Source organism: Diplotaxodon limnothrissa, linkage group LG1, assembly GCF_057381915.1.
Source record: "Diplotaxodon limnothrissa isolate DT_005_m linkage group LG1, D_limnothrissa_male_GT1.1, whole genome shotgun sequence".
Lineage (NCBI taxonomy): Eukaryota > Metazoa > Chordata > Actinopteri > Cichliformes > Cichlidae > Diplotaxodon > Diplotaxodon limnothrissa.
In genome coordinates this window covers 3,313,322-3,385,410 of record NC_140596.1, presented here as the reverse complement: position 1 = coordinate 3,385,410, position 72,089 = coordinate 3,313,322, and the positions used below count along the sequence as shown (strand labels likewise).

At 44.2% G+C, this 72,089-nt stretch overlaps 3 protein-coding genes across 3 annotated transcripts; 2 read left to right on the top strand and 1 right to left on the bottom strand.

Annotated features, from left to right (window-relative positions):
- Positions 1-31,925: 31,925 nt before the first annotated feature.
- On the bottom strand, positions 31,926-36,633 carry cebpg (CCAAT enhancer binding protein gamma). Its single transcript, XM_085351296.1, has 2 exons — positions 36,502-36,633; positions 31,926-34,949 (listed from the first exon to the last, which is right to left on the bottom strand). The coding sequence occupies exon 2, from the start codon at positions 34,841-34,843 to the stop codon at positions 34,352-34,354; it is 492 nt and encodes a 163-aa protein (XP_085207422.1). The 5' UTR covers positions 34,844-34,949; positions 36,502-36,633; the 3' UTR covers positions 31,926-34,351.
- Positions 36,634-40,618: 3,985 nt separating this feature from the next.
- On the top strand, positions 40,619-43,426 carry cebpa (CCAAT enhancer binding protein alpha). Its single transcript, XM_085351282.1, has one exon. The coding sequence runs from the start codon at positions 40,780-40,782 to the stop codon at positions 41,653-41,655; it is 876 nt and encodes a 291-aa protein (XP_085207408.1). The 5' UTR covers positions 40,619-40,779; the 3' UTR covers positions 41,656-43,426.
- Positions 43,427-59,593: 16,167 nt separating this feature from the next.
- LOC146639257 (uncharacterized) lies at positions 59,594-61,359 on the top strand. Its single transcript, XM_085351155.1, has 3 exons — positions 59,594-60,451; positions 60,539-61,218; positions 61,308-61,359. Exons 1-3 carry the CDS (start codon positions 59,594-59,596, stop codon positions 61,357-61,359), a joined length of 1,590 nt encoding a protein of 529 aa, XP_085207281.1.
- Positions 61,360-72,089: the final 10,730 nt, after the last annotated feature.

Genomic DNA, 72,089 nt, shown 5'->3' with positions numbered 1-72,089 from the left:
GTGTCTTTAATAACTGAGACATAATCATAGTTGTGGTGTTGATTAAATATTGCGTTACTGCCAGCAATACTATTAGTTAGTTGTATGCATCTTAAACAGGTGATAATGATGCCATCAGATATGTTAAAGTGATCCAGGATATGTGCACCAATCCCAGGACATGGACCTGCATGGTATTGTCCCGGTCTCTCCTCTTTGGTCTGCAGGATATGGTTCCACACACCTGGTGACACTTTTCTGCTTTGCCGTTTACTGTAAATTAGCGTAACTCCAGCAGAAGCATCTACAGTATGTAGAATATCTATTTGTCTCACATGCATAATAACTGTAATGGTTCCAGTGAGGATTAGGACAGCAGAGGGACAGAGAGTAAAATCTAAAAATCTAATATGGATGGAAATCAGACGCAGGAAAGAAAAACAAACAAGAAAAAACCAAGTTAACAAATAAGAAAAACAGAAGGACCACTAACAGGATGACCTGGGAAGTGACAATGTAAAATGGGATTCTTTATATACTGAGAAGCCTGAATGAATAACTGAACACAGGTGGTACTAATGAGGAGGGAGCAGACTGTCACACAGGAGGGAAAACTGACATAGAGAGGAGGGGGCAGGAGTGCAGTGTGACCAGGAGAAATTATATTATTATTATTTATATCGCACCAAATCGTAACAACAGTTGCCTCAAAGTGTTCATACTGTCAGGTAAATTCAAATTCAAATTCAAATTCAAATTTTTTATTTGTCACGTACACAGTCATACACAGTACGATATGCAGTGAAATGCTTGGACAACTGCTCGTGACCTAAAGAAAACAAAAAAGGAAAAGGCTATGAATAAGATAGGAAATAAATATGAAAAATTAAAAAGGGTAAATTTAACTAGGAAGGAATAAAATATAAATTAAGGTTAAAAATGAAATAACTGTACAACACAAATTAGAATGAAGGGTAAATTTAACTGGGAAGAATAAGATAAATTAAAGCTGCAAGCAGCGTTATGAGGGCCCTCGCACCCCCGGCACGTCGAGCCACTGCCAACACCTCAAACCGGCACGTCCGATGTGATGTCACATTGATGGATTTCATGCTTTTAATCACCAGCTAACATTTCATCTTATTCAACCAGGATTATAGTCATGCCACTAGGTGGCGCTCTAACCATTATTGACAAATAGCATAACAAACATTTCCAAGCTCGAGTCTCATCACACCTGCGACCTTTGGGAGAGATTGGACATTGTGTTTTTTAGTGACAGCAGATTACTGCTTTTTGCGAGTGATTGAAACTCTACGTGCCGCCATGACCACCCCGTTTCCCTGAACGGAAAAAGCTTCGCAATTTAACATCACAAAGGTCTTTAGATTCTACACACTGAAGAATGCTTCAATATGATGAAATCCCTTGGAGGAGTTCGTCAAAGTATGAAGCCTGAAAAGAGGGGAAAATGTCATCAAAATTACACATTAATTTTAAAATGGCTGACTTCCTGTTGGATTTGGGATATTGCTCCAAGAGACTTTTTTGTACATCTTGATATCTTACACAAGCTTACCAAGTGTCAGACTCATAGATGAAACACAGAGCAGGGGCTGATGTTTTGAAATATTGTAGGGGGCGCTGTGGAGCCATTTTGGGATATTCAATGAAAATTATCACATGACAACAAAGTCTTCATCACATTGGAGGTGTGTGCCAAATTTCAAGCCTCTATACACTTGCCAAGACCCTCAAAAGCCACTTCATCTTTCATGGTGAACAGCGTTGCCACCAGGGTGCGCCGTTCAGTTTAAAGTCACAATTTTTGCACTGAAGCATCACGAGGGACTGATGGTGATATTCACCGCTTTTCAGGTGGCCACGATGAACCTGTGAAAATCAGTACAACAAAATGAAAGCCATGACATTTCCTGTTCCCACTAGGTGGCGCTGTCCGTATTTCCGACAATGGGCACATCAATCTGTTCAGGGCGGGTCTGACATCATGCCTGTAAAGTCTGGTACTGATCAGACTGGATTTCATTGAGTTATACTAATTTGTTTCTTCATGGCGTGACATCAAAGTTCGCCATGCTGCTGGGGTCACACCCTTTCGCGAAAACTCACAGTTTTCACTGTAACCCAAGACCAACTCCTTAAGGCTTTCCTGGAGAAATTTGAGGCTGCAGATGTCACCCATCACTATACTGTACCCCAAAGTGTAAAACATGACATTTCCTGTTCCCACTAGGTGGCGCTGTCCTTGATGTCAAATATGGCAGTTGAAATATGTTCAGGGGTGGAGCCTTATCATATGTGTTCACTTTGGTCAAGGTCAGAAAATGTATGACAAAATGAGAGGCAATAAGATTTTCATGGCGAGTCATCGAAATTCGCCATGGCGCCACGGCCTCATAGTATTGTGAAAACTCAAAAGCTCCGCAATTTAACATGGCACAAGGGTGTAGTTGACACTGTCCAAATTTGAAGGTTATGAAATGAAACCCCAAGGAGGAGTTCGCAAAAGTTCGAGGCATGGAAATGGCAAAATTAGAGCCAAAATGTCACCTTCTCTTCCAAATGGCGGACTTCCTGTTGGGTTTGCGTCAATGGGCCCACAGACTTTTTTGTTCGTCTTGGCATGATACACATGTGTGCCAAATTTCATACATGTAGCTCAAACGATGTGGTCGTAGGGCTGCATTTAACAAGGCATAGGTGGCGCTGTAGAGCCATTTCCCAGTGCTCATAAGTAAAACCATTAAAATACAAAATTTTTCACCAGACCTGGCATGTGTGCAAAATTTCATGAGTTTTTGAGCATGTTTAGGCCCTCAAAAAGGCCCTTGTTTGGGGTGAATAATAATAATAATAATTAAAGCTGCAAGCAGCGTTATGAGGGCCCTCGCACCCCCGGCGCGTCGAGCCACGCCCAACACCTACAACCAGCACGTCCGATCTGATGTCACATTGATGGAATTCATGCATTTGACCACCAGCTAACATTTCAACTCATTCATTCATGATTAGTTAGTCGTTCCACTAGGTGGCGCTCTAACCATTATGTACAAATGGCATAACAAACATTTCCGAGCTCGAGTCTCATCACACCTTAGACGTTTGGGAGAGATTGGACATTGTGTTTTTGAGTGACAGCAGATTACTGCTTTTTGGCGAGTGATTCAAACTCTAAGTGCCGCCATAACCACCCTGTTTCCCTGGACGTAAAAAGCTTCGCAATTTAACATCACAAAGGTCTTTAGATTCCACACACTGGAGATTGGTTCAATATGATGAAATCCCTTGGAGGAGTTCGTCAAAGAACAATACCTGGAAAGAGGAGAAAATGTCGCCAAAATTACACATTAATTTTAAAATAGCTGACTTCCTGTTGGATTTGGGATATTGCACCAAGAGACTTTTTTGTACATCTTGATATCTCCTATAAGCTTACCAGGTTTCAGAATCATACATAGAACACAGAGCAGGGGCTGTGGTTTTGAAATTTTGTAGGGGGCGCTGTGGAGCAATTTCGCACTATTCAATGAAAATGATCACATGCCAACAAAGCCTTCATCCATTTGGAGGTGTGTGCCAAATTTCAAGCCTCTATAAACTTGCCAAGACCCTCAAAAGCCACTTCATCTTTCATGTTGAACAGCGTTGCCACCAGGGTGCGCCGTTCAGTTTAAAGTCACAATTTTTGCACTGAAGCATCACGAGGGACTGATGGTGATATTCACCGCTTTTGAGGTGGCCACAATCAACCTGTGAAAATCAGTACAACAAAGTGTAAGACATGACATTTCCTGTTCCCACTAGGTGGCGCTCTTCATATTCCTGACAATGGGCACATCAATCTGTTCAGGGCGGGTCTGACATCATGCCTGTAAAGTCTGGTACTAATCAGACTGGATTTCATGGAGTTATACTAATTTGTTTCTTCATGGCGAGACATCAAAGTTCGCCATGCCGCTGGGGTCACACCCTTTTGCGAAAAGTCACAGTTTTCACTGTAACCCAAGACCAACTCCTTAAGGCTTTCCTGGAGAAATTTGAGGCTGCAGATGTCACCCATCACTATACTGTACCCCAAAGTGTAAAACATGACATTTCCTGTTCCCACTAGGTGGCGCTGTCCTTGATGTCAAATATGGCAGTTGAAATATGTTCAGGGGTGGAGCCTTATCATATGTGTTCACTTTGGTCAAGGTCAGAAAATGTATGACAAAATGAGAGGCAATAAGATTTTCATGGCGAGTCATCGAAATTCGCCATGGCGCCACGGCCTCATAGTATTGTGAAAACTCAAAAGCTCCGCAATTTAACATGGCACAAGGGTGTAGTTGACACTGTCCAAATTTGAAGGTTATGAAATGAAACCCCAAGGAGGAGTTCGCAAAAGTTCGAGGCATGGAAATGGCAAAATTAGAGCCAAAATGTCACCTTCTCTTCCAAATGGCGGACTTCCTGTTGGGTTTGCGTCAATGGGCCCACAGACTTTTTTGTTCGTCTTGGCATGATACACATGTGTGCCAAATTCCATACATGTAGCTCAAACGATGTGGTCGTAGGGCTGCATTTAACAAGGCATAGGTGGCGCTGTAGAGCCATTTCCCAGTGCTCATATGTAAAACCATTAAAATACAAAATTTTTCACCAGACCTGGCATGTGTGCAAAATTTCATGAGTTTTTGAGCATGTTTAGGCCCTCAAAAAGGCCCTTGTTTGGGGTGAATAATAATAATAATAATAATAATTAAAGCTGCAAGCAGCGTTATGAGGGCCCTCGCACCCCCGGCGCGTCGAGCCACGGCCAACACCTAAAACCAACACCTCCGATCTGATGTCACATTGATGAAATTCATGCATTCAACCACCAGCTAACATTTCATCTCATTCAATCATGATTATAGTCGTCCCACTAGGTGGCGCTCTAACCATTATGTACAAATGGCATAACAAACATTTCCGAGCTCGAGTCTCATCACGCCTGCGACTTTTGGGAGAGATTGGACATTTTGATTTTGAGTGACAGCAGATTACTGCTTTTTGGCGAGTGATTGAAACGCCACGTGCCGCCATGACCACCCCGTTTCCCTGAACGTAAAAACCTTCGCAATTTAACATCACAAAGGTCTTTAGATTCCACACACAGAAGATTGGTTCAATATGATGAAATCCCTTGGAGGAGTACGTCAAAGCACGGTGCCTGAAAAGAGGGGAAAATGTTGCCAAAATTGCACATTAATTTTAAAATGGCTGACTTCCTGTTGGATTTGGGATATTGCTCCAAGAGACTTTTTTGTACATCTTGATATCTCCTATAAGCTTACGAGGTTTAAGACTCATACATAAAACACAGAGCTGGGGCTGATGTTTTGAAATTTTGTAGGGGGCGCTGTGGAGCCATTTTCCGCTATTCAATGAAAATGATCACATAACAACAAAGCCTTCATACATTTGGAGGTGTGTGCCAACTTTCAAGCCTCTATAAACTTTCCAAGCCCCTCAAAAGCCACTTCATCTTTCATGGTGGACCGCGTTGCCACCAGGGTGCGCCGTTCAGTTTAAACTCACAATTTTTGCACTGAAGCATCACGAGGGACTGATGGTGATATTCACCGCTTTTGAGGTGGCCACGATGAACCTGTAAAAATCAGTACAACAGAATTAAAGCCATGACATTTCCTGTTGCCAGTAGGTGGCGCTGTGCGTATTTCCGACAATGGGCACATCAATCTGTTCAGGGCGGGTCTGACATCATGCCTGTAAAGTCTGGTACTGATCAGACTGGATTTCATTGAGTTATACTAATTTCTTTCTTCATGGCGTGACATCAAAGTTCGCCATGCCGCTGGGGTCACACCCTTTCGCGAAAAGTCACAGTTTTCACTGTAACCCAAGACCAACTCCTTAAGGCTTTCCTGGAGAAATTTGAGGCTGCAGATGTCACCCATCACAATACTGTACCCCAAAGTGTAAAACATGACATTTCCTGTTCCCACTAGGTGGCGCTGTCCCTGGTGTCAAATATGGCAGTTGAAATATGTTCAGGGTTGGAGCCTTATCATATGTGTTCACTTTGGTCAAGGTCAGAAAATGTATGACAAAATGAGAGGCAATAAGATTTTCATGGCGAGTCATCGAAATTCGCCGTGGCGCCACGGCCTCATGGTATTGTGAAAACTCAAAAGCTCCGCAATTTAACATGGCCCAGGTGTGTAGTTGACACTGACCAAAGATGAAGCTTATACGACCAAATCCCAAGGAGGAGTTCGAAAAAGTTCGAGGCATGGAAACGGCAAAATTAGAGCCAAAATGTCACCTTCTCTTCCAAATGGCGGACTTCCTGTTGGGTTTGCGTCAATGGGCCCACTGACTTTTTTGTTCGTCTTGGCATGATACACATGTGTGCCAAATTTCATACATGTAGCCCAAACGATGTGGTCGTAGGGCTGCATTTTACAAGGCATAGGTGGCGCTGTAGAGCCATTTCCCAGTGCTCATATGTAAAACCATTAAAATACAAAATTTTTCACCAGACCTGGCATGTGTGCAAAATTTCATGAGTTTTTGAGCATGTTTAGGCCCTCAAAAAGGCCCTTGTTTGGGGTGAATAATAATAATAATAATAATAATAAGAAACGGAGCAGATACAATAGGGCCTTCGCACTCTCAGTGCTCGGGCCCTAATAATTAAAGCTGCAAGCAGCGTTATGAGGGCCCTCGCACCCCCGGCGCGTCGAGTCACGCCCAACACCTAAAACCAGCACCTCCGATCTGATGTCACATTGATGGAATTCATGCATTTAACCACCAGCTAACATTTCAACTCATTCATTCGTGATTAGTTAGTTCTTCCACTAGGTGGCGCTCTAACCATTATGTACAAATGGCATAACAAACACTTCCGAGCTCGAGTCTCATCACACCTGAGACGTTTGGGAGAGATTGGACATTGTGTTTTTGAGTGACAGCAGATTACTGCTTTTTGGCGAGTGATTCAAACTCTAAGTGCCACCATAACCACCCCGTTTCACTGAACGTAAAAAGCTTCGCAATTTAACATCACAAAGGTCTTTAGATTCCACACACAGGAGATCGCATCAATCTGATGAAATCCCTTTGAGGAGTTCGTCAAAGAACGGTGCCTGGAAAGAGGGGAAAATGTTGCCAAAATTGCACATTAATTTTAAAATGGCTGACTTCCTGTTGGATTTGGGATATTGCTCCAAGAGACTTTTTTGTACATCTTGATATCTCCTATAAGCTTACCAGGTTTCAGAATCATACATAGAACACAGAGCAGGGGCTGTGGTTTTGAAATTTTGTAGGGGGCGCTGTGGAGCAATTTCGCGCTATTCAATGAAAATGATCACATGCCAACAAAGCCTTAATCCATTTGGAGGTGTGTGCCAAATTTCAAGCCTCTATAAACTTGCCAAGACCCTCAAAAGCCACTTCATCTTTCATGTTGAACAGCGTTGCCACCAGGGTGTGCCGTTCAGTTTAAACTCACAATTTTTGCACTGAGGCATCACGAGGGACTGATGGTGATATTCACCGCTTTTGAGGTGGCCAAGATGAACCTGTGAAAATCAGTACAACAAAATTAAAGCCATGACATTTCCTGTTGCCACTAGGTGGCGCTGTCCTTTTTTCCGACAATGGGCACATCAATCTGTTCAGGGCGGGTCTGACATCATGCCTGTAAAGTTTGGTACTGATCAGACTGGATTTCATTGAGTTATACTAATTTGTTTCTTCATGGCGTGACATCAAAGTTCGCCATGCTGCTGGGGTCACACCCTTTTGCAAAAACTCACAGTTTTCACTGTAACCCAAGACCAACTCCTTAAGGCTTTCCTGGAGAAATTTGAGGCTGCAGATGTCACCCATCACTATACTGTACCCCAAAGTGTAAAACATGACATTTCCTGTTCCCGCTAGGTGGCGCTGTCCTTGAGGTCAAATATGGCAGTTGAAATATGTTCAGGGGTGGAGCCTTATCATATGTGTTCACTTTGGTCAAGGTCAGAAAATGTATGACAAAATGAGAGGCAATAAGATTTTCATGGCGAGTCATCGAAATTCGCCGTGGTGCCACGGCCTCATGGTATTGTGAAAACTCAAAAGCTCCGCAATTTAACATGGCCCAGGTGTGTAGTTGACACTGTCCAAAGATGAAGCTTATACAACCAAATCCCAAGGAGGAGTTCGAAAAAGTTCGAGGCATGGAAATGGCAAAATTAGAGCCAAAATGTCACCTTCACGTCCAAATGGCGGACTTCCTGTTGGGTTTGCGTCAATGGGCCCACTGACTTTTTTGTTCGTCTTGGCATGATACACATGTGTGCCAAATTTCATACATGTAGCCCAAACGATGTGGTCGTAGGGCTGCATTTAACAAGGCATAGGTGGCGCTCTAGAGCCATTTCCCAGTGCTCATATGTAAAACCATTAAAAAACAAAATTTTTCACCAGACCTGGCATGTGTGCAAAATTTCATGAGTTTTTGAGCATGTTTAGGCCCTCAAAAAGGCCCTTGTTTGGGGTGAATAATAATAATAAAAAGAAACGGAGCAGATACAATAGGGCCTTCGCACTCTCGGTGCTCGGGCCCTAATAATAATAATAATAATAATAATAATAAGAAACGGAGCAGATACAATAGGGCCTTCGCACTCTCGGTGCTCGGGCCCTAATAATAATAATAATAATAATAATAATAATAATAATAATTAAAGCTGCAAGCAGCGTTATGAGGGCCCTCGCACCCCCGGCACGTCGAGCCACTGCCAACACCTCAAACCGGCACGTCCGATGTGATGTCACATTGATGGATTTCATGCTTTTAATCACCAGCTAACATTTCATCTTATTCAACCAGGATTATAGTCATGCCACTAGGTGGCGCTCTAACTATTATTGACAAATAGCATAACAAACATTTCCAAGCTCGAGTCTCATCACACCTGCGACCTTTGGGAGAGATTGGACATTGTGTTTTTTAGTGACAGCAGATTACTGCTTTTTGGCGAGTGATTCAAACTCTACGTGCCGCCATGACCACCCCGTTTCCCTGAACGGAAAAAGCTTCGCAATTTAACATCACAAAGGTCTTTAGATTCTACACACTGAAGAATGCTTCAATATGATGAAATCCCTTGGAGGAGTTCGTCAAAGTATGAGGCCTGAAAAGGGGGGAAAATGTCATCAAAATTACACATTAATTTTAAAATGGCTGACTTCCTGTTGGATTTGGGATATTGCTCCAAGAGACTTTTTTGTACATCTTGATATCTTACACAAGCTTACCAAGTGTCAGACTCATAGATGAAACACAGAGCAGGGGCTGATGTTTTGAAATATTGTAGGGGGCGCTGTGGAGCCATTTCGCGCTATTCAATGAAAATGATCACATGCCAACAAAGCGTTCATCCATTTGGAGGTGTGTGCCAAATTTCAAGCCTCTATAAACTTTCCAAGCCCCTCAAAAGCCACTTCATCTTTCATGGTGAACCGCGTTACCACCAGGGTGCGCCGTTCAGTTTAAAGTCACAATTTTTGCACTGAAGCATCACGAGGGACTGATGTTGATATTCACCGCTTTTGAGGTGGCCACGATGAACCTGTGAAAATCAGTACAACAAAATTAAAGCCATGACATTTCCTGTTGCCACTAGGTGGCGCTGTCCGTATTTCCGACAATGGGCACATCAATCTGTTCAGGGCGGGTCTGACATCATGCCTGTAAAGTCTGGTACTGATCAGACTGGATTTCATTGAGTTATACTAATTTGTTTCTTCATGGCGTGACATCAAAGTTCGCCATGCTGCTGGGGTCACACCCTTTCGTGAAAAGTCACAGTTTTCACTGTAACCCAAGACCAACTCCTTAAGGCTTTCCTGGAGAAATTTGAGGCTGCAGATGTCACCCATCACAATACTGTACCCCAAAGTGTAAAACATGACATTTCCTGTTCCCACTAGGTGGCGCTGTACCTGGTGTCAAATATGGCAGTTGAAATATGTTCAGGGGTGGAGCCTTATCATATGTGTTCACTTTGGTCAAGGTCAGAAAATGTATGACAAAATGAGAGGCAATAAGATTTTCATGGCGAGTCATCGAAATTCGCCATGGCGCCACGGCCTCATAGTATTGTGAAAACTCAAAAGCTCCGCAATTTAACATGGCCCAGGTGTGTAGTTGACACTGACCAAATATGAAGGTTATGAAATCAAACCCCAAGGAGGAGTTCGCAAAAGTTCGAGGCATGGAAATGGCAAAATTAGAGCCAAAATGTCACCTTCTCTTCCAAATGGCGGACTTCCTGTTGGGTTTGCATCAATGGGCCCACAGACTTTTTTGTTCGTCTTGGCATGATACATATGTGTGCCAAATTTCATACATGTAGCTCAAACGATGTGGTCGTAGGGCTGCATTTAACAAGGCATAGGTGGCGCTCTAGAGCCATTTCCCAGTGCTCATATGTAAAACCATTAAAATACAAAATTTTTCACCAGACCTGGCATGTGTGCAAAATTTCATGAGTTTTTGAGCATGTTTAGGCCCTCAAAAAGGCCCTTGTTTCGCCTGAATAATAATAATAATAATAATAATAATAATAATAAGAAACGGAGCAGATACAATAGGGCCTTCGCACTCTCAGTGCTCGGGCCCTAATAATAATAATAAGAAACGGAGCAGATACAATAGGGCCTTCGCACTCTCAGTGCTCGGGCCCTAAATATATAAATTAAAGTTGAAAATAAAATAACTGTACAACAAAATACACAATACACAATATAGAACTATATAAGAATGTATGAAGAAATCTAAATATAAATAAATATATACACAATAACAGCAGCTGTACAAGTATTAACTGGAAATGAAGAATATAGTGACCAGTGTTGTGCAAAACCAAAGTCCAGAAAGTCCAGTGTGTGTGTAAGAACCATATGTGTGGGTCAGTACTGTGTGGTGGTGTGATTGAGAGACCGTATCGCCTGCGGGAAGAAGCTCCTCCTCAGTCTCTCTGTGTTGGTCTTCAGGGAGCGGAATCGCTTTCCTGACCTCAGCAGAGAGAACAGTCTGTTGTTGGGATGGCTGAGGTCCTTCACCATCTTCCTGGCCTTGGTCCAGCACCGCCTGCTGTAGATTGAGTGCAGGTCAGGGAGCTCGGAGCGGATGGTGCGCTCAGCTGATCGCACAACCCTCTGTAGAGCTCGTCTGTCCTGCATGGTGCTGTTCCCGAACCAGGTTAAGATGTTTCCCGCCAGGATGCTCTCTATGGTGCACGAGTAAAAGTTCCTGAGCACCTTGGAGGGCAGTTGGAAGTCTCTCAAGCGTCTGAGGTGGTAGAGACGCTGTCGGGCCTTTTTCACCACGGTGTTGATGTGACAGGACCATGACAGGTCCTGCGTGATGTGAACTCCGAGGTATTTGAAGCTGTCCACTCTCTCCACTGGGCACTCGTTGATGACGGGGGTCTGGTAGTTCCTCTCCTGCTTAGTGCTGAAGTCCACTATCAGCTCCTTTGTCTTACTGACGTTTAGAAGGAGGTTGTTCCTCTGGCACCAGTTCTCCAGATTCCTAATCTCCTTCAGGTAGGCCGTAATGACCCTGCAATAATACAAAGACTACCCCAACAATCAGACGAGCCCTGTAAGCTAACACTTGGCGACTGTGAGAAGGAAAAACTTCCTTTTAACAGGAAGAAACCTAGGAGAACCACGCTCAGGGCAGCGCAGCAATCTTCCATGAGTGGTTGGGGTGAGGATGAATGAATGAGTGAATGAATGAAGACCTAATGAATGGTTCAAAATAGTTTGAGTTGTGGTAATTAACTACACAGAAAAAAGTCAAAACATTCATTCGGTCATATGAACTACAGTAAATTAGATGCTTACAGGATTCTTACTCATGTCTGTAGTTAGTGCCGTTCTGCCCGAGGGGCTTCTGCCTTTCAGTGCTGATGTTGAGAAATGTTCTTGACCATTGTGGCAACATAACGCCTCCTCATTATTATATCTGAAAGAGTCATCCTCGCTGGGATTCTATTTTTAGCATCCTGATCCTGTTGCTAATTAGCATCTCTATTTGAAAGACATTCAACCAGGTGTTTTTCTTTATTATTGCAAAACCTCTGCAGTCTTTACTTGCACCCTCACCCAAACTTCTTTGGAAATGCGTTGCTGGCTTGATATCGAACATATCTTCTTCCAAAAATAATAAAATGTCTCACTTTCAACATGAGATTTGCTGTCTTTGTAAAAGTTACAATTAAATGAAGGGTTTGACAGTTATTGCATTTTTATATATGTTTAGCACAATTTCTCAACTTATTCTGAAAAAGATGTTGGACGTGATGTCGTTGTTCCCCACGGCCCAATCATTTTAATGCTACAGTCATTAAAAAACACCAAGTAATAGACGATGGTCCAGTTATGACCCAGCAGCCTAGAAATGATCACTCAAACCGCTCCCTCTGCAATGAACCAGTGGTGTTGCCTTACAGCTGCATCACACTAATATACAGTTTGAATTACAGGTTGTATTGTGTGAGTTAAGGCAGAAGCAAGGGTTAAATGGTGGAAGTTAAAAAGGAGGAATGTTGCTCAGAGTTCAGACAGGAGTTGGTAGGAAAGAGTTACCAGATTACTGGGAAAGTACGACTGCAGAGGTGTAGGAAACTGCCAAGAAGGTGTTTGGTGTATCCTCTGCACAGAAGGAGAGACAACAAGCAGACTTGGTGGTGGGATGAGAAAAGAAGCAAAGGCTTGCAAAGAAGGGGTTAGTAAAAGTGGGATAGACAGGGAGCTAAAGAAGTAGACAGTACTGGGAGAAGAGGCTAGGACTGCAACAAACCAGAGACTTGAGAAAGACTCAATTAGCCAGGCAGAGACATCGAGCTGCATAGTATGTGCAGCAAGTTAAGATGGTTAAGGGTAGAGATAGAAATATAACAATGAAGAAAGTGTGAGCACATGGAAGAAGCTCTTTGAGAAGGTGATGAATGCAGAAAATGGGAAAGAGTAGGACAGATGGAGGAAAGTTAGTGAATCAGGTGGAGAGAATACATTGGAACTAACATTGGAAGCAATGGAGAGGATGAAGAGGGGAAAGACGGTTGGTTTGTCTTGATGACACCTGTGGTGCTAAGGAGATGTCTAGGAGAGAGCAGTGGACAGGACAGTGGACTTTTTAATGATGGCGCAGGACGTTTATGAGCACTGCAAGACAGAAGGGCGGTGTGACAGAGAAGGATGCTGGGATACGGTGAGACGGAGGCAGATGATCCACTGTGGCGACAACTAACAGGAACAGACTGTGTGTTTTCTGAGCCTGGCTGAGGCTCACAGCGAGCGCTGCTGTGACACGTGGCTTGAAGATAAAATTACCTACACACCAATTCTCATTTCCACAGTTATAGAGTGAACTCCAACACTGGCCACTTATTGGCCAATCCAACTAGGATTAGCTAATCCAACCCCCAGAGGACCGAGAAGGAAGGAAGCGAACAGTCCGTGCTTATGAACATAATAAATTAGATTTACAGTAAGATTAAACTTCGACCAGAGGGAATCCCACTGAAGGGAAATATTAATGTGTCCTTTAAAAGAAAACACGGCCTGATTTGATTTGGGCTGGCTCACACTCAGAGCGGCGATGATGTCGGCTTTGAAAATATTAAAATGAAAACACGCACAGTTGAATATTGGACTCATGGGGATAAACTCTGATGTCTCACTTCAGCGAGGGCTTATCACACAAACAAAGGATGTTTGTACTTCAGGTTTTGTGAGGATCTCAAACCTGAAACTTTAGTCAAACATGGTTCCTGAACCCTAAAACCAAGTCTGAACCCACTAACCTGCCACCTTTAGTAATCTGTCACACACTGAGGACAGACACAGTGTCCTCACAAGGTCCAGAACTCCAGCAGGTCCTCACAGAGATATGTGTGCGCACACACTGAGCGTGATGGGGGATTTCTGGTCTCAGTTGTTGTCCAGCTCTCAGGGAGTGTTTCCAGTTCGTGTTCCTCCTCCTGTGTGGAGGAGCGCTGAGAAACAGCACAGGCCTCTGAGTCAGCCCTGTGTTCCTGCAGCGATCACACGCTGCACACATGTAACTGTAAATGAATGCAGTTTGATCCAACAGGCGGGCCATTAACATGCATCTGTAGTAGGAATGCAGACCCCTGCAGGAAACGCCTCGTGGATGGAACTACTCATACAAAGCATAAGCATCAATATTAAATAGCTTATTTCTGCAGGTTGCACTTGAAGTGTGCATGAACACACTGAGCAGAGTTTGAGCAGAAATGCCAAAATACAAGAAAAGGGGGACACTGTGTGTTTCATCGAGCGGTCGTTTGGGAACATCGAGCTGAACCTCGGTCAGGAGCCGTAGACTCTCTGAGCTCCGTTTGGAGAGGTGAGAGGACGTGAACTGCAAACGTCCCCGGTATCTTTCTCAGCACGAGAGAACATTCCCATCACTGTAGCTCACTGACACGGAGCTCAGCCCCGCACTGAGCGTTTATCTTGTTTATGAGTTGTGAAACCTGGAATAAATCAGCAGCGTGGAGAGCTGCGCTGCCAAGCTCCCAGTGACGTTATCAACCTCCACCATGAATCAGAAACAAGGGAGGTGTTACTCCTCCTTCTCTCCACTCACTTAATTCATCCTGACAAGCAAAGCCCGAACTTGTCAATCACGCTGACCCTGATTGCTTACAGATATCTGGAGGTTTGACAGCATTCTGCGAGCTGCGGCCTTGTGATCGATAGTCGGTATAAACAGCTTCACCTTCACCCTCCTCCACCTCCTCATAAACACGTCTTCTGACCCTCAGGAGGTTTATGTGCTTTGTGCTCGACCCACAGAGAGACTGGCTTGAGTTGTGCATCCATCAGCTTCAGTTCATTTGCCAAACTTAAACTCATCACATATATACGAAGGGGTGCACATAAGTGGTCCACAGGTGTGCATGGGCTGTCAAAATAAAAGACGCGCACCAGATAAGAAGTTGCAACGCGCGTTTGCGTACATAAAAAGGCAGTGTTTTTGTCTGCTAGAGTGGGATTTTCACGGCACATTCTGCACCGCATCTCTGTGCGTTCATCATTTGTTTGAAGCCAGCTCACCTCCTGCAACCACTGTTCTGAGAATACGCGCTTCTTTTGCGGTTCGGACTCCTTCTGACATTTCTGTGGAGGTGGAGGAACACCAAAGTTGCTTAAAGGAGCTTGCTTCGTCTTTAAGAGTTCTAAACAAATGTCTGTCCTCCTCCAAAAAATCTTATGTACGCAAACACGCGTTGCAACTTCTTTTTTTTTTTGCCTGTCCCATTTGGTTCTTTAACCGTCAGAATTGTTGTCTGAAGACCAACAAGGATACCCAATGGCTTTACTTTGCCAAATGGATCATCACGGCCTTGCCGTATTGGTCCATTTGATCGACCTTTGTTGTTATTATTTCTTTTATTTTATTTTCAGTTGTTACAGACGGGACAGACATCCTTTAATGTTCATGTATATACAGGGGTGCACACAAGTGGTCTGCAGGTGCGCATGGGCTGTCAAAATAAAAGACGCGCACCTGCAGACCACTTATGTGCACCCCTGTATATACATGAACATTAAAGGATTCAGGTGATTGTTGGAGTTGACGGTTTCTTCTATTAGGCTCGATGTCGTTATGTTACCTGAGTCGTTTTCATCCTCTCCACACTCATAATTACACCCGAGTTCTCCTGATTGTGCAAATATCATGTTAAACGCTGTTTCAGAACTGAACATAGAGATGGAGCTGTGAGGCAGGTCGAAACGAGGAGGACCTCAGAGGAGGTTCATGGATGTAGTGAAGTAGGATTGATGTGACAGAGGAGGATGCTGGGAGAGGAGGAGATGGAGGCAGATGTCCCGCTGTGGTGACAACGAAAGGGAACAGCTGGAAGAAGAAGTAGAAGAAGAACTTTATTCTCCTGTGATGTTTGTAGAGCGGTGTTGGAGCTTCTTTGAGTTCGGTCTTCAGATTGGCCACTTGTGTTGAATAATGAAAGTATTTTTAGCTCTGCACTCCGGACCGATGGAGCGCTCTGCCTGCATACATGCAGCTAAAAGCATATATGTATTTTTTAATGTAGAAAAAAGTTACGTTGAAACTAAGCACACCATTGTTGTTCTTGTGACATTACCAATAAGTCTGATGTGTCACATGGCCCTCTTCCTATTGAAAAAACAAAAGTTGTATCGAAGATGGCCGACTTCTAAATGGCCACCATGGTCACCACCCATCTTGAGGAGTTTGCCCCCTCACATATACTAATGTGCCACAAACAGGACTTTAATATCACCAACCATTCCCATGTTATTACAGTGTATCCATATAAATGGCCCACCCTGTAGATTAATACTTGTACTGCTTTTAATCATGTTTTACTTATTGTGCAGTTTTTGCTTCTAATTAGGGTTAATGTTTTTTCTTGTATACTTTTTATGATTTCTAATTTTTATATTTTACTGTCTAACTACCATTTTCTATTCTAAATTTTGCATTTTGTATCAGTCTTTTTTTATAAAGCACTTTTTGACTCCTTTTTGTGAAATGTTCTGTATCTATAAATATGGCTCGCACGCTCAAATATGAGAAAAATACTGAGTTTAACGCTGTAATAGTTTCACAGGAGAGAGGACCCAAGTGCACGATACTAGAAGCAGAGTTAAAGTACAACAATCTAATTCTTTAATCCAGGGTGGGGTCACACACGGCGAGGCAGTCAGCGAGCCAAACAAACCAGGTCCAGATAAAGTCCAAGAGGTCATGGAGGGGAGATTAACTTGGAACTTGAGGGAAATAACAAAAATTCACAAGGAAACCAAGAAACAGAAACCCGGAGACAGCTCGAAGGCTTGACTGCAGCAGCAGGGCAATCTGCCCACTGGTGAATGCTACACAGGAGGTGTGCTGTAAATATGGGGGGGTGGCTGACTGGCAAATCAAAGACAGATGATACAAAAAAGGAGGGAAATGGAGCACAGGTGGAGTTAAAAATGCCAGGAATAAAAAAAGAGAAAAGCAAGGCAGTAAAATAAAACAGGAAATGATTTCATCATAGACAAAACAACAAGTCCCAAACACGATGAACATTTATAACTATTTTATAAGGTCGAGATGTGTTTGGGTAGCGTGAGAGCGTGAGTTAGAAAGCAGGTGATGCTTGGAAGCGTGAGAGTTGGCAGCGATGCGTCGGAAAGCAAAGTCAGACTGGGTGAAGGGAGTTAACTGGTTTCACGGATTAAACAAAACCAGTTTCAGTTTCAGGACAAACACTCAGCAGAGCAGCGGCAACCTCTGACCTCTGCTTCACATATCTCCCTGTCAGGAGAGGCAGCACAGCGCCGAGTCAGCAAAAGACACGAGGGGAGAAACATGATGAACAGTGAGAGGAGTCATAGTAAGGCCCCCACCCTCTCCACTCACCACTTCTGAGGATATTACGCTGACTTACATTCGTCTCCTGCAGACTTAACCTTTAAGCATTACTTCACCCAAAATTTAATGTGATTTTTGTCCCTAGAGGGAGGCCAGGTCCTCACAACTGCACAAACTGTTTCATGGCCCCACAATGTCATTTAAACAAGCGCACACAAGAACACAAGGGAAACCTTTTGGAGCTCCTTAATTATTTATTGTAGTTCTGTTAACTTCAGATGTTTACATTCTTCTCCATCACCATCAGAAGCTTTCTGATTCATACTGCTGCAAGATCATGAGCACAAACGTCAAACTGGATCCCCACAGAGCCCTGATCTCATCATCATGCAGTCAGGCTGGATTACATAAAGACACAGAAGAGCTGTACAGGTTCTCCAAGGTGCTCCAAAACGAGCTCAACACTGAACAAAGTCCAGACTGAAACCGAGATCAGACTAAAACCACGTTTGGACCATTCTCACCAGGGCGCCGGTTTAGACGTAATAGAGCATCAGTCTCATTTGTTTTCTGTTTTAGAGCTGTTTGTTTCTCTAGTAACAGAAACCAGGACCTGGTGGGGGGCAGGAAACTTACTGGTCGATGCCCGCCCACTGTTTGGTCTCCTGCTTGAGATTTTATCTTCTTTCTGTTTTCTTTTATTCATTGGGTTTTCTTTGGCCCAACGCCGAGCTTCTCTCTCCATATTCTGCTCAGCTTGTTCTGCTCTACAATGTCTTCTCCACTTCACTCTTTTTTCTCCATCTTTACTTATTTTCTTATGTTTTCCTGCTTTAATAAATTTTCAGTGTTACATTATGAGAATTAAATGCTGTGACTGCAGGGAGAAACTGTTTGGGATATGCATATATATATATATGCATATCCTTGTGAGAACCATTTATGTCCTCTTTAATGGACATTTGGTTTTGGTCCATATCATCTGACTTATTTGAGTTACCTTAAGAGGAAACTCTGGCCTTTCCAATGATGTCTCATGTGTTTGGGTGGCCTCTTTTAGCTCCAAATAGACAGGACATCGCAAAAAAAGTTAAACTGAAAGATACTCTGAAGGAGTTTACCTGTGGAAGGAGCACGCGGTTAGATCCATAGACTATAGGTTCTCATCATTTTAGTGTTTTAAAAGTTGAGCGCTCATCCTGCAGCAGTCACATGGTAGGTGTGCCTTAAAGTAGATATTGCTGTATCATCCTTTTTGACTCTAAAAAGGATCAGATTTTACAAAAGAAACTTTATTTTGTGTTAGAACAGACTTTAAATTAGCGATTGAGACCGTAAACTTATCAAGAAAGTTTTACTAAGCTCAAAGAGCGAGGGGGCAGTGGGGTCATTTTCTCTTAGAAGTCAAAACAGCTGATTTTGTTCCTGCAGGCTGTTAGAAACAAAGCAGGTTTAAGGGATTTGTGAATTGGTTTCACTTGCATCCTTTTCATACATGTGTCTGCATTTTTGTGCATGCTGCTATAAAAGCTGCACAGGAATGCTTTGGGAGGATCAACAAACTCTGCCCAGCCTCCAAAATACACCCATCCATTTTCTTTTGCTCACTGTCATGGCAGGCCAGAGGGGGGTTCAGCCTATCCCAGATACTCAGCTCAGCTGTCACATGGCAAGTCAGACTGTTGGCCACAAGGCTAACACAGAGAGACAAACAACCATTTACAACTGTTGGCAATCTGTTGCAGCCTGACTGCTTGTTACCTGTAGTTCAGGGTCTGGCTGCTGGGGAAGACATTCGCTCAGCTTTCAGTCTGGCTCTTAGCGTTAGCATGCTGTCTTGCGCGTTAGCATGCTAGCATCCGTTGCACTGCAGACTTACTTGTTGTTCTTAGAGTATTTAAAAGTACAGCGTTTCTTCTTCAGTAACTTCTCACTCACTATGTGTTCACAGACCTCTCTGCACTGAATCACACTTGTTATTAATCTCTGTCTCTCTTCCACAGCATGTCTTTATCCTGTCTTCCTTCTCTCACCCCAACTGGTCACAGCAGATGGCCCCGCCCCTTCCTGACCCTGGTTCTGCTGGAGGTTTCTTCCTGTTAAAAGGGAGTTTTTCCTTCCCACTGTCACCAAACTGCTTGCTCATAGGGGGTCATATGATTATTGGTTTTTTCTCTGTATGTATTTCACCTTAAAATATAAACCACCTTGAGGCGACTGTTGTTGTGATTTGACACTATATAAATAAAATGTAATTGAATTGTAGTGCAAATGCTAGAACTGATAAACTGGATTGATAGGCAGGCAGATTAACAATTCTATAGAACTGGACTACTGGGAACCAGTTTTCTGGAAGAAGCGGTTCTCGAGTCCCATCCTAACCACCATTTAGCAGGCTAGGATGCACCATAAAACTAGCCCATTCTAGGAGATCCCCGTGGGGTTGACAGATCGTTGGCAAAATCCCAATGCCAGACACCACAGGAAACCTGTAGAGGTCGTGTGAACATGCACAATATTTGGGAGATGGTTTTTAGTGTGGTCCTGTGACAGACTGTCCAATGTCTCCTGGAGAAGGCTGCAGCCCCCCCTGCCCTTCCTGAGAACCTGACCTGGATAAGCGGTGAAGAAAATGGAAGTGGGTGGATGGATGAATAGCTTTTAATGTTGTGGCTGTTCTGGGTGATAATCACTTGTGCTAATCTCAGATGCACCCCACCTGATTTTCTTCCACAATCAGGCCTTAAGGACATTTTTACTGTAAAACACAGTAACTCTCCAGCCATGTGCTGCTATATTTGACTAATTTACAGATGTAGCTGGGAGTGTAGTCACGGCATACAGCTGTAGTTTATTGAGCTAATGGTCCAGTTGGCCAAGTATTTTACGGCTAACTGTTGTTCTACATTGTGGATGATCTGAGGCAGCAGGAAAATGAAAAAAGTGTCCAGGACCCCAGAGGATCACGGGCCCGGGGATGTTTAACGTGACAGAAAGTCCTCTCAAGTATAGAGCTGCAGATGTGTTGCTCAGTGGCTTTGCTCTTTCAGATGCAGAGGAAAAACGAAACGACTGGAAAACATGTTTTCCAGATGTTTCTGTGCAAAGCCCTCTGCCAGATTCTCGGAGGAGGTGGATTTTAAACAAACGTATCTTGGCGATGGAGGACGAGGCCATCGCTCATTTTTATGTTTGAAGTTTCAAATGTTTTCACGTCTCCCCATCTGGTGAGGAAGAGAGAGCAAAGCATCGTGGGAAGAGAGTGAGTTCACCGCAAACGCTGCGATGGGTATCGTGGATGAGATCTGCACAGCGCTGAACAACAACCATCAGCAGGGAGACAAACACAAACATGCACACTGAAACACTTTCTTTTACACACCCACCTGCGTGCACACACACCTGGAAATATCGACTATATCGGCAGTAAATGAGCACAAACAGTCACATAGGACAGGTCAGGCAGTGCAGGATGACTGATTGCTCTTATTAGAAGTCTTTAACTTCAGCTCAAACCGGTGTGACTGCTTTTAAGCTGCAGCTTCAGTTTGGTTCAACTTTGACCTCAGCAGTCAGCCAACAGAAACGTGTTATCTGGATGTATTTTGTGTTTGCAAAGGGAGGAGCTGTTCCACTCACTCACTGATATCACACTGTTTTGTATGCAACACGACTTGAACACAAAGTACAGCAGCGTTCACAAACACTGCGTGTATCAGACGTGATTCTGAACTCTGTGACACAGTTTTATTCAACTCTGAGCTTCCTGGTTTTCTCAAACTCTCAAAAAATGATGACATGTTTTCTTAAAAAATTAATTTTTACAGAGTTATGACAGCCAGTGTTTTTAGTAACAGTCTATGGGATGAACATTACAGAGGGTGTGCTGTAATTTCCAGTCGGATCTGATGTTGGCACTGTTTGGTTATTGTTCCAATCTCCCAACACACTGATATCGAATAGTGTCTGCCTGACCTGTTGTCTCAGTAATATGGTGGACGTGTTGCTAGGCAAAAAGCTTTACAGGCTCCTCAACACTTGAATCATATTTTTTATTTCCAGGATATCTGCAAATATGCCTGCAAACATTCCTTCTCTACTTCCTGCAGTTTTGCAGTAGTTCCTGCACTACGACAAAAGCGCAGAGAGAATTTTTAGTTTTTATGAAAATATAGATATCCCATAAACTATGAGCATTCAGTCTAATGAGAGTCATTATACACAAATAGTTTCAAAGCTGCACCAAGGTCTTTCATTTTCCTGTTTAGACATAGTTCACCCTTGAGTCCTGCATCATACAGAGCACTAATCCATTGATGATCTGCTTTGGACCTGCAGCCATGACGTGCTAAAGTCTTCAGTTATTCCAGAATCAGCACCGCTGCAGCTAAAAATCTCCCCATACACACAACATTGGAGCAAAGCTTCCCTCGTTCCTTTCAGCCCCGTCGGATGTTAATGCTAAAAGGGAGCTCTTCCTTCCTACTGTTGCCATCTGTGGTTAATGGTGAATTTTCTGATTGTTGGGTTTTCCCATTAATATTGTAGATTTATTTTACTTTGCAGAGATTACGGGCCTTGATACAAAACGACTGTACTGAACTGAATTGCATTGCAAAGCATATAGTTGGGGCTGGATCAGGTGACCTTGAATCCTCCCTTAGTTGCACTGCAATAGGTCTAGGCTGCTGGAGGATTCCCATGATGCACTGTTTCTTCTGTTTATACACTTCTTTTTTTTTTTTTTTTTTTTTTTTTTTGATCAAGGTCTTTTTATTGAACAAAGAATTGCTTCCAACAACAATTATGGCAAAATTAACAGACAGTTGTGCCCCCACCCCCCCAGAACAGTGTAACTAAAACCCAGCCAGAGAGGAAAGGAGAGACAAAATAACATAAAATAAAATAAAGTTACAGATACAAAGTAAATAATAAAATAAATGAACAACAGCAAGAGAAAAAAAAAAAAACCCCACTCACACGCACATTAAGCAATAGTATCCGGACTTAATCTTTCAAAGTAAGTAAGAAAAGGTTGCCATGTGTCATAGAACCGCCGAACCGAACCTTTTACAGTGTAGCGGATCTTTTCCAGCTGAGTATAGTACATGACATCCTTAACCCATTGCCCATATACAGGTGGAAGTGGCTCTTTCCATTTCAATAATATCATTCTACGGGCCAAAAGAGTGCAGAAGGCCAGAAGATCAGAGTGTGATTTGGAAAGACTGGCATCACAAGGCGTCACCCCAAAAATAGCTATAAACGGGCAGGGTGCAATTGGAACACCAAATATGTTGGATATGGTTTCAAATATGCTTTTCCAAAAGCTACCCAGTTTTGGACACGCCCAGAACATGTGAAATAGGGAAGCAGGCTCTCGTTTGCACCGGTCACATGTGGGGTCAAACCCATCCTTGATTTTGCTCAGTCTAGTTTTAGACCAATGGAGACGGTGAACAACTTTGAACTGAATCACCACATGTTTAAGGCAAATAGATGATGAAGAAATGCTATTGATTATCTTGTGCCAAGTCTCATCTGTAATCCGTTGGCCAAGATCACTTCCCCATCGTTCCCTAAGTGATTGCAATGTGGACAGCCTAAAATTACTCAACAGCTCATAAACATCACTTATAACCCGCTTAGCATTTGGCTTAAAATCAAAAATATCATCCAAAAGGGATGGTGGTGGACAGGACGGAAAGCAGTCAGTATTAGAAGCAACAAAATTCCTGAGTTGTAGATACCTGAAAAAGTGTGACTGAGGGATCTTGAACTTGTTCACCAGCTGTTCAAATGAGGAAAAGATATTGTCCGTGAAAAGAGCAGCCATTGACGTTATTCCCAGCTTTGTCCATATGTTAAATGCCTCGTCCGTCAAGGATGGGGAGAACATGCAATGTCTATGCGGTGGTGCATTAAGAGAGAGTTCAGTCTGTTTAAAGTGCCGTCTGAGCTGATACCATAACTTCAGTGAGTGGACAACAAGAGGATTCGTGGTGAAGCTGGAGATCGGTCTCGCCAGAGGTAATTTGGCACACAGCAAAGACACCAGGGAGGATTGACTCACCGATAGCCGCTCCAGTGTTACCCATGATGATGATAAATTATCATGGTCTTTCATCCAGTACAATAATGCTCTTATATTAGCTGCCCAGTAATAAAACAGAAAATTTGGGAGTGCCAAGCCTCCTGCGCTCCGCGGTCTTTGTAATACACTCTGTTTCAGCCTAGGTGGTTTTTTGTTCCAAATGAAGGAGGAGATTTGACTATTTAGATTATTAAAAAAAGACTTGGTTAAAAAAATTGGAAGACACTGAAAAAGATATAGAAATTTAGGGAATATAGTCATCTTAATGATATTTAATCTACCACCCAGCGAAAGAGGCAAGGACTCCCACTTTCCAAAATCCTCCTTTAGTTTAGACAATAAAGGAAGATAATTAGTTTTATACAAGTCTCTATGATTCTGCGTAATCCAAATGCCCAAGTATTTGAACTTGTTATAGCTGAGCTTGAAAGGTGCTAAAATAGACGAAAGTTCCCCGGTTATTGTACCTAAAGGCATTGCCTCACTTTTCCCGAAATTCACCTTATATCCGGAAATTGTCCCGAATTCCTTAAGTACATCTAAAAGTTTAGGGAGGCTATTTGAAGGGTTGGAAATAAACAAGAGCATGTCGTCGGCATAAAGAGAGACTTTATGCTCGATATCCCCACGACGTATTCCCTCAACCTCAACACAGTGTCTTAGAGCAATAGCTAGCGGTTCAATTGCGATGGCAAAAAGGAGAGGTGACAAAGGGCACCCCTGTCGTGTGCCACGCTGAAGCTGAAAAAAGGGGGACAGACTATTGTTGGTCCGAATGGCCGCTACAGGGTCACAGTACAATACTTTTATCCAGGATACAAAATTACTCCCGAGGCCAAATTTTTCAAGCGTATGGAAAAGAAAGTCCCATCTCACCCGATCAAACGCTTTCTCAGCATCAAGTGAAATAACAGTTTCCAATACAGTACCTTTGACGTGGCTATAGATTATATTTAATAAACGTCTAATATTAAAAAACGAGTACCTGTTTTTGATAAAGCCTGTCTGATCAGGTGAGATAATGGAGGGCAGATGTTTCTCTAAACGGCGGGCCAACACTTTAGCAAGGATTTTGGTGTCGGTGTTCAGCAGAGATATTGGACGGTATGAGCCACAATCTAAATGATCCTTATCCTTTTTTAGAATTAGGGAGATCACTGCCTGACGCATTGTTGGAGGCAAGGATTGTGAGAGGAAAGATTCTTCAAAAGTCGATTTTAACAATGGATTCAATTGGTTAGAAAACTTCTTAAAAAAATCGGAAGGATACCCGTCGGGGCCAGGTGATTTTCCAGACTGCATACTCCGTATGGCCATTTCAATTTCAGCATCAGAAATGGGCTCCTCCAAACTGGTGGCCGCATCTTCTCCTAAGGAAGGGATATCAAGTTTCTCAAAGAAATTTTCTAGAGCCAGGTCATCCTTAGCCGGGGGGGAGCTGTATAAAGTCTGATAGTATCTAAAAAAACTATTATTTATACCTTGGTTATCCGTGCATCTTATTCCCTGGTCATTCCGGATCTCAGGGATAGCTTGATTAGCTGTTCTTTGTCGTAGCTGATGAGCTAGCAGCTTGCCTGTTTTTTCTCCATGCTCATACGAGTAGCTACGCAACTTCGAAATTAGATACTCAGCCTGTTTTGTAGATAGAAGATTATATTCAGTTTGTAATTTCAGCCTACGTTTATATAATACCGGGTCAGGGGAATGGCTATATACAGCGTCTAGTTTAGTAATTTCGTCAGTCAATAGAGAGAGTTGCTCAGTATCCCTCTTCCTTTTGTTCGCACAGAATGAGATTATCTGGCCTCTCAGATATGCTTTTAGAGATTCCCAAACAGTTGATGGTGACATCTCTGGAGTTTGATTGATGGCAAGAAAGAAATCTATTTGAGACCTAATATAATTAACAAACTCTTCGTCTGCTAACAATACTGGGTTGAACCTCCATGGCCGATAATTGGAGTAGGCATTGGGAATACGCAGTGAAAGAACAACAGGTGAATGATCTGAAATCACCATGGCCTTGTAATCACAGTCTGTCACCAAAGGGAGGAGTTTTTTGTCCAGAAAGAAATAATCTATACGAGTATATGTTTTATGGACATTAGAAAAAAAAGAATATTGACTTGAAGTTGGGTTACGAAATCTCCATACATCAGCTAACCCGTAGTTATGAAGAAAACGCTGTATAACACGTGCTGATTTTGAAATAGGCGTGCATTTGTGCGAGCTGCGGTCCATAGCAGATAATGAGCAATTTAGGTCCCCACCAAGAATAATATTATGCGTTGCCATGTTGGGAAGCCGTGCAAAGACATTAGTGAAAAAACTATGATCGTCCCAGTTAGGGGCATAGACATTCGCTAAAATCAAGGGGAAACCATATAAATGTCCTACAACTACAACAAAACGGCCTGCAGGGTCTTCATCTACAGTTGTGGCTATAAATGGTAAAGTTTTGCTTATCAATATTGCTGTCCCCCGAGCTTTAGAATTAAATTTAGAGTGATATATCTGGCCTACCCATCCAGACTTGATTCGAAGATGATCAGAGGTACGCAGATGCGTTTCCTGGAGAAATGCTATATCCGTTCTAAGTCGTTGTAAATGAGTAATAACCTTTTTCCGCTTGACTGGATGGTTGAGTGATTTTACATTCCAGCTTACAAAATTTACCACCCGATCACTAAATGATCGCGCTGTGCTCATCCCTGCTCAAATAGTAAAATATGAAAGCTCCAGATGCACAACAGGCATAGGAGAAGAGGAAAGAGAGGGGAGGAAGAAGAAGGAAAAAAAAAAAAAAAAAAGAAAAAAAAAAGGGAAAAACAAAAAACACATTGATAAGTAAAATAAACATATCTGGCTGAAGCCCAAACCAAGAACACAATGAGCAATTACACCAGATCGAACATGGTGACTGCCAAACCCCCTGCAAACAGATCCACACATATAGCCTAGTGCTTGTTTGGGTTACTATAAGCCAGACTCTTAGGCTGGCCGCTTGACATAACATATCCTACAAAGAAAAATAGTCAATAAAATAGAAAAAGAAAATATATATATATATACACATACATATATCGACATCCAAACAAAGTATAGAACTTTTCTAAACCCAATGGTATTGCCATGAAATAAAATGAACCAAAATGTGTTTATGAAATAAGTTTAAATGTCTGAACAAGAAGTGTCTCTTCAAGCTTTTCATCACCGTGCGAACGCTACAACAAACAGTCATGTACACTCAGCCGTAACTGAGACAACCAACCGTAGCACTGGCGCTCCCACATAGAGCGACAGGCGCAGCCTCCTCAAACGTTGATAATATGTTCTTTAACATATTCCATTGCCTTCGCCGCATCCAGAAATTCTTTCTCCTCCCCGTTGTGCGTGATACAAAGTCGCGCTGGGAACCTGATCCCAAAACGGATACCTTCCTGCTCACGGAGAAGTTTCCGGACTTCTGTAAAAGCAGCCCGAGCTCGGGCCACCGAGGTCGTAAAATCCGGGAATATTGCAATCGGTTGTCCATTGAACCTCAGCGGAGCTTGGGTCCTGGCACGGCGTAGAATTTCCACACAGTCCTGGTAGTAATGAAGCTTGGCTATGATGGCCCGCGGGTTACCACCCGGCCTTCTCGGGGCCAGACTCCTGTGTGAGCGGTCGACAATAACATCTTTATCCATACCCAGCGCTTCACGTAGTAGCGCGGATACGGCCGTGGTGGAGCTCGAATCCGGGCCCTCCGGGACCCCCATGATACGGATATTGGATCTCCGCATCCTGCCTTCCATGTCATCACATTTATCTTTCAGGTCAGATAGCTCCTTCCTCAAAGTCTTCACCGTAGATTGCAAGGTGACCACCTCATCGCTCCACATTGACAGCCCGTCCTCTACTTCTTTCACCGTGGCCTTAACTCCATCCATTTCAGCGCGCGCTGCCGCCGTATTGTTAGCAATCTCATTTCTCACTTCTTGCACGTCAGCCCTAATGTTATCAAAATCTTCTTTCAGTGCATTCCTGAGTTCTTCTTTTAACACCACGCTGATATCATCTTTAATGGATTGAAGAAGCTCTAATTTCAGGGCATCAGTGTCCACAAAGCGCCCATCGCTCTGCTGAGCCCGTTCCTCAGTGGTCGCTGAGCCGGGCGCCGCCCTTGGGCCACCATTGGTATTCTCGCCCGAGGATGCGCCGGGCCTAGCCGCAGTTCCTCCGGTGTACTTGTATTTCCTTAGGTTCGATGCCATTTTGTCTCGAGTGAAGCTTTAATATAGTATATAAAACTGTTAGCTTCCCCTGTGACATAAAATGAGACTTTGTAGGTTGAAAAAAAACTATTTCTGAAACTCTGTTAGCGGGAGCCTTCAGAAACACGTCCTACTCCATTGCTGGCTCGCTAGCGCCCCCCTGTTTATACACTTCTATGCATTTATTTATTAGTTATTATTAATATCTGTCTCTCTTCAACAATATCTCTTGTCCTGTCTTCCTCCCCTCACCCCCCAACTGGTCTCAGAACATGACAGCGCCTCCCTGAGCCTGATTCTGCTGGAGGTTTCTTTCTATTAAAAGGGAGTTCTTCCTTCCCACTGTCACCAAAATGCTCGCTAATATGGTTTCATATAATTATTGGGGTTTTCTCTGTTTTCTTTGTATTATTGTAGGGTCTTCACATTACAATATAAAGCACCTCGAGGTGACTGTTGTTGTGATTAGGTGCTATATACACGAAACTGAATTTAATTGAGAGAGTCAATCTAAAAATAAGACAAGTGAGTACCAAATCACAATCAGTGGGAGGAAGCAGACGAGTGAACACTTATCCATCTCAGCCTGAGCTCAGCAGCAAATAACAATGAAGGACTGCACGATCAGGTTAACCGTGAAACAGAGAAGAAGAAAATCTCTTTGATGTTTGCATTCTGCAGAAAGTGATCCAGACTTGTTCTTCTCTCACTCAGGTTTGCTTACATTTATGTGGAAAAATGAAACCCACAAATATCTGCTCCGTCTGAATGATGTGCCTGATAAATCCTCGGTACCTGGGAGAAACAGCCCTTAGTCAGTCTGACCTTTTCTCCCACAGGACTGGGGTGGGGATGTTTGGTTTGTTAGCCTCCTTTAACGCCTGTTTCTTGTATAAAATTAGAACTTCTATGATTGGAAACATCGCTCAGTTCTGTTAACTAAATGTACGCATGTATGCCTTTTACAGTGTGGACACAGGATCTCATTTAACAACAGAAAATAGACAACAAAGAAACACAAACCTGCAACTGGATGCAAAAGACCACAGCGATTCACAGAGTGACACTTTGTGTAAGTGGGATAAAGCACCCACAGGTTTGGGTTTGGCAGTGTGTTGCAGTGCGTCAGCCCTGCGGTGAGTCTGCGGTCTGACATCGTGTCGTTCAGTGCTTTGCGGGATAAAGGACACGCATGTGATTCAAGCATCATCGTCAGGCAGCGCACGAAGCTTTTTGTGCTGCTGCTGGTTTTCGGATTAGGCCTAATGACCGAGCGAAGCTGATGTTCCAGTTTTCAGCAGACTGATGAGGATTCACCGCCCACACTCACACACACACACACACACACACTGAGAAGGTTTATTTTTAGATAGTGACATGACTGCTCTGACAGCGGTGATAATTATGGGAACATGAGGAGGAGGAGGTGGGAGGACTCACTCTGTGTGCTTTCTGTGTCAGGCGGAGACGTTTGACTTTTCGCCAGTAAACCTTTATAACCCGCGGACATGCCAGCTCTGAACTTTGAATAGCAGAGAGAGACAGAAAAAAAAGAAAACCCCGTCCTCGTTAGTTTATTGAGCTCAGGCGATTATGATGTCATCGTGTCAATCATTCACCCCGTTTGAGTTTCAAGGCCGGCGGCTCGAGCTGCACATTCAGCTCTCTTCTCTTCGCACTCTGATAACCTTTTATCAATCCACAGCTCTTATCTGTCCACACACACTGATTTAACACCCTGCATGACTGAAGGTGAGCTCATATTTAAGAGTTGGGGGGAAAAAATGCTCCCAGCATTTAAAACCAAGAAAATATTTCATCATTTTCTGCACGATGACAAATGTTCTGTTTTCATTTTGATCTTTAATTTGAAATAAAATGACTAAGCTGAAAGAAAACAACAAAGACAGGAGGAGGTGAAGATGGATAATGTGTTAGGGAAAAGAAGGAGATAAGAGAGACTATTTTACATGAAAACATACCAATGTGAAGAAAAAGGGCAACAAGAAGTCAAGGCAGGACGAATGGAGATAAGTAAAGGTCGAGCACGGGTAAATAAAACTGCCATGATTTTGTTTTTCAGTTTTAAAATCTGATCGTTTCAAATAGTTCAAACAGTTTGGGAGGCAGACACCCACTTAATTAGTACGACTGGGCTTCTGTGGGGCCTTATATGCTATCTCATATGCCTTCACTTCAGGTCACTAACTGTCGCTTACTGTTTCCAACAGTTTGTGGTTTGCTCTGTTTGTTGTTCACGGCGTCTCTGTGCTCATACTGCTTCATCTGTACATGGTGGAGGGAGTGTTATGGCATGGGTGTGTGTGGCTGCCAGGGGAACTGATGTTTACTGATCATGTGACTGCCGTCAGAGGTGACAGGATGAAGTGTGAAGTGTACAGAGCTGCACTCTCGGCTCACATTCAGACTAATGCAGCAAAGCTGCTCAGACGGAGCTTGGCGGTGCAGATGGAACCCACTGTGGTGGTAAAGAAAGACAAAGTTACCTCAGAAATAGTGTCACTGTCCAAAAACTGATGAGCAAAACATTAAATCTGCGCTGTAACTTGACGTGCACTTTTCTGTAAATGCACGCCCTGATCTCAGCAACTGTGGCCGATCTACGAGGAGTAAACATATGATATGTTTAGCACAATAAAAGCATTGGTGTTAGAGAAGCTTTAACAGGGATAACTGTATGTCGTTCGCTCATTATTAATGCAGTAGCTGCTGTTGTGACCTTTAACAGCATGCTGCATTTTTTTTATGTCAGATTGAACTTTTAGAAGTAACTAAAGCTGCTGAGCTGTGGAGCTCCTGCTGCAGTTTGACTTGGCTTCCACCACCAGGCTGCCCTCTGTTTGCTCAGAGTTTCAGCTCCGCTCAGTCTGCAGGGAGGCTGCAGAGAGCGGTAACCACGAGTAACCAGTGATCAGGCGTGATAAAACAGGTGACTTCAGCAGCCAATGAGGAAGCAGGAATTTTTCTCGCAGGCCTTTTCACAGTTTGACCTTTGGCTCTGTACTGATGACATCCCATCATGTCGTCTCTGCAGTGGTTAGTGGCTTTGTGGAAGGATTTGGGAGCAAAATCTCAAAAGAATCAAAGAAACATCATAAACGTATTAACCTGCCACTCAGTGAAATCTCTCACTGAGAAGAATTCAGGTAGTTTAACTGCAGTCTGGCTATTTTCACTCATACTGATCTGTTACTGGTCACCAAAGACATGGTCGTTAGGTTAATGGGTGAATTGGCTGCTGCAGATGCAGCCAGATGTTATCCCTGTGATGGACTGCACGTGCATCTAGGCTGCATTGACGTCTCACCTGATAACAGCTGCTCTCTTTGGCTCCAGGCTGGATAAGCAGTAAAATCTTCACACTGGAACATTTGGAGTGACACCTTTAACCTCCTAGGACCTGGCGTCCACATATGTGGACATCAAGTTTTGGGACGTCTAGACCAAAATACTTAATTTTTCTCTACAAGGCCCTGACATCCACTTACGAGGACGTTATGCTGCCACTGTTCTGTCAAAATTTGAAACAAATGTCCTCATATGTGGATCTCGTTTTTCTCAAAAACCAAAAATGAGGTGAAAAAAAAATCTGGTAATTCTTTGTTTTTACATTCTTTAGGTCCCAATCAACACAAATAGCAAAGAAAAATTAAAAATGCATTCCATGAAACAGTTCGGGTCTTAGGAGGTTAAAGCACACTCATGCGCTCACGCAGTGTCTCTATTTATGAATCAGTGGTCGTTTAGGGAGGCAGGACATCCCTAAAGTCTACGTGAGCGATAACTGGACTTATTTTCATGTCAAACGTCGCCATCAGTCCTCAGCTGGAGACACAGAGTGAGAGATTCTAACGTCAACAATAATCATTAATTCTTCTTCATGACTTCCTAATGAGTGTTTTATTTACAGCATTAATGGAACAGAGTCAGTGGCTTCGTGACTGAGCTGCAGCTTCTGTAATGGTACGTTCCCACTGCCTGAATTACAGGTTCCATTAGAATAAAAAACTAAGGTTTACTGAGACTGATGTAGAAGGACATGAATGAATGAAACCAGAGACAACAGCTCTGGACCAAAACAAACAAACAAAAAATTAGGACACAGTTTCATCTTTTATACTCAATTTTAATTTATAATGCAGGTGAGCCGGTTCTGATATAAAAAAGCTGAGTGACAGAGAAATGCTGCCCAGCAACATTCAGAGCAAAGCAAAACAGCACAACCATCACGTCTGCTTCCTGATCTGCTCAGTTAAGACCAGAAGATCTGATTTTATGAGTGCACTAAACTTTCACCCCCACCATTCATGCAAACACTTCCCTAACAAACATGCTTCTGTTGGAATAAAAGTGTAGAAAGATGGAAAATACAAACAAAAAAAAGAGACAAAGGTAAAGGCTGTGCTCAACGAGACTCCCGTCCCCACAGCGCCAATCAAAATATGTTACACCAATAAAGAGAACTGGAACTTTCAGCTCCAACCGCAACTAGCTGAAGTGATTCAGGTCAAACATGATTTGATTTCATTTCCACTGCTCAAGTCTGATAAAACGTGGGAAAATACACGTGCATGATGGAAAAACTGCAAAATATCAACAATTTGCAGAAACTAAACTTCACACCACCTGGATAAAAAACACATTCTGAAGGTTTTTGTTTAAAACTCGCTGAACTTTCTGGACGAATCTGTGCAGAAAAATGTAAAAATCAAAGTCTACAGGACACATTAGGAGAACCTTGTGGGAATGTTGGCTTGAGCAGCTCAGAAGCAACAACATTCCTGCAGAGGCGAAGCTCCTGACAGACAAACCCTGTGGAAAAACACTCCACGCCCACACAAAGCTCATATAATTATAAAGTCTGACAGCAGTGCGCGGTGGCCCCGCCCCTCTCTGCGGCGTGCCTGCGGGGCACGGGCCTGTCCCGATCTGCTCACACCTCATTAGCTGGCGGCTAATCAGCTGGTCCGGGTTAAAAGTGGGTTTAATTAAATCTGCGGCTCGCCTGAAGAGTCTGAGGTGTCTGGGTCCGCCCAGCGGCAAACACACAAACACACCTGTCTGGACAGGCCACTCCGACAGGTGGCGGGAGGGGGTTCGTCTTGCGCACACCTCCACCTTTACATAGTTTCAACACAACAACATGGTCTTGCTGTCATATCAGCAGCAGGATCGATGCCCCGCCTTCCTGTCAACGCCCCGATTGAAGCCTCAAATCTTCAGCGTGAAACTAAAAGAAAACACGCTGATAATTTCCAAAAATAAACACATACGATTTTTACACTCTGACACTGCTGGAGGCCCCGTGATTGTCAATACTGCCAAATAAACAAGTGGTTTTATTTTTACCTAAACATGTCCTATTAACAGGTTTAAGTCCATCTGTTCACAGTCCAAACTTGTGATTTTCTGAAGTGGCGTGAAATGAGTTTAGAGGTTTATTTTCTCATTTAACACCAATCAGCTGTGACGTGTATTAAAAATGTGCACAAAGCCAATGATTGCATTTCCAGTGAAATTAGCACTTTGTTCTGTTTTGTCGGGGCCGAGCGCTGCAGGCTTCAGCCGTTTAAGGCTTGGGCAGCCACTAATATGGCAGGAGACCAACGTTTAACATGCACCGCCTCCGCAGGAAAGACTCAGACCTCAAAATTAAAAGTGTGCAACACAAACATGTTAATAAAACCACCCAGTAAAGGATAAATGTGTGTGTGTGTGTGTGTGTATAACCCTAACCCTCCCTCTGTTTTCACTCAGTAGAGTCAGATATAAACTTTTTTCTATTTCTGATCTTAAACAACACGAGTCATGAAAAAACAAAAAACCCCACACACATACAAACAGAACTGTGCTTAAAACATCAACATGTAGTGAATGTACTTAACAATAAAAACACTTTTTTTGTTTTACAAACTCTTTGTAGAAGAACAGAAGAAAATACACATCCTGAAAAAGGGAATTTTAGCATTTACAAGTCCATCCTGCGGCTGCGGAGCGCTCAGCGATGGCCACGGACGTCTTCATCAGACTGAACCGGGGGTTTTCCGCCACCAGGAAGAGGAAATGCAGGAAATGTGTGGTGATTTTTTTTGTTGTTGTTCCAGAGAATCCTAACAGACGACGACTCAGTTTATACGAGTTCAAATCGCATCATGTTCCCCCAAATCAATGAGTCAATCAGAGGAGCGATGACACAGCTGGAGGCTTTCAGCCAAACATCACAGCTTTCAATTTTAAAAGTCACACTTCAGTGGATTTTTTAAAAATTTTAAAAGTTATTTCCAGAAAACATGTTTAAGCTTTTTCTTCTAAAACGATTCCAGATGTGTTAAAACTCTGAGCTGTTCTGGGTAGACAGTGGGAACACTGGCGGTTATTTTGGCGAACTGGATGATGATGGTGGTGAATTATTAAAAGGTTAAATAATAACTGATAATCACAAAAAAAAAATAAAAAGCCATGAAGAAGAAGTGGGGCCTCATTCCCAAAGGGAGAAGCTTCCATAAAAGCTGCAGATATTCAACATCCTGGTGGTTACCCTCCTCACTGCCCGTTGGTGGAGGTACTGTTGGGGGCGGGACTGGAACCCTCTGCGCCTGCGGGCGGCTGGACGTTGTCGGCCAGGTTGTGAGCGTGCTCCAGGAAGAGGTCTTTGAGCACGCTCAGCTCTTTGCTCAGCAGTTTGATCTTTGCCTCGAGCCGCTCGTTCTCCTCCTTCAGCTCGTTGACACGCTGCTGCGTGTCCATCGCCTTCTGCTTGCTGCGCATGCGGCTCTTCTTCACTGCCAGGTTGTTGCGTTCGCGCCGCTGGCGGTACTCCTCGCTCTCCTTGTCTGCAGGGGGTTTCTTCATCTTGCTGGGTGCGAGGACTTTGCCACCTCCGGTTGAAGGGTTTGCTGGGACGAGTTGCGGGACCTGCTGCAGTCCGGCTACGGCTGCCGGCAGGGACGAAGAAGCGGCGTGGGCCTGGCTCTGGATGACGCTCACGCCGTTGTGGTCAGTTGCAGTTAGTTTCGGCTGCGACGGCCGGCTCATTTGGATGTGCTGCCAACGGGTGCTGATCTTTGACCAGAGTCTCCTCAGGTGTAGAGCTGAATAGAAGACTGGAAGGAAAGAAGAAGGTCCTGCAGATGGACAGAGCCTGGAGGGCAAGACAGACCAGATTAATTGAGCAGATCACACAGAATCAAAGCAAACACTAAGCTGTAGACTAGCCACGGACAACACCACACATGTAAGAAGACAAAGAAATCAGAGACAGCTGTGTGCAGATGTTTCTGTCCACGCGTTTGGAGTGGAGGCCTCACCTGAACCACAGTACGTCCCTTTCACTGACTTTATTTGGTATTTTAATAAGTACTGGTCAATTTTTATCATCTACATGAAAGAACAACACCATCTGATTCGTTAGGGTTAGGGTACCTAATCTCAGAGGTTCCGGTCTTTGCTGGCTTCCTGCGCGTTGACAGGAAGTGAAAAGCGTCCTGGTGGTCTTTGATATCATACAGCTGCATCTCGAGACTTGTGCGCATCATTTTGATCTGTTATTTATTTCTCCACTCTTCTTCCTCTATGCAGTGAACCTCCCTGTCGATCTCTCACTGTTCAAGCCCACTTTTTAACCAAATCAACCTTCTACCTGAGCCTAACACATCACCCACCTGCAAGCATGTCTGTGCTGGTTGAATATCCCATATCAATTCACTATCCAGACGCCTATGCAAATGGCACAAAGGCGGTACTATGGATTCTGCTTTGGCTTTGGGTGGATGCAGGCTCTGGTCCTGCTAAATATGAGCTGCACAGCGCAAACACTGAACATTTGTCAGACTTGACAGCTTTTTGATTTCACTCTGCAGCTCTGCGCCAGAAATGTTCAGGAATTTTTTTTAATTTTTGCAACAAAAGGACTGACAAGCCATTTTAATGTGTTTCTATCATTTCTGGAAGGTGGAGGTCAATCAGCCAAAGTTCCAGCTCTGAACATCATTTCCTCACTTTCCCTTTCGCTGAAACGTTATACTCGGATTATGCAGAGTTTGGTCCAGTTAGGAGGCTTCATCATCACCATCCTCCTCCTCCATCACTGCGATACGATAATTGTTCGGATTGTTATTCCGCACGGCCAATTAATAGCGCCGCTCTGATTGGCTGGTGCGTTGCTATGCAGCCAGTCAGCTGTGCGCAGCGGAAAGCGCTCCGGGTGAAACAGCGGAGAGGTTGCCTGTTGTTGCATCATCACGAGCGGCTCTCTTTTTTGTGTGAAGACAGGGGAACTCCAGAGTCATGCGGGGCTATACACAAAACCACCGCTTTCTGGTGACTTTACCGACGTGTGACAAATATGAAATCACACGAAACAGACCGAAACAGGCGGACTTATCCGAAACACGTCGCTTTAAAGTACCTAAACTTTAATTTTCGAACACTTTGACAACTTTCTGTTCACTCGAAGCGACCAACAGGCGACTCGCCGCCTCGCTACTGACTGTCGAGCTTTCCCGCTCTGAGACAGGCGTCGATTTAAGCCGATTTGGCCCGAAACACAACAGCTTTCTTTTAACGTACGCGAACACTGCCTGTTTAGCCGGGCGCATAGCCAGCTAGCGAGTTAGCTCCTGTCGCTAACAGCCATCAGCTCACTGCCAGCTTCGCTGTTTCGGACCTACAGAGAAATAAAACTACGATTTTACCTTCACTGGGAGGCGGCGGGCTCAACCGTCCGTCAAAAGATGAAAAAGTTCCCCTAGAAAACCGAAGTTTAATCCCGTCCGTATGAGCTCGGACTGTTTTTGTTTGTAACATGGAGAGCGACCGATTGCGAAATCTCTTTTACCATGTACGGCAATGTCCAGGATCAACTAATCACAGGCGAGTAGGTGGCAGCGAGTTGGGGTGCTTGGCCAATCACCGATGAGTGTGCGGCGGAGTGATGCAATGCTCTTTGTGATTGATTCGTGTTTGGACCAATGAGACGCTGCTATCTTCTCTCAGCGTTGTTTATGTAACCGAGGCTGGTCAGATGAGTTGAAACACGTATGACTTCATCTCTGAATGATGAGACTCTCTCTCAAAACGGCAGTACCTTCAGTATCGACGCTCCCGCTTCCTTCAGTCACTATAATAACTACTGACATCCGCGTGTACGAAGAAACCACTTCAAACACCTGGTGAACATTCACAGGTGAGACAAGCACTTAATGAAACCGCGGTCCTACCAGGAACACACAAAAAACAATGTAATTACTGTTTTATTAATAATAATCATGACCAGAGAATATAAATGAAGGGATGTATAGACAAAGACCCTGAGCTGTCAGAGGTCACCTGGATCTGACCTGGATCCAAACAAACAAAAACGAAAGATCAACTTCAAAAGGTAAAAAAAAGACACAAAAGAAACAAAATATTTAAAATGTGGGTGATAAAAGTGATGAAAAGAAGTTACAAACAGACAAAAATGTATCCTGACAGCACTTTAATCTCAGGCTGCGAGCTTACATGTGGTTTCTAGAGTTTCCAAAAGTGGAATGGGAGGCAGAGCCTACAGCTTCAGGCCTCTTCTGTGGAACATGTGCTCAAGTTTGGATTCAGGAGACAGACTTTTAAGATGAGACTTCACACTTTCCTTTTTTAAAGTTTATAGTCAGATCAGCTGACCCTGACCATCCCTTATCCTGCTATAGGCTCAGGCTGCCCAGGGATTTCACATGATAACATGACTGTGTAGTTATAGGTTTGTGCACAGATTTCCCCCCCTATTATTTTACCTTTCTGCTCCACTATGATGGAGTTTAAATCAATCAAGATGAGACTGCAGTGCAACTTTCAGCTTTCATTCAAAGGGTTTAACAAAACTTTTGCATCGACTGTCTAGACATTACAGCCATTTTAATACATAACCTCCCATTTTCAGAGGCTCCTAAGTGTAAATATAAGGATTGATTTTAATAACTGGACATAAATCCTTTGCACCCAGTGGCTACCTAAAGTCTAGAAACAACGCCACAGTTCATCCGGCTGCTTGTACTGGCAGCAACGTCATGAATAAACACCCAGGCCATCATTCTTAAACAACCATCATCTGTCCCAAGATCTTTTTCAGGCTCTTTTAGATGTTTACTGACAGTCTGACCTGTTGTAAACTCTCTATATTTCCATTCACAAATGCATCATTTCATTATGTTCAGAAAAACTATATTCATCCCCAAGGGGCAATTAAGAAGGTATTTTCTTAATAATGGAAATAATTCTGCCATCATGCGCTGTAGGTGTTTTCTATGCTCTTTCAGGTCTGTTGGTGTTGCTGAGCTGGTCAGTGCATTCTTTTTTTAAACAATGCACCAGATTTTTGATTTGGCCAATACCAAAGTCTTTGCTGTTTATTTGGGCTTTTCAGCCGAACGATGGCCTCCCTCACTTGAACTGAGATGCCACATTGAGACGTCCAGCTATCAAATGCAATTTCAACTCTTGGACTTAACAACAGATTTCATATCTGACTATTTCACACGACATAAGATGACAACAGGCCTCATATGACCATGAAGCAGCTTGTCAGTCAATTGTCCTGTGAAAGTTAGTACTGTGCATAAAATGGCTGTAATTCCAGTACAGTTAGTTCAGTGCTTTTGTTAAATCCCCCCAAATTAAAGCTGAAAGTCTGCGCTTCATTCAAATCTTGATTTTTTTTAATTCACTGTTGTGGTGTACAGAGGTAAACAACAGCCCCTGTAAACAGTCACAGTCCAACATCTTTTGGACTTAACTGCATAAATGAAATTGAGCTGGACTGAAAGCAGCCACAAAGAGACACAAAACATGAGGTTTGGTAATAGTGATGCCTGGTCACGTGACCAAACATTACATTGCTCTACTAGGCGCTGCATCCAAACTATGCTGATGTCTGCAAATGTGCTGTGAATGTTGGCCAGCTGTCCATGTGGAATTCGAAGCTGTCACTCATGACTCCAGTGCAGTGTTTGCTTTTTTTGGTAAACTGCTTTTTCAGGTCTGATTGGTTAATGTCAACTTAAATTCAAATCACATTGCTTCTGGAAACAATGTTGTTGTTGTTGTTTTGTTTTTTACTGTCCAACCACACTGTTGCTGCAGAAAATGTGTACAGGACCACTAATGCTGCAACACTGACTCAACACTTTAAGTCCGAGATAACACTGGGGACAATGATGTGATGTCATCGAGGTCAGGGCTCTCGGCTCAACAGAGATTCACCAGTGCTGTTAAAATGAAAGTAAAGTCACTGACAACAAATGAAGGCTGAATGCAGTATTAGGAATGTGATCGAAGTGTGATCGAAGAGGTCAAAGGTCCACGTGCCGGCCTGATCTGAGGTACCCTCGCATCGTGCTGACAGCTGAACTGCAGTGAAGCAAACAAAAGCTCTTCAAATATTTGTCTGAGCGATTTTGTGTATTCTAGTTTGTGTTTAACATGCTGACTTTGAAGTTTAGGAACATTACACTTATTTTTTCCAGTTTTAAACTTTTTTAATTATTATGTTGTTTCCTTAAAAACACGTGTTCCTCCAGATCACTTCAATGATCCCTGGTACTTCCTTCTGAAAGCCACTGGCCTGAAGAGCTTCCCAGTGCAACAGAAAATGCTGTTCACATTTTCCCAGCTGAGTCCGTCAACACTAGTTTTAAAAGTCAGGCCCCGAGGACCACTAATGCTTCCTCAAGGTTCATTAAAAATTCCTCAAATGGGGCAGAAAAAGGACAGAAAGTGGCGCTGGGTCTGTCAGAAAGAAGCAGATTATTGTTTTCAAATGGAGGTCAAGCAAAAACCTGTAAAAATATATATGGAATAAAAATACAAAATAAACAAGCAGCTTGAAATCGCTCCCAACACGAAGATCTCTCCGTTTGCTGCTCATAGAGGGCGCTGCAGTCCAGCTCTTCAGTCCGCCGTCCCTGCCCCCACTGCTCCGCGCTCCGCGCTGCTCACCCGTCCTCATCCAAGAAGATTCCCCAAGTCACATCTAACATTGTAAGCAAGTCATAATAAATTTGCCTCAGTGTTGGATCTTCCTAACTTAGAATTTGGAAATAAAAATACATTACAATAAGGAAAAAGGTTCTTTCTTGCAGGGACTTGACGGTATATATTCATATTATAACTAAGTAATGACAGGTTTTTCCATCAGTGCGCATTCTATTTAACATCAGACGTGTTCTAAGTCCAGAAGATGTTCTCGACTTTTATAACTTGCACATAAAGTCTGTGCGTCCTGCTCTGATAGGTGCCGCTCCCTCCTTTCACAGAGATAAAGTCTGCCAGTGTAGACTGTCCGGGGATTAAAGAAAAGTGCCCAACAGAATGCAGTTCTTTTAAAACAGGTTTTCGTGCTGCTCGCGTTAAGCGCTGAACGCCAGCGCGCTCGGTGTAGAAGAGCTTCTGAAATCCAGAGCAGTCATTGACTTTTGTAAATATTTGTTTTTGTAAACATATATATATATATATGATGTGACTTTGGCAGACCGACTCTAACAGCTCCGGGTGGTTTCAGTGCGTCTTCTGCAGCCTGAGCTTTGGCGCTGATGTGTGAGCAGAGCGCGCAGAGAGGAGCGCAGGACGCGGTGTGTGATAAAAGTTTGAGTCGAGTTTGACTCTGAAGCGTTCCCGTGCAGATAGCTGGCAAGACTGAGGGCTGTGTGTGCGCGCGCGCGGGCACGTGTGCCCGCCCACTCCCTCTCTGTATATAACAGCAGTTTGACAGCTCGGAGTTTACTGAGCAGGGGGAATCAGCCCAGCAGAGTAAATCCTGAAGCTGCTTCATTCCGCTTCTTTCCGCGTACAAACGGAGCCACTGCAACGGTCACAGTCTCTCCGAGCTTTGGGTCAGCGCATGCTTGCAGCTGTGTAACCCCCTCTCACCGTATTACCCGACTTTGTGCAACCTGGATTCCCGGAGCTCATCGCCATGCTTGCCCGGGTTTAGATTCTCAATGGAGCTCTCTAACCTATACGAGGTCGCACCTCGGCCCCTGATGAACAACCTGAACCAGCAGCCCTCCTCCGGCTACAGAGACCCGGCAGATCTTGGCGGTGAGATCGGAGACAACGAGACCTCCATCGACCTGAGCGCCTACATCGACCCATCAGCGTTCAACGACGACTTCCTGGCTGACCTGTTCCACCACAGCTCCCGACAGGACAAGCTCAAAATGATGAACGGGGAGTACGACCCGGTGACTTGCGGCCCGGGGCCCCAGCAGCTCTACATGTCCAACTACATGGAGTCTAAGATGGAGCCGCTTTACGAGCACAACCCTCCACGCCTCCGACCGGTGGCTATCAAGCAGGAGCCCCGGGACGACGAGGACATGAACCCGGGCATGCCCCCCACCTACCACCACCCGCACCCGCACCCCCAGCAGTACTCCCAGCAGCAGCAGATGCCGCACCTCCAGTACCAGATTGCGCACTGCGCACAGACCACCATGCACCTCCAGCCAGGGCACCCTACACCTCCGCCGACCCCAGTGCCCAGCCCGCACCAGCACCAACACTCGCACCCGCACTCGCAGCAGGGCGGCATGAAGCTCCTAGAGCAGCAGAGGGGAGGCGGCAAATCCAAGAAGCACGTTGACAAGAACAGCCCGGAATACCGGCTGAGGCGCGAGCGCAACAACGTGGCCGTGCGCAAGAGCAGGGACAAGGCCAAGATGCGCAACATGGAGACGCAGCACAAGGTGGTGGAGCTGACCGCCGACAACGAGAGACTGAGGCGCAGGGTGGAGCACCTGACCCGCGAGCTGGACACGTTACGGGGCATCTTCAGACAGCTGCCGGACGGTTCCTTCAAACCCATGGGAAGCTGAGAGCCTCCCGAGCCGGACCGGGAGCAGACTGGACATGGACTGGTACACTGCTGGATTTATACACACAGCTGGTTCCGTTCGTCCGGACGGACTGAAAGCGGTGAGGAGACTGAGGCAGCTGAGCTGTTCACTGCTAAAACACCCGACTGAACGGAGTCCTCGCGATCACACTTTCTCCTCAGACTAGAAAAAATAGCTCCAAAGTTTCTGTGTGAAAACGAAAACCAAAGTGCAGACAGGCTGTACGCAGAAAACAAACTTGAAGCCACTTTGGTTTTTCTTGTTTCAGGAATTTCCGGAAGATGCTTCAAAAAACAGGACTGATAAACTTTTACTGGAAACAGGTGAATTAATCTCACCATCATCTCACTGACTGAGCTCTTCGGAGAAAGACTTGCGCTCACCTTCAGGAGAAAGAGTGACTCGTTCAGTCGGTATATTTTGTTTTTGTTTTGTTGTTGGTTTATTTTTTTTTTTGCAGTGTTCATGTGCCTTTTAAAACTTTTTGTGCAAAAGCCGATAAGCTCGTCCCCCCCTGCAGATCCACACAACAGAGGACTGGCTGTTTTTGTGCCTTACCCCCGTACAGACTGAGAGACTCGACCCCACATATCAGTGCAGCTAAGGTAGGGCACGGCGGTGACGAGCCCGGACCAGCCTGTTGTGCACGTAGTTCCTGAATTATTTTGGTTTGTTTTATACAAAGTTACCGTCTCTATCAGCTGATGAACTTGTCTTAGAGCTATGAAACTCAACCTGTATGTATGTTTATTTCCATGATATAACTGCATGGATTTGTGCTCATTTTCTCCTGTTTGTTCTTTGAGGAGGCGTGCGGGGTGTTGGCAGGTTTGTGTGTTCTAATAATCTGATCACGTGATGCAACCCCCCCCCCCCCCCCCCCGTGAGATAATAAAAGAAATCTGAAATGTTTTCTTTTTAAAAAGTAAAGTATTTAAGATTTTTGTTCACTGACACACTGTCAACCACAATACTGAAAGCTTGTACCTCCACTCTTAAGAAGTGTATTAATTAAGACTAAACGAATACCTAAAAAAGGCCCAAATACATTTTTTCTTAGCTTCCTAATACTCAAGAAGGTGTGGAGATACAAGTCCCCCCCCCCCCCCTGTTGATTTAAGCCAAAGTAAAATACAAACTAGGAAAAAAAAGAAAGAAGAAAAAAGACTGGAATTGAAACTGTGGTACCTGCTGTCTAGGGGGAAACCATGTATCTGCAGGAGAAGCCTGATGGCAGCTGGTTCAATGGGATTCTGCAGAAACGTGGTTCCTCTGAAGACACTGAAGCAGCTCTCTGTATGCACTATTTGTCGAAGCACAGCTTTGTTGTCTCACACATGATGGGTACTGATCTGAGCAGAAAAAAAACACGCCTGGCTCTGTGCACATACCTGTTTTTATGTGTTTGTTCATTGTGAGAAAGATAAAAAATAAATAAATGTGAACAGGGTTTCTATGCAACATGGTAGTTATCTTCTTCCTCTTCCCCGCTGTTGAATCATAGCTCATGCAGCAGTGCCTTCTGCTCCTCTGAGTTGACCTTTGACCTTTAGCTGGTCTTTTGAGAAAGATTTTAAGACATTTGTGTCAGTCAGGAAGAAGGAAGCACTTTTTTTTTTTTTACAAACTCTGATGTTAAACCAACATTTGTTTCAAATTGTACGTCTCAATTGTAAAGTAAGCATATATATAAATATATATGAATAAATATATATATAAAATACCAAAAAATCTGAAATATTATAATAAAAGAAGCTCGTTTTATCAGATTCCGTTTGTGCGTTTGGATTTATTTCTCCATTTACTTCTCTTGTTCCTGCATCAAGTTCATTGTATCTCTTCGATTTCTTGCAGTCCATAGGGGGCGCTCAGCCAGAAATGCTTCATATCAGGTTTCATTCTTCAGCATGAATAATGGTAAAGGTACAGTCTGCAGCGCTGCGACTTCTACAGTGACGTCTGGCTGTCATAAAAGTGAAGAAAATCATCGGAAAATCAGAATTTTTCTGACAGCTTTGGTTCCTGTTTTTTTTCTCTGCATGTAGGTCTCACATGCAAACACACGATTAGTAATTTATATGATGTACAGAAAGATAGACGGTCAGAAAAATCTCCACCTCGAGCCGCTGCAGCGGTAAAATGCACATCTCATATTCTCTGCACATATTTTAGTTGCATTCAGGAGAGACGGTCACAGCCCGGACTGTTAAATTACTGCATCAAAGACCTCATTGTGCAGAAAAACATTCTCTGGCATTACAGCAGCATTAATATGTATTTTGCATTTTAGTGGTGAATGTGTTGAAAGTTGTACTTTAATATCACTGAATAGAATAGAATAGAATAGAATTCAACTTTATTGTCATTGCACATGCACAGGTACAGGGCAACGAAATGCAGTTTGCATCCATCCAGAAGTGCTTTAGTGATATAGATATATTACAATATATATTAGCAATAATATAGATATGTAAGTATATTACAGAAATGGGTCTATTATGTTATAATGTACACGGTATGAAGTATGTTGTGAATATTCTATAACTATAAGTATGTACAGGCTGTAGTGAGTACAAGCTATGTACAGGATATGGACAGGATATAAATATGAAAAACTATACAGAATATGAAATAAATAACTTTACAGGAATCTGAGATATACAGCTATACAGAAATGGGAACTATGCAAGTTATAAACAGTTGTAGGGTTAAAAATTATCGTATGTACAGAATGATTGTTTACACAGGGCTATACAGTAGTGCAGTTAAGGTAAGTGAGGGTGTGGATAATTTCTACAGAGGCTATATAAAGTGCTAGTGGTTGTGAGTGGTGGTTCACTCCATGTTATTATTGTGTGTTTGAGGGTACAGTTGTCCATTGTGTGTGTGTGTGTATGTTCAGTCCATGAGTTAACGTGGGTCAGATGTCAGGAGGCAGAGTTCAGGAGTCTGACAGTTGTGGGGAAGAAGCTGTTCCGGTACCTGGTGGTCTTAGTCCGGAGGCTCCTGTAGCGCCTCCCAGAGGGCAGGAGGGTGAAGAGTCCATGTGATGGGTGACTGGGGTCTCTGATGATTTTCCCAGCCCTTTTCAGACACCGCTTCCTGTAGATGTCTTTTATGGCAGGAAGTGGTGCTCCGGCGATGCGCTGGGCAGTTTTCACGACCCTCTGCAACGCCTTCCGGTCCGAGGCAGAGCAGTTCCCGTACCAGACTGTTATACAGTTGGTCAGGATGCTCTCGATGGTGCAGCGATAGAAGTTCACCAGGATGTCTGAGGACAGGTGGTTCTTCCTCAGAGTCCTCAAGAAGAAGAGGCGCTGGTGAGCCTTCTTGACCAGCTTGGAGCAGTTGGTCGTCCAGGTGAGATCCTCGGAGATGTGGACTCCCAGGAACTTGAAGCTGCTCACACGCTCCACAGCCGTCCCCTTAATGTGGATGGGTGGATGTGGGTCAGCATTCCTCCTGTAGTCCACGATGAGCTCCTTGGTCTTCTCGGTGTTAAGCAGCAGGTTGTTTGTGTCGCACCACTCAGCCAGACGATCCACCTCCTCCCTGTAGGCGGCCTCATCGTTGTCACTGATGAGGCCAATCACCGTGGTGTCATCTGCAAACTTAATGATGGTGTTGGAACCATCAGCAGGTCTGCAGTCGTGGGTGAAGAGGGAGTAGAGGAAAGGGCTCATCACACAGCCTTGTGGTACACCGGTGTTCATTGTGATGGTAGATGAGCAGCGGTTATCCAGCCGGACATGTTGGGGGCGGTTGGTCAGGAACTGACCAAACACTGACGAACAACAACACGCTCAGGAATTTATTCCTAGTTTAATGCACCGGATTAGACATGAAAAAAAGTCCCTGTTGTGGTACTGAGTCTGGGAGCCGGGCTGGCTGAGTGTCTGGACTCAGATTTTTTGAATGTTCGATGTGATTCTCAGATTCGTGGTTATTTTTACGTCATGTGTTAAGCGTGTTTCGGTTAGTCCTCAGATCCTTGTGGTTTTTGAGTTTTTTCTCTCTCGGTGTTTGGTCTTCTCCTGTGTTCAGTCAGCCCAGTTTTCATCTTGTTTATCTCTTGTCTCCATGTTTGGCGTTCCCTTTCCGTCTCCCAGTCAGTCATGTCCCCGTGTCTGCTTCACCTCGGTCCCTCTGCTGAGCCTTAGTCTTGGTCTCCGTGTTTATCTTACTTCCTGTTTTATTTTGACAGTCTCTTGTCCTGTATACAGTGTGTTAGTTACAGTTAGTTCTAGCTGTGTTCCCACCTGTTGCCCATCCTCTTGATATCCTGTGGGTATTTTGGTCCTCAGTGTCCCTCTGCTCGTTGCCGGTCGGTCCCGTTTCCCTGTGCTCTGTAGTTTCCAGAGTTTTTGCATTTAGTTTGAGTTTCTAAGTACAGCAATAAAGATGCCTCCTTAAGTTAATTCACTTGTCTTGGCGTCCTGCGTTTGGTCCTGCCTTGCCTGCCACACAGTCAGTGTAATTTATGTACGTAAGCAGTACAGCATAACAAAATTCATGATGCACGATAAGGAATATGAACAAATCCTCTCTGATTATCTCAAGGAAGTAAATAGCATTCAGCAGCACAGCTCCAATTAGATGTGCGCTCATGTTCATCTGTTTGAGTCAGAAATGAATTATTTGTCCTGCTGGATGGCCGAGCAGGCGCGACTGTCCTTCAATGTCAGATTGCATGTGACACATGCAAGCAGATTTGATGTCTCTCTCCAACAACAGACAGTTACAGTGCACACATGCCGAATCATTTTTTTTTAAATGACTCAAACTAGTGGCAGTTTGGCAGAAAACGAACACAAACTACAGGAAAGTTTCCCTAATGTTTCGATCGGTTAAAGGAAGTGGTTGAACGTGGAGGTGACCTTTTTTCACTACTTTCTTTGTCGTCTTCCCAGCAGAGACCACGACGTTTCCTCGTCACCACCTGCAGACGATATAAATAAATTTGTGATTTTAGCCCCTTTATTTTGTTGGCCTACCTTCTGTGCACCACGTCTAGGTTTTGGCAGCGAGTGCTGAACCCTGTGCTACTGCTGCTGCTATTGGTTGGCTGTGCCGCTGCAGCTGTGGTGACCTGTGTGATAGATTAACTCCGGCATTAAACATCTGCATGCAGATTGTATAATACAGAGGTTTGAGGAAAAGGAAGAAAGAGAGGAAAAAAATCACAGTGGTAATTTTGTGCCTGACTGTTTGTGTAATTTGTAGCCTGTCAGAACTACACATCTTAAAAAAAACAAGAAAAGCTGGGAAAGAGGCGGTTCTCAGCTTAAGGCTTTTCAAAACCGATCCAAGGTTCCAGGTTCATTTTGTTTTTCAAAGTTAATGTAGCTGAAGAAAAGTTCTCAACACACAAAGGTACACACAATCTTAATCAAAATCATAATTGTGGGTTGGAAGTGCATGAAAAGGTTTTAATTTGTAAAATAACCCAAACTTCACAAGTGCAGTGAAACATAAAGTACAATATTTGCCTCTGAGATTTGGTGCAGCCCAAATGCAAAACAGGGAAAACTGAAACAGAAGCATATTAAATGTATACAATACTAATGTATTAATGTATTTGGTTACCTGCTCGCTTTTAAACAACGCTTGCTTTTACACAACATATCTCAATTTTGATACTTTATTCTCATATTCGTGGGTGAGAGGGGCTGTTAGAGGTTAATGATCCACAAAGTTTCCTGTTTTTATCCTGAAAGGCACCTTTAGATCAAGATCTTGGTCTCAGACATTGGTCTGAGTGAGGCTCTCAGACGAGTGTCTGCTTGAACCTGCAGCAGCACGTCAGAGCCACCGTAGATTAAAGAACAAATCTGTAAATTTGTGACTGGCAAAGTGTTTGTTTGACGTTCTGCGCAACTCCGAATCAGGGAATAAAAGTCTGAATTATCTCAAGGGCTCAAAACCCAATCAAATGCATTAGAGCATGCAGTTTCATTTCAGGAGAAAAATGTCTCCAGACAGCAACAATCTGATGTGTGTGCAGACCTACTTCTACATCGTGGGTGATTTTTCTCAATTAAAGCTGCATGTGTGAAGTCTTGATAAGCCTAGGTAGAAAACTGAGATCTGAGCGTTTGAAGTTGATGAGTGTTAATGGCTGGGAACGAATTATAGTGAACAATCTGCAGTTAGCTGAGGTGAAAAAGACCAATCGACCTGCAGGGCTGTCCCAACAGCTGATCCAGAGCCAGAGAAAGAAAAAAAGAGAGATCACAGTTTCTTTTTTGGTATTTCTTTGGTCTCACCACGTAAAGCATGTTTGTATGAATGGTGCTGTATAAATAAAGCGGGGATGAATGTGCTAATATCACTTGGTGCAAATATTATGATCTTTAATTTTCTGCAAAATCAATAAGGCAAATGAAAGAGCCAGAACTCGAATCCAAAATTCCAGTCATCCTACAAGATGAGAAAACAACATCCATCAAGAGAAAAGAAAAGAAAAGAAACATCAGATTTATGGTCATTTACTGCTGAAAAGAAGGAGAAAAGAAAACATGTGTTTGACATAAAAAGCTCCTTTTAGGAAACTGAGGGCCAAATATCAGAGCTGAGAGCTGATCTACATCAACGTCGCCTGTAAAGAGTTTTACAGGACGCAGATAAAAGTGCACCGCTGGTTCTTTCATGCAGAGATGTCAATCACAGTCCAGATAGCAGAGCAAAAAGGAACATTTACCATGTAGCGTCACTGCGTGGAAACACAAAGCAACACAGTATGAGTCAGAGCTTTGACCTTTACATGCATCCCAGGACTGCAACACACCCTGATTAATTAATTTATTATTTTCAGTGAGACTCTGACTTAAGTTCGCCTCAGAAAAATGAACAGCTGATGCACATGAGATGCACATTTTGCAACTCGTGCATGGTAAGAACGCCATTCTGCTGGTCCAGTGATATGAAAATATTAAAAAATTGATGCCAGAAAAGCAGAAAATGTTTAGTGAGGGAGCACGCATTCATAGAAGAGCAGACAGGGAACATACATGAAGACATAATTAAAAAACTACAAAAATCCACACGGACAGCATGGGGCAGGCAGGGAGTGGGGGATGGTTTGATTGCTGTGGAGGTGTTAGGATTGGTGCTGCCTGAGGGGGCTCAGTACTAAACCTGCTGAGAAACAGCCGACTGGCCCAGTCCAGGCTGGCCCCCTCCTGCTGTTGTCTAGAGTTGAGTCTGGTGATCAGTTTCATCCCCCTCCACACTTCTTTGCTTTAGTTTAGTATCCTTCTCAACTCGCCCTTGTCCCAATAACTGAAGGCGGTTCTGGTCCAGATGATGGTGTCTTCACCAACTCTGTGATATAGCCTGCAATGCTGCTAATGCCATCCCCATGTAGATCCCACAGCACGTGCCAAGCAGACCTGCAGAGCTTCGCTAATTTCCCGTTTCCACCTCCTCACAGAGTTGACGGAAACAGGGACTCTGTGAACTGCAGAGACACGCTGATGCTTGAGTTATGGTTCTGTGGTTGTGTCTGTTTGTGCATGTATTTGCCCATGGAGAGCCTACAGAGAAGGGTTTCAGCCAACGCCAGCATGCTCCTGTGTAGTCCCCCACAATGCCAACCTCTCGTTGTTTGACATGGATGGAGCTGATGGAGCTGTGTGTTGGTCAAATGACAGGGGAGTCGTCCATGAATGGGAGAAATTAACCCCCCCCCCCCCCCCCCCCCAAAGATCCAGAAATACAGCAAATACAGCATGCAATTGCACCACCATCAACAAACATTGCAGTACCTCTACCTTTCTTAGCATCTGTCCAAAAAATAGAAGGCTTCAGGACAACAAATGCACAAGGTTCACCACGAGGAACAAACCAGTAATGCATCTCAAGTGCGAGAGACCAGATTAGACTTTGCCAAAAAAGCAAAACTCGTAAAAATCCAAAGCTGCTCTGGAACAGCACTCTTCGGACAGATCAACCCCAAATTAGCTTGTGCTAGAATAATGGGAATAATGTTTCAGTGTCTACACCCAAACTCAGTGACACAACAGTGTGTTCAGGTCACGGCACTATTTGAGGACAGCAGCTCTACAGTTGGAGATGAACGCTGGGCTAATGATGATGATGATGATGAGATAATTTTGGAGCCATTCTATATCAAAATACTGAAAAGCAGTTCTGGGTGGGTAAACTGAGAGCGCAGCAGCAAAGATGAGCATCCTGTGAGAAGTTGGGACCATAATAAAGTTCACGTGGGTCCCTCAGCTTCCTCTACCCCTCTGAATCTGCCACTCAGGATCTGCTTGGAACATCTCTAATTAAAATAAATCGACTGTGCAGTGAAATTTTGCAGATGTAAACGCTGGTATGAGCCGCTTTTAGATGACACGCACTTCTATTGAAGCAAACTGTAAAACCAGCTGTATACAATTGAAACTATTCAAAAATCAGGGCCAGAGTCCATTATGTATTTATGCGTGAGCTTTTGTGGCTGCCAGCGCTGTGGAAAGGACAGAAGAACCAATGGCATGAATAAACATTATAAATGACAGTTTAATCCTAGAAACTAGTTGTATTAGAAACAGGCGAAATGGACTCAACTGCAGGAGTGACTCGTGTTTGTATTCAGCCTGGGAATATTGAAAACCGCAAAATAACCTGAGATAGTAGAAAACGAGAGAAATAGAGAACATCGAGAAGAAGCCAAGCAGGTTGATTGAAACATGCAGCTGGCAGAGAATTCGATGACTTCCACATGTTCCTGACAGCCTCGCTGACTGACTGAAATATGACTGATTCAACATGAAATATGTGCCTGAAAACATGCACCGTGTGACTGCATCGTCCTGACATTATAACATAAACTACAGGAATGCTGACAGGGTGGATCCAGGCTGCAGAGGGAGGGGAGCGTGTCCCGAAGAAGGTTAAACTCTCATGACAGATGTAGGCGTAAACACCAAATATTGATTTTATTTTTTTATGATTCCTATTTTGTGTTTTCACATTTTCGGTCACACGGTCTTACTGAGGTCAATACATACATACATATGAAACTAATTAGCCAAACGCAGGTTTCTGGTGTTCTTGTTTCACAGCGAGCTGATTAAAGTTTTTAACCAGTGTTTTTATAACACTACATGTGGTGGGTGATGCCTCTCAGCAGGTTTCTGGAAGCTGTAAATGGTAAAAACAGTAAATGGACTGGTAGTTTTACTCTGAGCACTTAAATTGAGTTTTACTATTTAAGCCTCATTAGCCCAATCACACACACTTTCATACAAACACATTTTTGCTGTACCTAATCGCCTTGTCCAACATTTTCCTGCACGCTCCAATGGATGCACCAGGGACACCTCTGGGTTGAGCATCTTGGGATGCTTTGTCATGCTGGAGAGTCAATCCTCCGACCATCTGATTGGTAGATGATGACAATCTCTACCTCCTGAGTCATCAGAAGTAACCAGAAGTAAATGGACATGGTGCTTGTTTGAACACTTTACAACAATCTTTGAACCAGCTGTGGCCCTGTGGGGTGAGATCAGTCAAGGGGCGCTTGACTTTCGTTGTTCTCGTGACAATGACAATAAAGTTTCTGATTCTGATTCTGATTCTGTGAGCCCCGCCTACCTCAGGGAGTCCAGGAACGCGGCCACCCCGAAGAAATGTGCGGTTGGACGGAGGGAGGTACAATATCTGGGGTACCACCTGGGGGCGGGCAGGTGCACCCACAGATGGACAAAACAGCAGCGATCGCATCCTGCCCACCCACCAAGACCAAAAAGGAAGTGAGATGGTTCTTGGGACTGGGGGGCTACTACCGCCGGTTCGTGCCTGGGTTTGTGGACCTGACCAGCCCCTTGACTGATCTCACCCGAAAGGGTCCTCCAGATCTGGTCCAGTGGGTGGGGCCGTGTCAGGCGGCGTTTGTGCAGGTGAAGAAAGCTCTCTGTGGGAAGCCTCTGCTTCACACCCCTAAGTTTTCCACCCCTCCCCTGCAGCTGAGCCAGGGACCATGTGGTGTGATGGTACTCATGAGGAGAGAATCATATGCAGGACATGAGCAGCAGTAAACTTAAAAAAAAATTATAATGTTTGATTAACAATCAGCAAGGACTGATGACCCGACAAAAGGCAAGTACCGTGAATGGAAAGGTGAAACAAAAATAAAAGGACACTGGAAAACAGGAAAATCAGGCAAAAATTGCCATAAACATGGATCACCAAGACTACGTGATGAGAGACAAGAGGAAACAGGGAAGAATATAACATAAAATAAACAAAAAATAAAATATAAGCAGGGAAAGCTAACAGAAGGACAAGGACCAAATGCAAAGAGGCCAGGGGTACGGTCGAATAGTGAGTTTCAGCTGGGACGCTTTCTAACTGAGTGATGTGACCCGGAAGTATCTGTGTGGCAACCATAATAGCAACGGCTCAAACTCTCCAAACACTCAGGCAAGCTTAAAGAGCTTCCTTTATTACCTCTTTTTAGCAGGCGATACACAGGAGAGCAGATCAGCTAATGTCATCCCACAATCCAGTGATCATTCATGAAAAGGATCAACAGAACTGACAAAATTGAGCAGATAATAATTATAAGTGTGTTTTCTATTTCACATCTTTACCCACTGATACACAGAAGCTAACTCGTTTTTTTAATCATGCCTTCATTCCTGTGGCATCATCACATTTAACCTACCCCCCCCCCCCCCCCCCCCCCCCCAACGCATTTCAACAGACAGGCCTTCATCACATTACCAGAGTTCATGAAAGTGCTGCATCTTTAATAGTGGTGCTCCACCAATGGTGAGCTCCCACCTACGGTTAGAGTGGAAAATTCCACCAGTGACGCTCCGCCAATAGGAGGACACAGATCTAGGAGCCTAAAAGGATATCAATACCAAGGCCAAAACATTCACCAAATCCAGTTCAAATTAAACAAGATAACAGAACGGCACCAACCACAGACAACATGAATGCATCTCCAAAGGCAAATAAGGTTTATGAACCCGAGTCAAATTCTCATTTAAGTTAGGCCATTATAGATTTATTATTTATAAATCTGAAGTGTTTCCCTCTGGTTATGACTATGTCTGTCTCCTCTTTGCATGGAAAGAGAAATGTGGTCCGTTCTACAGGCTTGTAATGTAGATGGTTTACTATTATGGAAGTCCAGGTACCATCTAGCCCTGTTATCTGTGCATATGGCATATATGTGTTCTACTAACCTGTCCAGCAAACATCTTTTTGTTCTACCAGTGTAAAACACTTTGCACTTTGCACAATGTGTTGGAGGCTCTATGTGACCCTTCCAAAGATCACATCAGATAGAAGCCGTTTGAATCCGTGTGTTCATCAGCCTGCTAAACCCACAGGTGAGCTGTAATAAAATCTGCTTCTGGTCAATCTGCTGCTTTGCATGAATAATGTAGATTATATATAATTTCTCTAAATCAATGCTATGATCTTTATTAACTGCTTAAAGTGTTAAAGGTTGCGCATAATTCAGCTTGCATTTGTAATGTCTGTTGCTGTACTGCAGCCTTTAGCACTGTCAGGTCTAAAGTGTGTGTTTTTCCCTGAAACAGCATGGCTGTTCAGATAAATGAGAGGAGTCTGAAGGACAATCAATATGTTTTTGATAAAAGGGTGAACGCTCATGTCGATTTCTGGGGCTGTGCGTGGTCCAGGCAGGATTTATCCAGAGAAGAGCTGCGTTATTACAAACTATTCCATCATACGAACCTGAAATCAGCTGTAACAACCTGTGCGATATGTAAAACACCATCAGATCCGGGCTCCTCCGTGTGTTAATGTGGTACTCAGTCTTATTAATGGCTCTTGTTTAATATCAGAGAGACTTAAAACAAAAGTTTCTGCTCTGCTTCATTAAAAGTATCACCGAGGAGCAGGATTAAGTAGGGCTTGGCTTTAAAACATTCAGTGCAAAGACCATATTTCCTCTTGGGAATTCCAGCCTTTGTGATGAAGTGATATTTTTCACTGCATGTTCTCGTTTATGTGACCTGCATAAATCTGCAGTGTAAGAACACACTGGAGTGAAGTAAAAATACACATTTTGTAGTTCATCTTCTGGGCATTGTAGTTTTAGGACGGCAGACACAATCTGGGTTCCTGTTGTTAAGGAGTGTCGTGTAAGTGCCGCTGTCTCAGCTGTTCTGATACTCCTGAGCAAACATCATCCACACAGATACAGCGGCCAGGGAAGCAGAAGAAAATCATATCAAGAAGGCCCTGAGTAAATGTGGTTATCTCCTCAATACAGCTCCAGGCGATCCAAGACAGAAGAAAGACAACTGCTGCCTAAGTGAAAACTGAAAACGCTACATCCAAAGGAACAGGATCAGCTTTTCTTACCTGATTGAGCATGCATGAGGACATCTTCACTGGGAGGAGATTAGAAATGAGTCAATCAGAGGGACAGCTGAGGATCAGCAGACCCTCAACGTTTGGGACAGTGGGTACAAAGGAGGTTGAAGATAGAACTGCCAGGAAAGGAGAAAAGAGGAAGACCACAGAGACGATTCAGGGATGTGATGAAGGAGGACATGCAGAAGGTTGGTGTGACAGAGGAGGATGCTGCAGAGGATTCACTGTGGTGATTTCTAAAGGGAGCAGCCAGGAGAAGAAAAGCAAGAATGTATGAACAAGACAAATGTCGGAGCAGTTTAAACAAAATCAGGTACCCAAAACATTTTCTTTTGGCCCTCTTCATTCTTTAACAGTTCCTCTTCTGTCTGCCTTCTCTTCTATTTCCTGTTTTCAGGTGTCACTGAAAGAAGGGAAGAAGGACAACTTTGTCAGGTGGTGTATTTTCGTCACTATTTGTTCTCATCAGTCTGCGTTTGGGGTCTAGCTGTGTGTTTAACTTTGCATCATTGGTAGCTTCGACAAGCCGTGTTTTTGGCTCGAGGCCTCTCAGAGTGTGTAAAGACACACCGGCCTTTTATTTGGTTTTTGGATGAGAGCGAGGCTCTGTGTCTGATGTTGGCCGCGGAGTCTTCCTGCGGATGGAAGACATTAGCCTGTTAGCGGCTGGAACTTCTCCTTCCCTTTCTTTTTGTCTTTTCTGCTTTATTTCCATTTCATGTCCAGAAATCCGGCTCTGGCCAGCTCTCGTTCTCCTTTCTGAGTCCAGCCTCGGCTGGCCTGACTTCACTGTTAATAATCCTCTCATACGGGCCAGTGAGCTGATTTTCATTTCAGGTTTACAGCTGACAAATCGCTGGCTGGTGCTGAGTGTTATGTTGAGGTTTGGAAGAATCTCCCAGGTCTTTTAGTTAAAGAATAACTTTACGGTGAGCCCTCTTTGTTGTTTATAAATTTCATTTCATTTTATCATTATTACTGTCAGTATCATTACAGCAGGTTTTCTCTTTTGCCAGAGAAACAATAAGTGTCTCCTGTAGAGAGGTGAGTTTAAAAAAAAGGAGGAAAAAACAACAAGAATTACAATTTGATTAAAAAATGAAAACGTTTCTATTGAGTCAACTCAAACTGGGGTAATTTAGTCTGACACACCAGATGTTTGGCCACATCGAACATCTGGGAAGTCATAATTGGAAACTTTAGAAAAAGGAAGGCACTTTCAAAAAATACTTGGCAGGTGTTTGGATATCATCTGTCTAAAACCATCTACCAGCGGACTAACCTCAACAAATTTGATCAGCAACGAGCAGCTGGTTTAGGCCTCAGCCACGGCGACCTGGAGGCTGATCGGCAACCTGCAATCCTGAACCGGTCGGCGAGCGGCTGCTGGAGGGTTCTGGTATCTGCACTGAAAAGCTCCTTGTGATTGCTTTAATCGCCAGCAGATCACTGTGTTTGCACGTAGTTTGCATGAAAGATGGTGATTTGTCTCATAAACACTTGCCTTTCATTTTCTGAGCTGTAGAGAATTTGGAAAAAATGTGAGCCAAACTCCAAACAAAGAGCATTCGCCTGCAAAGTAAAAGTTTTGCTTTACTGCTGAAACCAACACAATTTTAAAGGTGCAGCTTTTACCTACTTTTTCTTTACTTAGTCTTCAAAATTTAACTACCGCTTCGTGAGTAATGTTTGCAGAAAATCTTCCCTGCAAACTACAAACAAAACTACTGTTACGTTGTAAGCAGGTAACAAGTTTAAAAAAGTCTTTGTTTCATGCACTCTCCTCTCATATAGGCTGGACTCGAGTTCAGGTTCAAAGTTAGCTTCACTGCTTGTTTTCTGCACTTCCAACACGTCCACAAACACCGGGTGCTGCTCCTCAGCAAGGTTCCAGAATTCAGAAGAAAGTGAGCTTTTAGAGTAGGACAGCCTTAAAGAGTCAGAAGCTAAACGATGTTTCAGATACAGGATAAGTTGCTAAAATTAAGCAAGTATAATAAAAGTAATGTTTTCTGACACGGTATCATGGAAAGCTCTTATAGAATAAACATACAGACCTGTAAGCTGAATGGGCTTTTTTTTAATAGTGTTTGATAATAATTTGTCATATATTGAACAAAGTGAAGTATACATTCAAACCACACAGATTCTTCTACCGCGATGCTGACTTGGATTCATCAGTTTGATTTGGAATTACTTGTTTAGTAAAGAAAAAGTTTGACTTTTAAAGCACATTTGGAATATATGAGGAGCTGCGTTCAAGCTCAGTGACTCAGTATATGAGAAAAGCTCTGTTACTTGAATAAATGTCCTCATTTTCTTTTGGCTGGGAGTCTGCAGGAAAACGTGGCTATTTTCAGATTCTCTATGTTTGCAGTCTCAAAGTGCTTTAGTTTCATTGACATTTTGTGTGGAGAGTGTGTCAGTGCCCCTATCTATCTATCTGCTCTATTTGGCTATCCACTTTTTTCTATTTGGCCTGTGTTAAAATTTAACTGGCCCTTTTCATTGACTCCAGAGTTGACTGAGCAGCTTGTTACTGAAGCTGAGAGGACAGGCAGTGCTTTGACTGTTTGTTCACTGAAAGAGAAGAGACCTGCATCCACTCACACAGACTCTTAAAGGAGCCCCAAAAGGACTTTCACTCATAGGCACTGTGGAGCACCGACTATCTGTCTGGGAATACGCGACACGGTTTCTTCCTAACGTGTGTCTTTGAAAAAGCACAGCTGGTTTTATAAGAGTTGGTGGTGTTCAGCAGGTGTTTCCACAATCATCAAATAGTCTTCTCTGTGGATGACCAACCATCTGCAGGTCAAAGAAAATGCTTGATGCACACACAGAATCGGCTCCTTCTTCCTTTAGCTGCAGTCCATCATACTGAACTACAGATCGGAGAAAGCTGTTAAAGTCTGTCTTTGGTTAATTACAGCAGCATCACGGTTAAGTTATTGTAGCTTAGATGCTGCAGACTTATCCGAGGCCCTTGGTGAAGGCTACATCATCTGTGTGGTTCCTATACAGTGATTGGCTGGACCAGCCTTCTTTGCTCACAGATTATTGCTGCAGTTAAACAGAGTCAAAGTGCATAATATTTATTCAGACTTGTAGGAGGACATTTACACTATGCTGGCAGCGATGTAGCCGTATGCTGTCATGCAATACTAGCGTAGCTTTATTAAAACATATATAGGTTGTATAGTATGTTAGAAGCTGCTCGATCACTTTTTCTCCTGAAGCTGCTCTCAGACAGATCTCAGAAAACAGAGATGGCAACAGGGATCACGGTTTTCTTTCCACTGGAATCTCACAGAACGAGATTTGAAGCTTACCTGGAACAGGTACATTGTGTTGCATGCAGAGGCTTTAGCAGAGGTAACTTTTCCAAGAAAAAACAGGTTTTCTGAGGCTTCCATAACTTATTTTCAGAGCTGGAGGTCTAGATTTAAAGCAAGCTAAAGTTTGTCAGTAAGTGTATTTCACCATCAGGGCAGAGACTCCCAGCCTCACACCAACTGTAATTAGGAGCAAGCTCGGAGCATTTTGTCTGAACGTGTGAAGATCTTTGAGGACTTTGTTTGCATCAACCCTGTTGCCAGCTATCTGTTTCCCATTTTGAGGCAATGTGGACTGCATTGCCTCCAAGTTATTGCACTGTTCCACCTGGATTGCTCTGCTGTTGTAAGCGAGATTCTCACACCGCAAAATGACACGAAGATCAAATCCAGGACAAAACCTGGCACGAGTGGAGAGCGCTGGAACAACCTCAGAAGATGCACCTCAAATGTGAGAAAACCTTTTGGATCAACGGATGCGAGTCTGCTTTCCCTCACATGAAAAGTCAAAATGCAGATTCATAATGACGAATGGCCATCTTGGGGCCTGCCTAAGACTTGCAAACAGTTCCTGCTTCACTGACCAAGTGAAACTACTTGCTTCCTCCTAGCTTCCATAAAACATCGCGTCCAACATCTAAATCAATCAGCTGTCAGGTCAGAGAGAGGAGCCAGGCGTTTCCCATCATGGCTGTGGAGAGAAAGTGGCTCATGACCTCATAGGGTTTTGTTGGTTACGTTTGAATGACCTCAGCTGTGTTGTGCAAAGCCTGGATCACGTCCAACCAGCTTCTCTCTTGTGTTTGAGCTCAGTTTGCAGCTTTCATAGAATAAATCTTTGACTCCTTGATGATGATCAGCTTTTAAATATCTAATATGAGGTGAAGTGGTAGAGAAATAGAAATATCTGGGCACTATACTTGACAAAAAGCTGACATTTGATGCGAATACAGTGCAAAGACCCACCAGCGTATGTATTTGTATCTGAAAATAGGGGGTTTGATGTTTTTTCTGCTTTGGCTCTCTTAGCTTGACAAAGAACAAGAGGTTGGAGCACAATCGTGTTGCAAAGTTGCAGGTTGAAAGCTAAGCGATCTTGCCCTTGTGTATAGACGAGGCCGACCCTGAAGGCACAAAGGATTCGGGGTGATAGGACACATCCTCAGCTGTTGCCTTCAGAGGTATTCTTTGCCTCGTTGCAGGACAAATAGATTTGAATTCTCATTTGTTCCTACTGCTATTATTTTTTTAATTCTGTTGTGTGATTTGTGGTTTTTGGGTGTATGTGTAATTCTTGTTATTTATTCTGCTGGCTACGAGGAGATGTCACCTTGGGGATAATAAAGTTTTCTTGATGTAGTTCTGCTGTATAAATAAAATATACTTAATTGAAATCTCCCCTTCAAGTTCGGGTCCCCTCTGGACCATTTTCTGATTTAGGAACTTTAGGAAATGAAAGTGTGACCACTGGTTTTCACATGTCTGTGATTTCAGTGGGTGCAAAAATCCACATCCGTGTTATACAGACCTGACCTGAGGTTTCCGTGTAACAGCCCCCACTGCCCAAACTCAAATGCATTAGGTCAGGAGTGCAGCCAGGAGCACGTTGTTGGATGTTGTTGGGTAATTCTTCCTGACAATCTCAGGGTTGTGCACCTTCCAGGGTCAGATTGTCAAAGTGCAGAAGCCTTATGTGAATCCTGTGGTATCTGAGTGGGAACAGAGTTTGGCACGATATCGTGCAGAGCTGGAAAGTGGTGCTTGCGATCTTTCATTTGTGCATCCACACGGCCCGATGGAAACTGTCACGGTCCTGGGTCTCCTGACCCAGCGTTTTTAGTTCTTTGTGATTTTTGTATTATTGTACTTGTGTGTGATTTATTCTATGGCTTCTAGTTTTGATCCCTTGCCCTTCATGTCTCTCTGTGTCCCCTCTGTTCTGTGTAATGGTGTCTTTGCATGTTTGAGTTTCTTGTGTATTTAAACCCTGTGTTTCTCTGAGTCAGTGTCGCGTCGTCCCTCATGCTGTGTGGATCTCCCTGTGTGTCTCTCTGTGAGTTTTCCACGTTCCCAGTTTAGATTAGTTTGTATGTTTTTTCCCTGCCAGCAAATAAAGCTGAGTTTTGAGTTCACCTCCCTGAGTCTGTGAGTCCTGCACTTTGGGTCCAACTCCTGCCTGCCGCACAGCAATTCATGACAGTACGACGCGACCAGATATGGACCCAGCAGCACTCAACCCACCAGAAGAACTGCGTCTGGACATTATCTACTCCGTGGAAAGACTCCTGCATCTGTGGCTCGAACATGAGGGGAAGGAATTTCGCCGTGCTGTGGAAACCAAACTACAGCGTTTAGTCTCTGGTCTTCCCTGGCTACTCAGTGCGCTCCACCCACTCGAACAGGATTTAATCCACAACGAGCTCCACCTTCATCCCCCAGCTGCTACTACCCACCTGCCTGAAGGGCCGGATGTGGAGCCGCTCGGCCCGTCAGAGCCATCATCAAAAAAGAAACGACGATCACGCCGCCAGCGCGCCACCCCACAGCCGGACATTCAGACTTGTACATCGCCGGCTGTGGTGAGTAAGGACTCTTTTTCTGTGTCGAACCGTGGGACTATTCGTTCAGGGGTTGTGTTTTGTGCTACGGATGGTAATGTGAACAGTTTATCAGCTGCCCAGCCTCCTGAAGCTCTCTTAGCTGCCCAGCTACAAGCTGCGTCTCCTGTGTCCCCGCTAGCACAGCCATTAACTCCACCACACGCTCCGTTTTCACCTCTACCATCGCTTCAGTCATCAGTTCGGTCTGCCACTCAGTCGCCCTTAGTTCCGTCATCCACACTACCACCTGTTTCCCTTCCACCACCACCATCACTACACCCAGCCATTCAGGCTGCTACTCAGTCAGACATTCAACCCATAGCCCTGCCGTTAATATACTCTGTAGCTGAGCCACTAGCCGCCCGACCTGCAGCCACTTCAGCCACTCCTCCACCCGTCACACCTCCACTACAACCATCACTGCAGTCTCTAGCGCAGTCTCCTGCAGCTCTGCTTTCCCCAGTGCAGTCTCCAGTGTCCCCAGTGCAGTCTCCAGTGTCCCCAGTGCAGTCTCCAGTGTCCCCAGTGCAGCCTCCTGCAGCCCTGCTTTCCCCAGTGCAGTCTCCAGTGTCCCCAGTGCAGCCTCCTTTAGCACAGTCACCCACTCAACCACCAGCACCACAACCGTCACTACCTCTAGTTCATTCCCCTGTGAAGTCATTAACTCCACCACCTACTCCACTCTCACCACCACCGTTACTACAGACATCAGTTCAGTCCCCTGTGCAGTCATTTACTTCTCCACCGTTAGCAGCTCAGGTCCCCGTGTGTCCAGCAGCTCAGGTCCCTGTGTGTCCAGCAGCTCAGGTCCCCGTGTGTCCAGCAGCTCAGGTCCCCGTGTGTCCAGCAGCTCAGCTCGCACCTGAACCTTTGGCCCAGTTCCCCGTAGCAGTGCAGTTTTCTAGCCAGCTTAACGTTGAGCCCGGGGTCCCAATTCTCTCTGGCTCTACATCGGCTCCTGCTGGAAGCTCGGATGAGCTCATCCAGCACTCCGCGGCTCCCGTGCCGCCATCTACCTCGTCCGCTGGGGGTTCCAGTGAGCCCAGCCAGCACCTCCTCGTCTCCGCTGGAGGGTCCGAGGGGCCCGTTCAGCCTCCTGTCTCCGCTGGAGGGTCCGAGGGGCCCGTTCAGCCGCCCGTCTCCGCTGGAGGGTCCGAGGGGCCCGTTCAGCCACCCGTCTCCACGGGAGGGTCCGAGAGGCCCGTTCAGCCACCAGCTGCTCCACTGGCAGCCTCGTCCTCGTTTGCTGCAGCTCCAGCCTGTGCTTCGTCTGCTGCAGCTCCAGCCTGTGCTTCGCCTGCTGCAGCCTCCGTGTCTTCATCCACACCAGCTGCAGCCTCCGTGTCTCCACCCTCGTCGTCACCTGGTCCGGCTTCATCTGAGTCTTCATCCTGTCTCCAGCCAGAGGCCTCCGCGCCTACTGGCCCTGCCTGTCTCCAGCCAGAGGCCTCCGCGCCTACTGGCCCTGCCTGTCTCCTGCCAGAGGCCTCCGCGCCTGCTTCGCCTGATCAGGCCTCTGCCTCAGCTGCACCCACGCCCGGTCCGGCCTCTGCATCAGCTGCACCCACGCCCGGTCCGGCCTCTGCATCAGCTGCACCCACGCCTGGTCCGGCCTCTGCTTCTGCTACGCCTGGTCCGGTCTCAGCCTCTGCTTCTGGTCCAGCTTCGGCTTCTGCTTCTGCTCCGCCTGGCCCAGCTTCGGCTTCAGCCTGTGCTCCGCCTGGTCCAGCCTCAGCCTCTGCAGCTCCGCCTGGTCCAGCCTCAGCCTCTGCAGCTCCGCCTGGTCCTGCCTCGTCTGGTCCTGCCTCGTCTGGTCCTGTGCCCACCAGGCCATGGCCAGCACGCCTGAGACTGGAGGGCCGCCGCTGCCTTCCGCGCGGTCGGCCCCCTGAACTGCTCCGTCGTCTCCTTCGCCGCCGCCGCTGCCTTCCGCGCGGTCGGCCCCCTGAACTGCTCCGTCGTCTCCTTCGCCGCCGCCGCTGCCTTCCGCGCGGTCGGCCTCCTGAACTGCTCCGTTGTCTCCTTCGCCGCCGCCGTTGCCTTGCGCATGGTCGGCCCCCTGAACTGGTTCCACGTCTCCGCCGTTGCCTTCCGCATGGTCGGCCCCCTGAACTGCTCTGTGTTTGGGTTGTTTTCTTGGGCTCCGGTGTTTGCTGTGCTCTTCTTTCGTTTTCTGTTCCGAGCCCTCCGTCCTGGGCCCCCGCCGCCCGCCCTGGGTTGTTTTCTGTTTGGTTTTGTTTTTCTGTGTTTGGGCTGTCTGGAGCCAGCCCTTGGGGGGGGGGGGGGTACTGTCACGGTCCTGGGTCTCCTGACCCAGCGTTTTTAGTTCTTTGTGATTTTTGTATTATTGTACTTGTGTGTGATTTATTCTATGGCTTCTAGTTTTGATCCCTTGCCCTTCATGTCTCTCTGTGTCCCCTCTGTTCTGTGTAATGGTGTCTTTGCATGTTTGAGTTTCTTGTTTTCTGTCACTCTGCATTGTGCATTATGTTCTCATGGTTGGTTTTTTGTTACTCTCTCTAGTCTAGTCTCTTGTGTTCCCAGCTGAGTATTTCCCTGTGTATTTTGGTTCTTAGACCTCTGCCTTATGGTTTATGTCTCTGTATTTCTTAGTTGCTGTCTCCACTGTGTCAAGTTCGCGTCTCTGTGTGATACTTCCTGTTTTACTTTGATGGTCCGTGTCTCATGTGAATGCGTCCTGCTTTGCTTGTCTCGTCAGTCCTGATTTCTCCCATCTGTGCCCTCCTTCTGTGTCTCATTCCCCTCGTTACTTCCCTGTGTATTTAAACCCTGTGTTTCTCTGAGTCAGTGTCGCGTCGTCCCTCATGCTGTGTGGATCTCCCTGTGTGTCTCTCTGTGAGTTTTCCACGTTCCCAGTTTAGATTAGTTTGTATGTTTTTTCCCTGCCAGCAAATAAAGCTGAGTTTTGAGTTCACCTCCCTGAGTCTGTGAGTCCTGCACTTTGGGTCCAACTCCTGCCTGCCGCACAGCAATTCATGACAGAAACTGTTTTCTGGCCACACCACCGCGATCGTGGATCACCCACTGCTCTCTGCAGATTTGGCTCGCGGTGACTTGGTCACTGTTTATGCATGCTCATACTAATAGATATCAGGAACATTAAGCTGCTCGATAAGACCTTTGTTTCCTTTCACGATCGCTCTGACGAACAGGTTTTCTGGGAGATTTCTGCACAACAGAAGCCGTTTGTGAATTTAAAACAAGAGAAAACTTGTCATTCAATCGAGGATTTAGAGCCAGCTCTTTTTATAAAATATTTTCTCTGCAGAACTTAATCCTCTGTGATACCACAGTTATTTGCTATTTATGCTGGGAGGCCTCACTTTCAGCCTCCAGAGAGGAACAAAGAGAGGAGTGGCGAGCCACAGCAGGGAAATATATCGCCCTGTTTGTACAGACTGTCTTTAAGTTGGTTGGCATTTATTGGCTCTGTAGGAGGAACATTAGGGAGGCTCGGAGGAGAAATATTTGTTTTGGTGTCTTTTGGAGGCACATTTCTGGAGCGATTTACGAGACAGTCAGCAGGAGATTGATAGTAAAAGCGCCGTCAGCTACTCTCTATGCTCCGTTTGATGGAGGCTTGTTTCGTAGCCAAGAACTCGTTTGCGTCGCTCTGCTGCTGCATCGCTCTGTAACCGCCTCAACACGTTTGAGCTGCGCTTTTAAACCCGACGTGTTGCGTCTCACCGCTGAAATCAGCTGTGACTTTGATCATCGTCTTGTCCTCTTCGCCCTGACGGCTCAGATCTGGAGAGTGGTGATAAAGCTGCTGTTTGTTTGCCTCAACGTCATGATTTATAAAGCCTAATTACAGCCATCTTTGATTTCTTTCTTAGATAATTGGATGTGAAACTTGTTGTTTGACTCGCTGACTCTCTGAAACGACTCTCTGCCAGCCTCTCGGTGCCCGTCAGAAACGTTCAAAACAAAGCGAGGCATTGCGGGAGAGCAAGAAGCTTCTGCTTGCTGCTGGAGGAAGAAGAATATACATAATTATTGCAAGACACTGATGAGCCAGTAAAAGATGATGACCACTTACAGATGAAGTGAATAATATGTTATCGGGCAGTCGGTTTGTGGGAGCGAAAGAGATGCAGAAGATGCATAAACCTCCACAGATCACAGAAGGAAGGCCCGAGCTGTTTCACTTTAATGTAGTTCAATTTCATTTATTCATATAGTACTAAATTTCAACAGCGTGCACATGAAGGCCAACCCCAAAAATAACATGACCCCCTTTAAGCAAGCACTTGGAGACAGTGGGAAGGAAAAACTCCCTTTAACAGGAAGAAACCTCTGGGAGAAACAGGCTTAGAGAGAGTCAGGGATCAACAGCATATGGATTTGTAATTTTTCTTGTTTGCTGTGTTCATATGGAGCCCAAAAACTGGGAACCTGAACCATTTAATCGAACATTAAATGTTTTTTTAGATCAACACAAAGATCGCACTTGTTACACACAAACTACACAAGAACCATCGAAATCCGCTGCTCAGACTGACATTAAACATCCTCCTTCGCTTTTTGCATACCAGATGTGGAAGCACAGGATGGCTATAAAGATGGACCACCTCCACATCCTTCCCCTCTGCAAACTGTTTTGTTATATCAAATCTTTACATATGATGTTTTATGACATGTTCAGTGATCAGAGTACACAGTTTGGTATTTCTGATGATGCTGGACCTGAAAATATGTCTCTAAGTAATAAAAATCATAACAATAGGAGTGTGACTACTTTCAGACACTTTAACTCGCTTCCTGTTTACTGCAGCTCCACAATCCTCTGCAAGACCCCCTCTCACTCCATCCCACCCCAAATGACATGATATTGATATTAAACTGAGCGCTGAAGCTTCATGCGTGTAAACAGTGTAAGCTCGACATCTGCACAGCGTCTCCCAATAAAACCCCACATTCCACATTTATTGCAGAATGGATACAAACACGGGCACGTATAGCGGAGGCCCATCCATCAGTGCAGAGATACAGGAAGATACAGAGCGATGCTGCACCTTCCTTTTGCTCCACCTGATTCAAAATCTGAATGACAGCTTATGTAGAAACCACACATGAGCACACAGGGAGGTCTGGTTTAAGAGTGGGGAGAGAGCCAATTCAACTCATCTGTACATGAAAAGGTCATGTTTATCTGAAATGCTGCACAGTGTTACAGAGTGGTGAATGACTAATAATTAAATGTATACTTTAAGTTTTTCTGTAGCACTGTGATTGCCCAACTGCATTCACATTGCCTCGAGCATTACCTCAGCGCTCGAGTACGCGGAATAGAAATCGATTGGCATCCATAACAGGAAGCTGGCTGTTGTTCTGCCCCGTCCCTTAAAGAGCACATCGGCAGCTGAACCAGGAAACACTTGAGCCATTTGTGTTGTTTCAATGAGGCGTGCACATACAGGTTCACAGTTTCACTTGAGTGATGGATAGCATATCTACTCATCATTGTAGTAAAGATGTAGGAGAGTGTACTATAACGTGTATTAGCATGGCATTTGTTTAGTGTTCTGGTGGGATGAGTCAGAGCCATTCATCATGTTGGCACTGTAACGTTGTGCAACGCTGCATCATATACAGTAGTATAGCTAGCACAGGACAAAAGAACAGCTGATTCAGTACATGAACTCTTTATTTTCTGATAACCATTGAATTGAAAGTTTTGGCTGTCTCTGCATTTATTCAGATTTCACATGTGAAATGGACACGGTGGATCAGCATCAGGTCTTTAAGTGATGACGTATGAACCCTGCTTCTGGCCTGAACTACTCTGCCTTTATTAAGGCTGTTGTGTTTTTAACATGTTTTAATGCTTTGTATCTTGTTCTTTTTAATCTGAACAAGCCCCTAAAAACAGTCAGTGATCACTGTCGGCCTCTCTCGGTTTTTATTACCATTGTTCATTTTAAAGCTCGATTTTTAAAACCTTTCGATGCAACTCCAGCCCAGCCCATGCAGCAGTATATTAATGACTAACCTCGTATTGTGGATGGATTATCTCAGTTGTTCTCCTGATTGAAGTTTGGTCCGTTTACAGCATCCTGCCATGCAACTGCATTTGTCCCTAACCATCAGGAACCCTCACGTTAACTTTTACAGAGTGGAATAAAGTTAGCGTTCATCCTCCAGCTTCACTGTGTTTATGCTATGCTAACATAGTTGTGTCACTAGCGATCATGTAGCAGCAGCTAGTCCAACTTCAGTAACCCTACAAACGTCCCTGCTGTTTAGTTTTCTGTCTTCATTTATGTTGGAAGTGATAACAGAGCTGTACGTTTGAATTTTTCAGAAATCTCTCAGTCAGAACATGCTATATCATGTTTAGGTGGAGGCTAGCGAGCTAACTTCCTGCTAACTTCTAACTCCGTTAAATGTATTAAATTCTGTTTTCATGGATGCCTGGATGTTAAACTTAATTGTTACACCTGGTAAAGCAGCAATGCTGATCATTTTATTAAAGATGAAAGAATTTAGACAGTTTGTAACTCTCAGTGATGCTGCAGTGTTCGTTTGACCTGAAACAAAGTTTCACACCAGATTACAAGTTTTGCTGTGATCCTGGGTTGTCCCATTCATTCAGTAAGGAGTGGGGGACCTCACAGCTATGAATGACTGTCAGGAGGCGTTACCGAGATGGCTCACTTGTGTCTTTAAAGACTTGAGTTTACAAAATGCCCCAAGAAGGGAAATAGACTATGTGCACGTTAGCATATGCTACTTCCGGTGCGGAAACTCCTGTGGGGAGCTTTGTTTCCGGTGTCCTATTCGCGCCTGGTTTACGGTCCAAAACAAGTTAAGCAAATTAATGAATCAAGTGGCGATTTACATTTCTATAGATGTCTCGGGCATTTACCCAATATATCTGTAAATGATGTTCATCGACTTGTCGATATTTTTCCCCGCGCCTCAGAGCAAAAGAGAAAAGGGATTCAAATGTTGTATTTCTCAGCTGTCCCTCGTTTATCGCAGGTGTTATGTTCTAAAAATAACCAGCGAGAGGTGAAATCAAGTAGCCAATTTTATTTTTTGACAGTGCAAAACGTTTCGTGGACATCGTGGACATACAGTACTGCACTTCAGAGTCACACTGCTAGCGATCGATGCAGCGATTCTGTACTGTACAGGAGAGACGTCACGGAGGAGATCGTCAGCAGCGATCAGGACGCAGGACACAATGTGATGTAAAAAAAAATAAGCATGCAAACTTGCACTAAAAAATCTGCGAAACAGCGAGGTGAAAGGTGAACTGCGTTATAGCGAGGGACCACTGTAATTTTGAAGGTAAGTCACAACATATGTATAGAAACCGTTACCAGCAATCATTCATTTTTGTGTGGCTTTTTTCACGGTTTGTTAACATGCTGTGTAGGTGTGTACTTGATTAGCTGATATTGTGGTGGACCACTAGAGGGCTCCACTCACACCCAGTGTATAGGAAGTGTGTTCCTGTGTTTTGTGGCGCGATATGCGCGGTTGATGTTGGAGACGAATAAAGAAGGAGTGAGAACTGAGAGCTCTGTGTCGTTGATGCTTACCTCCACAATATCGACATAACGGGGAAACATCTGGTTTGACTATTCTTCACCTGTAGTTTGAATGCTGAACATTTGCCTGTTTAAATCATAAGACCAGTCACTATACAGAGATGTGCTTCTGAATGTGGACGATGTGTCTTCTGCTGCAGTGATGCAGTTCTGCTTGTGTTGAGTGATGTAAACAACTGATCGATCTAAACTCTTTAAACGTCAAAATTGATCATTAGATTTTTCATGACTCAACAGTGGTGAGCGTTCCCACCTTCTGCTCTTTGCAACTTAACGCGATCTTTCCGTTTTCGAGTTTTGGACATGATTTTGGAGGATATCTTTGCAGTAGCGATTGACTGCAAAATAAAGCTACCGGAAATGTACAACCCCACATCCGGTCTCAAACCAGGAAGTTAGCATTTTCTTGTGCACAGGGTCTCTTACTTACCGGTAATTAATTAATTAACTATGTTTTTTTCTAACTATTAACAGAAACCACAGACTGTGTGGGGCCATACAAGAAAATGAGTTTTAGTTCCAGTTTTTTATGATTAAAAAAAAATCCAACGTGAAGATGAATTTCAATGTCAAGACAAACAAGTCTCAAGTCAAGGCCTAAATCAAATTTAAGAACAAGCTTCCGGTAAAGTCTAGCAAATCCTAAGTCATGAACAACAGTGCAAATAACCATGACAGACAAACAAACATTTCAACAATTCCCAAACAAATCCAATGTTAAGAACACGTTCCGAGTCAAGACTGAGAAGTGCCGAGACGTTCCAAGGAAAGTCCAGAACGTTTTAAGTCATAAACAGGAGGTTTGGGGCCAAGACAAACAACTCCCAAGTGAAGTCCTATAACAAGTGTCAAGTCAAGACCAGTTAGTCCAAAGTCTAACAAGTCCCATGTCAAGATCTAAGCTAAAACCAACCTTTCCCAAATCAAGATAAACAAGTCCCAAGCCTGAGTCACAAACTTTGCTTTTCAGAGTCAGAAACGTAGAAAATGAATATCTGTAAGTCACTGAAATGGTCAACCTCTGAATCTGCTGTCAGAAATCTCCTCTGTGTGTGTGTGACTGGTATTCAGTCCTATAAAAGCAAGCACCTTTTTTTATTATTATTCTTGTAGGCAGAAATCTCCAGCAACATCCAACCGTCTCAAAACCAACAGGCAGGAAACCTAAAACACACAAAAACCCTACAATAAATTAAATTAGTGCATCAGAACAAACTAACAGAAAATAAGGATCCATTTGAGAATGCCACATGGCATCTGAGCGATCCTTTTCATTTTTATCTGCTGTTTTTCTTCACGTTCCTCCGCTCCTTCTAAAGACTAAATAAACAACCTATAGTTCCTCAGCTTGGAACGTGTTTGGAGGTTTTCCAGAACAAACTGTGTGCTGAACGGGTGAATAAATGTTTAGTATTTGAGTTCGAAGCTGAATCTGATAACTGCGCTGCTCCTGCGAGTGTTCCTGCACACTCATATTCAGCGTTAATAATTCACAGCATTATGACCACCGCCTGGCTCTCATTCTGCTCCCAAAGTGCTCAGTTCGCTGCATGGCTCATTAGTGCTCCTGCGAGGCCTCTGGCAGCCCGCCGGAGAGGGGAAAACACCCACTCCTACGGCTCTGACAAAAAGGTTTGAAAAAACTGGGGAAGAAAGTGTGGGAATAACAGCTGGAGCCACCGATCCACCAGAGGCTCCGGTGTTTGCCGATAGCATCTCTGTGCTGCTCTGAATATCTCGTGATGCGTTCAGGATCGGGCACTGGGTCCACTCTCTGTGCCAGGTTTCCACTCCTGTTCACTGCTCTTGTGTTTCACACTCAAATAAAGCAGGTCATATACTGGACATAAAAGATGGACATAGCCACTGCGATGTCATCTATAAGCAGCTTTTAGTAGATCCAAGTTTAGTATTTTGGCTGCTGCCGTGTTGGTTTTGATCACTTATCAACTATCAGTGGCTGTGTTGGTAAGAAAGATGCAAACAAACACTTGATGGGTCCATCAGCTGCCTTCTGGGTTCCAGCCTCTTCTTCTCCAGACTCCCGTGACACTAAAGGCCCTTTTTTAAACACATGTAAAGTTTTGCGAATGTTTCATGCATTCAAAATATTTTTCAGACTCATCTGTTCTTAATGCAGCCACTCACATTGGCTGTGTAATTTTGCAGGACAAAGTTGCAGCTTGTGAATTTTCTAAAGTTTTGCACGCGAATAAACAGATCTGACCAATCAGATGGTAGCTACAGAATACACTGTATTTCTGCAAAAATACATGCATTTGGTGCGTACGAACGTTACTCGACATGTTTGCATCCAAAAAATTCAAAGTTTTGCGTTGTTTGCAATGTGCGAAATTTCTTGTGATGGATATGATTTGCTTGTTGCAGACTCCACGCTAATCACGTCCTCGTTGTCCACCCGAAACGGCTCTGCTGCAAGCCGAGCTCCACCCTCACACCTAGGTGATGTCTGTGACCTCACTAGCTGTCACCTCTCCTTTCATATTTGTTTTTTCTGCTCTCTGCTATTGAGCAGGATGTAATGTGACAGTGCATTATTTAAATCCACAAATGAGGAAGCCGAATCTGACTTCGTTGCTGGGCAATGTGCCGTCTGAAAGGTATCCCAGCATGCAGCGGGGGTGACAGGTCACTGCGGTAGATCGGTCATGAGTAAGCAGTTTGTCTGTAAAACCAAACGTCGAGTTCCCATGAAGAGCTGGAGGAAGGAGGGAGAGAAAGAAATGGGCTTTTATTTAGTCTGAAAAGCCAAAACGCCCTCAGTTTCTTATGCTGCTGTTTGTGGTTTAAGTGATATTACCAGCTTATTGTTCTGCACAGTGAAACCTTCTAGCATTGTTCTCAGTGTCGCTCTGAGGTTCGCTTAATGTATAAAACAGAAGTAATGATTAAAAAGACTCTGTCATTGCTGCTGGAATACATGCTGGGAACGTAAAGCCTGCAGAAAGAGCAGGAAGCTTTGCTCAGCTCTGGGCCGCGGCCGAGCTCAGTTTGCGAGGAACGCCTTCTTCCTCATTTTTAAAAATTTGCGCAGTTCAAAAATGAGAAATCAAAGGGAACACCAATCGCATTTTAAAACTGTCCATTTCTTTTCCTTTAAAAAAATGTATTTTACCTTTACATATTTGAGCATTTATACAAATACAAGAAAAGACAAAAACAGCAGCATGATGATGAAATTATGAGCTAGCCTGTTACTGGCTCCTGTGATTTGATAAGGTATTGGGTATTTAGAGTTGGGTCCATTTGGGCTGAAAATATGTGTAGTTTGTCAGATTTGGACCAACTGTAACTGTCTGTGGTGAACTGGATTTTAAAGGCCTGGCTCAGTATGAGGCCCCAGGCTCCGGTCAGTGCATGTGGGATGATTCTGGGTCATCTGAGTTGGTCCTGCTATCCAGCTGTAATTGGGCCAAAGAAAGTCAAACTATTTTGACTACCTGGGTGTTTTTTGCCAATAGGTAGAAAATGGATCCTTTCTTTTTTCATCAGATTGAGCATCGATAGGTCTGACGTTGAGCTCGTTTGTAGTCCAGTTCCACATCCAACCACACGTTCAGCGTCGACCTTCACTTCTGCTCTGCTGCTGCCAGGATCCAGACTCCTTCAGGGGATATTCTGCTACAGCTCATGGGCCCGCTATCATCTTATAATGAAAATCTTACGACTGGGCCTCATTGCCAAATGTTTCAGTAACCTTTCTACTATTTCAATCACTCTTTAAACCAATTGTGGGCATACAGAAGGTCCAAATCTGGCGCTCCAGCAAATAAAGTGCTTTATAAATAAAGTTGGCTCAGCTTGGCTTGGCTAAATTAGACCCACACTGACAAAATTATAGCTGAAAAATCTACCCACACATTTATTTCCTTTAATTTGCTGCAGATTTACATGTAATCAAAGGTTCATGATAATAAAATGTGCAAACACACCCAAATGAAGATGCATATTGTTATAGGCTGTTGTTATTTTCATAAAACAAATAAACAAAAACAACCAAATCTCCATTTTGGCTCATCTCTGAGTCCAGCTGGACAGTCTCAGGATCCAGGCAGACAGTGCAGGGTCTCTCCATGTGTTTTAATGGACTTAGTTAACTGTAGAAATCCTCTGATACAGACAAACTGCAGGTTCAGAGGAAAGCATGCTACCACGCTGACTAACATGCCTCGGGATCATTTTTCATCCAGATCTGGACCAATCGAAGAATTTAAGCGGTTCTGCAGACCTGCAGAAGCTCACCTTGATCAGAGATTCGAAGCAGGTTTTGGCGTTGCTCCCTGCTGTGGCGGCCATGTCAGCCGGCCCTCACACATAACGACCTGTAACGAAAGCGAGCTGCTAACAGCCTGTGTAGGAAAACCACGTAACTGTACTCCTGTTTTTCTTCTCCTGCTCTCTCCGATGCAAAGCTTTGATGGTTTTAGACGTGCTGAATAAGCGTTTCAGACGGGACAAAACTGGGAAAATATCTTCGGATTGGAATTTGATTTCTACGCCCCTTTAGAGGA

Bases quoted from the DNA above. Each gene is read 5' to 3' on its own strand.
- LOC146639257 (XM_085351155.1), top strand. From the start codon at position 59,594: ATGGACCCAGCAGCACTCAACCCACCAGAAGAACTGCGTCTGGACATT. The intron at 60,452-60,538 runs GTGTCCCCAGTG...TCCCCAGTGCAG, and splicing joins TTTCCCCAGTGCAGTCTCCA to TCTCCAGTGTCCCCAGTGCA. The intron at 61,219-61,307 runs GTTTGCTGCAGC...CATCCACACCAG, and splicing joins CCACTGGCAGCCTCGTCCTC to CTGCAGCCTCCGTGTCTCCA.
- cebpg (XM_085351296.1), bottom strand. From the start codon at position 34,843: ATGAGCCGGCCGTCGCAGCCGAAACTAACTGCAACTGACCACAACGGC.
- cebpa (XM_085351282.1), top strand. From the start codon at position 40,780: ATGGAGCTCTCTAACCTATACGAGGTCGCACCTCGGCCCCTGATGAAC.